This window comes from Anomaloglossus baeobatrachus, unplaced genomic scaffold, assembly GCF_048569485.1.
Source record: "Anomaloglossus baeobatrachus isolate aAnoBae1 unplaced genomic scaffold, aAnoBae1.hap1 Scaffold_217, whole genome shotgun sequence".
Lineage (NCBI taxonomy): Eukaryota > Metazoa > Chordata > Amphibia > Anura > Aromobatidae > Anomaloglossus > Anomaloglossus baeobatrachus.
The window spans coordinates 346,291-418,379 of NW_027441987.1; the positions used below are offsets into that span (position 1 = coordinate 346,291).

The following is a 72,089-nucleotide window of genomic DNA, read 5'->3' on the forward strand; positions in this document are numbered from 1 at the left end:
ACGGGCCCCATGTTTAATGAATAATCCCCTCACGACACATTTGTGAGCTTCCCACACAATGTTGGGGGACATCCCCTCCCCCCCACTACAGTCAAAGTATTCCGTCAGGGCCTCCCTTATTTCTTGCATTGTCACCGGCTCATTGAGTAGCGAGGTGTTCAATATCCACTGACCCTGCCTCCCGATGGGACATTCAAGGGACAGAGTGACCGTGATCAGCGCGTGATCAGAGAAAGATATGCACTCAATTGAAGCATCCACCAGAGAGTGTAGGTCCCCATGTTTAATAAAAAAGAGGTCCAACCTAGAATAGCAGTCGTGCGCTGCAGAATAAAATGAAAAGTCTTTGTCTGATGGGTGCAGCAATCGCCAAGTGTCTATCAGTTGGTGGTCATGTAGTCCCCGTCTCATCCGGCGCAGCGTCATGTGTGGCATACCGGACACCCCTTTTGAACTGTCTCTCAACGGTTCCAACACTACGTTAAAGTCACCCCCGAGAACCAGAGTGCCCTCCGAGAATTCCTCTATCTTCTCAAGGTACCGCAACAAGGTGGGACATTGGCCCGCATTAGGCAAGTATACTGCCACGAATGTGAATATCTGAGTAGCTATGCGTCCCTTGAGCACCATAAGCCTACCCAGGTCGTCTGTCTGAGAGTCTAACAATTCCCACGGGAGCGTACTGGACATGAGGATGCTCGTTCCCCTAGATCTAGGATCAGGGGAGGGTGAGTGGTGCACAATGGGGTACCTTCTGTCCGAGAGTCTGTAAGGCTTAGCTTCACAGTAATGTGTCTCTTGGAGGAAGGCTACCTGGATTCGGTTTTTCCAAAGAAGGTTCCGCAGGATAGACCGTTTCTCCGGGCTATGAAGGCCCTTGACATTCAGTGAGCCCACCTGCAGTTCGGCCTGCCTCTGTTTCGCCATTCTCTGTCGCGAGACCCTAGAGGAGCAAACCAAGAAAGAAGAGGGGAAGGGGGAAGAAAAAAAAAAAAAAAAGAGAGAGGGAAAGCTGGTAAAAAGAGAGGAGGGGTAGAAAAAGTATTGACAAGGAAGGAAGTAGCTGAGACCCTTTAGCAGGGGGAAGAGAGAGAGGCAAGAAGTTCAGAGGAGAGAACAAGAAAGTGGAAAAGCAGCAAGACTGCCGCTCGCAGCACCAGGGACCAGCCCAGGGACTACTAAGGAAAAGATAGGAACAAGAACTGACATGCGGCCAGAGCGCAGACCCGCGCCCCTCTTATTAGCACTAAATGACCCCTGTCCCCGACGGAGAGGAAGGGACAGCCGATTAACCACCCACACACCCCACCACCCAGGATGAACGCGGTAAAGAAAAACATCCCCCCCCCACCCCCGATCTTAAACTAGACATTGCCATAGAAATAGAATTTTCAAAAACTTTAGACAGTAAACTGTGTCCAGAAAAAACTAGCCCAAGGCCAGGACTCCTGCTTAGGAGTCGTAGAGACGAAAGAGAGCCTCCCAGCTCCCCGTACTTTGACTCCGTCTCCCATCAAAAGCACCTCCGTCTCACATCTTGGACCACTCCTTCCTCCCAGCAGCATCCGGTACATGCCAAGCCCCTCAAGGATCACCGCTTTGAGTAGAACGGGTGCCTCCCTTCCTCCTCCGCGGCCCCGGGGGTGCCTGGGGTTCCCACTCCAACCAGTCCAGAATTGAGCAGTCTGGTATTCCCAGGAAGGCAAAAAGATCAGGAAGCTCTGAGTGCCTCCTCAGCAAAAACACGGAGTCCCCCTTGCGTACTATCAAATGGAAGGGATGACCCCATCTATATGAGACGTTTACTTCTTTAATGCCAAGCAGGAGAGGATGAAGCAGGCGTCTCATATATAGTGTGCGGCTGGAGACATCAGGGAATAACTTCACCATAGCCCCATCCATCTCCACCGGTCCGTATGACCAAGCTCCCTGTAGGATCCTTTCTCTGTCTCCATAATAGTGCAAACGACATAGTACATCTCTAGAGGAGGGGGCAGATCTAGGGCCCGGCCTTGCGACTCTGTGAATTCTGTCGAAGAGGTAGGTAGCCTCCAAGGGGCGATCAGTGACCCGGTTGAAGATGTTTAAGACTTTAGTACGCAGGAGTTCCTGGGGCCAGTCCTCCGGTATACCCTTCAGTCTGATATTATTTCTTCTGCCCCTGTTCTCTTGGTCATCCAAGAGCAGGGCAAGGTCTCTGATGCGGGCATTGGATGACTCACAGTCTCTCTCAATCCTCTCCATTCTGCTCTCCAGGGACTCCTGAGCCTGCTCTGTGGCTTCAATTCTGTCCTCCAGTACCACCATTTCCTCCCTCAGGGCAGACAGCGCCATCTGCTGGGAGGATTCAATTCTAGCCACAACGTCCTCCAGATCTTTCTTGCTGGGGAGGGCCAAAATAAGCTCTCTCAGGGCTTGTATGTCCCCCTGTGGGGGGCCAGCGTGCATGTTGTTTAGTATAGCCTGAGATTCCGTGTGCCCCGTGGGCGGGGGGGTCCCCTGTGTGCAGAGCATGGCAGGTATCCCCGGGTCTGGTGATCCCCTCAGGGCCCCCTCACTATCCACAGCAGCGTGCTGCGAGGCAGGCTGAGCAGCCTCCCCCCTCCTCCAGTCCTCTGTACCTGGGCCCGCCCCGTCCACTGCCACCGCCGCCTCCGACCTCCGTTTCCCTGCACCGCTGATCCCCTGCACTGCTGCACAGGCTGTGGGAGAATGCCGAGCGGCACCTGGGGAATCCCCCGCTGGAGGACGCCACGCGCCCGCCGGCGCCATCTTGCTCCGGACCGCCTGCGGAGGTTCAGAGCCCGGCGCCGTCAGGAACTTTGTGAGGCTCCCCTGGGGTCTCTGACTCGTCACCGGGGAGGCAGAAGCGGGCGCTACCCCCGGTCTCTTCTTGGGGGCCATCCTGGGTAAGTGGGGGCTGCAGGATATAATAGAATTAGGCTGTGGGCGCAGGAGCTCTGGGATCCAGCGTCCTCACGCTTCCATGTCAGGACACGCCCCCCACTTCCTTTCACTTTCACTGCCCTAGCTGGACTCCACTCTAGCCCTCAGCTAGACTTCCACTTTCTTCAAACTCCAAACTCTATCTCCCTGGTTTTCCCGCCTCCAGAGCTGTGAACTCCTCGGTGGGCGGAGCCAACCACCTGGCCCACCCCCTGGTGTGAACATCAGCCTCTGGAGGAAGGCAACAAGGATTTTGGTAGCTTTGGTGTGCCTAACTGGGGTGTAGGGTGTGGTGGTGTAATGACCTGTGACCCCTGGCTTGCCCAGGGCGTCACATTCCCCCTTAGCAAAATGCAGACCGTCCGCGGGCTGCCCGTCCAACACCGGTTTTATTTTTCTGCAAAATGTAACATTGTAAAAACAATAACATATATACATTTTTAATAATTCTTCCCATAACGGGAGGTACTTTACTTTAACGTTGCAAACGGTTTACGGTTACGATTTCCGCTCTCTCCCACCCAAGCAACCTGGCCCTGATGCTGCCCCTAAAACCCAGGCAGCACCCCTTGACCCAAGTCCAGCACAAGTTACCCGAGCGGGATCTGTCCTTCCCCTCCAGAGGGTAGCCACCGGTTCCTGTGGTGGCTGGGCCCCAGCCGGCTCTACTGCGGGCCCTCCCTCCAACCTGCCTCTCCGGAGGCGGCATTGCGGAAACGGTAACGGCAAACAACTTATTTACAAGCCACTTAACGTTTGTGGTTGCCCTGCAAGTTCACGGGCTTGTCCATAAGGAGTCCCTTATGCAAACTTTTTGAAACGGTCCCCACGGGGACAACGGTGCCGGCAACGGCCGGTTTTCCAATCAAGCAGACAATCAGGTTAAACTTCGGTAATCATCTTATCATCATTCTTGAAAACAAACAAACAACTCAGTGGTGGTCCCAACGGGGACTGCTGCAGCGGGCATCCGCTGCCCTACTCCGGATAATCGGCTTCAGCTTCTTCCAAGGGAGGGGGCGCGGCGCTCACTCGGGACTCTTGGCTGCCCCTTAACTTAGCGTCCAGCGCAAACCACCCCCTCTTCCCACAGTGCCGGGTGTACTGTACAATGTCGCCCGGCATCAGGTTGCGGCCGGGATGCTCTTCAGGCAGGTGGGCATTCACATCCCGCCGGGCTATAAACACTTCGGCCTCCAGGCCCGGTTCAAATATAAATCCATAGCCCCGACGGACATCAAACCGCCTCACCTGCCCCACGTACAGCGGACCCCGGACACGGAACGTGGCCTGGCGGAGATTCTCATTCTCCCTTATCGCTCGGGCCACCAGCTCAGCCTTCTTCCTCTCCCGCTCACCGATCTCCAGGCCCAGCGGTACCGGCTCCCTGTCCCAATATGGCGCTGCTGCGAGCTCCGGCGCACGGGTCGGGCCCCGCGGGACATCCTGGACGTTGCCCACTGTCAGGAATCTGGGCGGCAGGTCCCGCGGTGTCTTGGCCTTGGGCGCTGCCTTACAGCTGCAACCCGGCGCCACCTCAGCCGAGGTGTGGGGGATGGGCACAGGGGCTTTCCGCAGCTGGGCCTTCGGCTCGGAGCGGGTCATCGGCTCCGGCTCGGGGGACTTTTCAGGGGATGCCTCCGGTTCAGTCTTCGGGACCTTCCACGGCAACACCTCCGGTCGACTACGGGCTCCGGCTACAGGTCGGCCCGCCTGGGCGGGGACGCTGGGTATTGCTACCGGTTGCGGTGGTAGCAGGCCTAATGGCGGGGTGATGGCCTCCGGGACGGGTGGCGAGGGAGGCAGTGGGGGGAGAGGGCTTGGACCGGGTCCCGCAGCCGCGATGACCGGCCCTTCCAGGGCATCGGGGCGTGGGTCACTCACCCTCCCTTTCTCCGCTTCCTCCTCGCGTCTCCGCACGGCTGCTATAACGTCCGCCATGTCGGTCTCCCACTCCTCCATGAGGAGCTGCATCTTGACCTGCAGCCGTTGATAGAGCTGCGCGGTCCGGATCTCCACCCACGCCGCGGTTCCAGGCGCGGGGGCTACGGTGTCGCGGGACGGCATCCACATGTTGCTGGTAGCTTTTCCCAGGAACAAGATGTCTGCAGAGTCCTGGCGTCCCTGCTTTTATAGCTGCTGTTACATGCAGCCAGCCGCCATCGCGTCCCCCTTAGCTTCTCTCTAGCCACTCCTCTATCGGGGCGGGGTTTTGGCCTTCGCGCCTCTGCTACTCGAGAAGACGCTCGAGCGGGGACTTTTTGCGCCAAAGATGGCGGCTTCTGAAATTTTTCAGCCGGATACCTCCGGCGGTCACAAGGCGCACCTCTACCCAACGGCAGAGCGGTAAGATCCTGTTCGTGACGCCAAGTTGTCGCGGGCGGGGAGGAGGGTGTCAGCACTGCGCTCACCCCTCTGCTCGGGTCCGGCGGCTGCTGCTCAGTGGTGGCTCGAGCGGTGGGCCGGATCCCGGGGGTTCTCGAGCGGCGCTCCTCGCCCGTGAGTGAAAGGGGATTGGGTTTTGGGATATTGTCTATTGTCCGTGACGCCACCCACGGTTGTGGTGATTTCACCACCGCTGCTCTATATGGGGATCCCGGGAATGATGGTGTGCAGCAGCGAGTTGTTGTGTTGCCCCTCCGTGGGTAGGGGTTGGTGATCCCGGGGCCCGGTGATGAGGTGGGAGATGCAGGGCCTGGTGGGCGCAGGGACGCGGGGGCAGCGCTGTGCCTTGCGGCACTGTGGTACTCACTCAGCCTGAGACGATGACACAGTTCTCAGTAAACCACACGGCTGGAAAGACGGTTCCCACGGACGGCTGCACTTGCCTCCCCAGTAGGTGACGGTGATGTCCCTTTTCCTGCACCTTCGTTGTTGATGGTTTCGATGGGTTCCCACCGGTAACCCGCTCCCCGGCTTCAAGCTGGACCGGAGGAGCTCTACTCTGTGCCCGCAGGCGCTGGCCCTTAGAAACTGGTGCCCTGGTGGTGGCGGTGTCTCTACTGTAATGGTTGGGCTGTTGCCTTCAATCGGGACTTGGTTGTTGGGGGATCTACGTCCCCTTCACTGACGGATTTGGCAACTTATGGCGACTCCTAGCCTTGCCGGGGTCCGAGAGGCCCCTGCCCTGGTGCTGACTGTCCTTTGTACACTGCTCCAGACCGCCGGGTCACCACCCGTCCACGGTCCTTCCAGGAACTCCCGAGCAGTCACCCCTGCGGACTATCACCGCCGTCTGCTGACCTTGCTGTCACTCGGCCCGGGGCACACACCCGGACCAACTTCAGGCTTTTCAAAACTGTCACTTTTCTGTCCTCCTTTGCCACTTCACCAGCTTCACTTCACTTCCTTTCACTTTCACTGCCCTAGCTGGACTCCACTCTAGCCCTCAGCTAGACTTCCACTTTCTTCAAACTCCAAACTCTATCTCCCTGGTTTTCCCGCCTCCAGAGCTGTGAACTCCTCGGTGGGCGGAGCCAACCGCCTGGCCCACCCCCTGGTGTGAATATCAGCCTCTGGAGGAAGGCAACAAGGATTTTGGTAGCTTTGGTGTGCCTAACTGGGGTGTAGGGTGTGGTGGTGTAATGACCTGTGACCCCTGGCTTGCCCAGGGCGTCACACACTACATCTTGAAAATATTGTTTTTACCCCCAGTGTGAGCCATTCAGAGACTACAAGTGACTCTCACTGTGGTGCCGGCTCACATTATTCACTGAAGGGAGCATGTGCAATATTTCATGAATGTTCGTACAGACGTGTTCTCTACTGCGGACGGCTCAAAGGAGTATAAAATCAGGAGTTTTATATCATGCAATACCACACAAGTCATTTATTATGCCGTGTGCGGTTGCAACTTGGTATACATTGGATTGACATCTAGGGAACTCCGCGTCCGCACTAGGGAACACGTCAGGAATATAATTGCGGCACGGGAAGTGAAAGATCTAGAATCTCTTAGAACATCCCGCGCCACTTCAAGCTGCGCCATAACTGTGATCCCACAAACCTCAAAATCAGAGGAATCGACCAAGTTCAACTTGGGGCGAGAGGAGGTAATAAGAAACCGATCTTGGCGCAGCTGGAGTGCCGCTGGATCGTACGCCTAGGGACAATGTCTCCACATGGCTTAAATGAAAAATTATCTTTTTCCCCATTTCTGTAATATTGAGTGATCCTCTGCTAGTCCTTCAATGTATTTTTGTGTGTTTTTTATCATGCTTTTAATCTTTATCTTTCCATTTCTTTTTTCTTTTTCTTTGATCTTTTATTCTTAGGGTACTCTGATGGACTGCCACCCATGTTACTTGTTTAATAAACAGACAAAGATAGAAAATGTGAATCTGACTTTATCTCGGTTTGTTGTATTGTCATTTATGCAATTGAATGATATATTGAGGTGTATAGTTAGTTCAGGGAGTTGCATTACCTCATTTTGAATGTTATATATTGGATATATGGACTCTTGGATTAATTTATTGATTTGATACATGTTTAAGGGACCCATATCTATATTTTGTTAGGGGCTTAACATCACTCGTGCTCTTCTTCTCCCTGTGTGATATATATACATAATCTTTATATCTGGAATTATACCTACTTCCCCTTGTCTGTTTGCCATTTCATTTGCCCACAATTAACATGGTGTACCTGAGCGCATGTGGTGGGCGTTTGCACTCTGACGCCGGCCGAAGAGGCTTCCTCAAAAGGGAATTATGGGTACGTGACGTCAGGAGGATTTCCTCCCACCCATTTTTCCCCTAGAATGGTCGGAGGGCGGTGGTCACGTGTGCATACGACCGCCTATCACATGCGCTCATTTTCGGCACCCACACTATTTAAAAACACACATTCTCCCATTTCCCCCATGGCCCCCGAAGAAGATTACCTCGAAACGTACGTCGGGCGAGGGACAGGACCCGACATCTGAGCCCCACACGTGTCTATTATGGGTAAGTCTGGAGAATGGTAATTTTAAACTATCGCTGGAACGGACGGGCACATTATGGCTGCTAATTGAGCTTTGGCGCCATCTAGTGTCCGTCTGGCTAATAGCATGTATTCTTATATTCAATTCAGCTATCTGTACCTGTGCTCCAGAATCGCTATTACACGATTATTATTGCCCATGTCTGTATTGGGTTTGTGAGGGCTCTGATGTCCGGCTCTGCCCCTTCTGGGCTTTTTACTGGTGTTCTCACTTCTGTCCTGCCCCCCTTTTTTTGGACTTTATATGCTTGAATTGTTTTTAGATCAATTGTATGGTTTGTACATGATCTTAATATAATAAACTGTTTTTTTGTAATTTTCTAATAAAAATAAATTAATCATAAACCATTTCTGTGATTACTGGTAATATGTTTATATACATATCTTAGGTCATTTAATCTCCCAGAGGTGGAGCTGATGGGTTTAAATGTATTGTTAGGGAGTGACCTGATGACTGAAAAATGAGATTCCAATTCCCCCTTGCTTGTGTTGTTAATATTTCATGAATGACACATGCAAGCACTCGAAATACTTAGCCAAGTACCCAAGCACCCCGATGTTCGATCAAGTATCAATGATGGGAGCATATACTTGGCACTACTTGGTACTCGGTCAACCATCGGGATGCTCAGGTACGCTCAGTGCTTGACTGAGTATCGCGGGTTCTCGGACATACAGGTTAGTAATCGGGACTTATGAGACACCCCCATTACTAACCTGTAAGTCAGAAGAAATAAATACACACAGAAAATTTTGAAATAAAAAACAGACACCCTCTTTCACTCTTTATCAACCCCAAAAACAACCCTGCAGGCCTGACATAAAATACACGATGACGTTCCACAACAATCCTGTCTCTGCTACATCCAGAGGCTAAAGTGATGGAACACAATTACAGATCACTACAGCCTCCTGGACATACTGATATCAACAGGAGAGCTCGGCTATAAGAAGTGATGTCAGTAAGTTCACTGGAGGTCACAGCCAAGCTCTCATGGTACCAACTGTGACCACTGGTGAGCTCGCTGCCGGATTGCAAAACTACCAGATTGCAGGACACGGCGGCAGAGTAATCCAGCAGTCAGGTTACTGGAGCTCATACTCGGGAGTTATTATTATTATTATTTATTATTATAGCGCCATTTATTCTATGGCGCTTTACATGTGAAAGGGGTATACATAATAGGGACAAGTACAATAATCATAAACAATACAAGGCACAGACTGGTCCAGGAGGATAGAGGTCCCTGCCCGCGAGGGCTCACAGTCTACAGTTTTCCTACTTCCATCAGTGAACTCAGTTTAATCTGCTGCCAGATTGCTGGACTACTTTGTACCCATCACCCGCAATCAGGCAGTCGGGTTCACCGGTGGACACACTTAGTACCGTGAACTCATTTGAACCCACTGCCAGATTGCCAAGTTCCCAAGTCAACTCCTTTTTTTTCATATATTTGGATTCTTGGCCAGGAAGTGTAAGGAGTTGTAGACCTCTCTTCTACTTGCTGTGTTGGCTGCAGCATTGGTTCTTGCTGCAGCAGTCCATGGTGTGCTTATTGTACGGTGTGTAAGTTTCCCAGTTATCTGTTTACTTTCCTCCTTTTATGTTTTTTTCCCCTGTGCACATTTAGTTCTAGTTTGTGTGATTGCCTGGTGTGCTAGTTTTTGGCTTTTCACCTGTTCGTGTTTGTTGTAGGGTTTGTGTTTACGATCTCGACTCACCCCTCGGGTGGAGATGGGGGAGGGGAATTACATCAGGACTTGGACAGGAGTTAGGGTCACGCTGGTGACTCAGACCTTGCTACCATCAAGCCTACCTCTGAGCTGAGGGTCAGTGCAGGGTCCGCAGTCTGAGGGTCAGTTTAGGTGTACCGGTCCTGTCATCCGGTTCCCGTGACAAGCATCTGTTGTTGTTGTGTAGAGTTGTATAACTGTGACATGAATTGGCGCTTCTTGTAGTCGTATTGAGTAGACTATCACTGACTGGACTGTATTTCAGGACAGTGCTGGTCAATCTTCAGTTGAGAATAAAAGCGACACCTTTTCTTCTTCGGTTATCCTTGTCACAATAGTAGCCATTTGGGCCTTGACAATGTTGAGTTTGCCTTGGATCATGCTTCGTACATTCCAGGTTCCAAACTTTATGATCTTTGCAACTTTTGATCTTCCCTTTCGACCAAGCAATATCAGCAGCAAGACAACCTTGTGGCTTTGATTCTGGCGTGTCAAGAGAATTGATTATACTCAGGACGGGGACGGCTCTTCCCCAGTATCTTGTTGAGCGCCTAGGGGAGCATCTAGCGGTGTGAGGGTAGCCTGGGCTATAGGTTGTTTGTTCAGATGTACTGTAATAAGATTATCTGTGTGTGTGCAAATAATCAAAGTATAGATGTCATTGCATAATTATCTGTGTCTATATGACCATTGCACAGATGCCATAATATGATTCTAAGCTGTATGTATAGTAAAATTTGAGATATTCAATACACGAGTCAGTCGCCTATACTGACTCAAAGAGTGAACATAGTCTCTGTGGTCATTGTTTCTGAGTCATTTATTATATCTGCACAGATAGCTAATTTGGCCCCGTGCCTCTGGATCTGCCCTGAACAAAGACTCCATTAGCAATCTTACCTAATATTTCTCCCTTGACGCAGCAGGTCCTGATTGTGAGCATGTACCTGCTTGTTGCTGCCCGTGACGATCGCAGCTCTATGCCGAGGGTTGGCGCTGGCAGGACTCTACTACAATTGAATAATTTGTGGTGCCTCGCAGAGGGGATGGCTGCTGTCCGCCAATAAAATGCAAGGATGTGACATCATGCAGCAACGTCACTTCCTTGCACCGTATTGGTGGGCAGCAGCGACCATTGGTATAATGCGGACAGCTCCTCTGCGCGGCACCAAAAATGATTCAATTGTAGTAAAGTCCTGCCGGCGCCGACCCCGGGCATAGGGCAGCGATTGTCATAGGGTCTGCGCGCCGCAACAAGTAGCCTCAGGGGCCGCATAGGGCCCACGGGCCGCGTGTTTGAGACCTCTGCCCTAGGTATCCCTAGTGCTGGGCCCTAAATAGGTAACGAGTGGGATGAGCTCTTCGTCAACTCCACTAAACACTAGAGAAGACGCAAGGAGGACACATAGGGGGAAAAGCATGAACTACTACCACAGACGGCACATGTAAAAGTTCAGCAAAGTTTCAGCCATGATACTACAGATGAGTACAAGCCACCTGCTTGCAACCAGCGCTTGAATGAACTGAATAATATCACGAGCACCAGTCCAGGGAAGATGGAAGGGGAATACTGATAATCAGCAGCTGGGTGGAAGGAGAATTCCCCTGGGTCCTAAAGGGGAAGCGATGAAAACCCAGCAGAAAAGCTATCTAGTACAATGAATACTGACAGCAGGAACAATACACTCACTGGCATACGTTCTGTCTCTTATCCATGTTATGTAAATAAAAGCTAATAACCTGACTTTAAATTCATCCATTGGTTTTATAAATTACTCTTTTGAAAGCTGAAACCCTCCCAAATTTGGTTTAGGTTATGCAAATAAAGTTGCTGCAAAGCTGAAATATTGATCATTTAATGAACACAGAAAGGTCAGATTTTGGCAAGACAAAAGTTTTGTCGCCCACAGAAACTAATGTGAAATTCAAACTAATAATTAACTTCTAATACAAAGATATGTTGCATAACATTGGTGAATGAGGTTGTGGTGCTATTAGAGCCATATTTAATATTTTGTGTGACTTCCATGAGCTTGAAGGACTGCATCCATGCGGTTCAACAATGATTCATACAATTTATTGATGAAGTCATCAGGAATAGCAGAGAGTGCAGTCTTCCATGCCTCCAGAGTTCATCTAGATTCTTTGGTTTTGTCTTCCAAGCTTCCTCTTTCATCCTACCCCAAACATGCTCAATGGTGTTCATGTCTGGTGACTGGGCTGGCCAGTCCTTGAGCACCTTGATCTTCTTTGCCAGGAGGAACTTTGTTGTAGAGATGGATGTATGAGATGGAGCACCATCCTGCTGCCGAATTTGACCCCTTTTATAATTGGGAATGTAAGAGGTAGCTAATACTTCTTGATATTTTAGGCTATTAATATTGCCTTCCACCTTGCAAATGTTTCATACACCCCTATACTGAATGTAACCCCAAACTATGATCTTTCCACCACCAAACGTAACTATTTTCTGGGTGTATTTTGGATCCATACGGGCTCCAGTAGGGCTCCTGCAGTATTTGCGGTGGCTGTGCTGTAATTCAACTGCAGATTCATCAGAGAAATCCACCTTCTGCCACTTTTCCAGTGTCCATCTGTTTAGCAGGCTGTGGGACTTGGCAAATGCCACACGTTTTTTTAATTGCCTTTTGTTTAGTGCTGGCTTCTGGGCACTGATTCGATAATGGAGGCCATTTCGAGACAGAATCCTATAAACATTTCTAGTTGACACAGGGACTTGAGGTGACCAGGCCTGTTGGAGCTCTGCTGCAGTGGAAGAGGGGCTGGCTTTGGATTTTCTAACCAACAAACGTTCCTCCTGAGCAGTTGTCTTGCGGGGTCTGCCGGACCTGGGCTTGTCAAAAACATCTCCAGTCTCTTCAAATCTTTTTTTAATTCTTTTGTACTTGCCGCTGAGACACATTAAAGGTGCCAGCCACCTCTGCAGTGGATCTGGTCTTCAGCCTCTAATGATAATCCAGGCTTTGGTCGCAGGGTGGATTTTTCTCATGTTGTCAGAGGTCAAGTTACAGTTCAAATGAAGGTCTTGGGTGCTGGGTTTCTTTTTATACACACCCACTAATTATCCGATCATTTAATGAGCACAGGTGAGGATGTAATCTAGGATTGGGTGCATTATATGACAAGGTGACAAAACTTTTGTCTTGCAAAAAATCTGACCTTTCTGTGTTCATTAAATGATCAATATTTCAGCTTTGCAGCAACTTTATTTGCATAACCTAAACCAAATTTGGGAGGGTTTCAGCTTTCAAAAGAGTAATTTATAAAACCAATGGATGAATTTAAAGTCAGGTTATAAGCTTATATTTACATAACATGGATAAGCGACAGAACTTCTGTCAGGGAGTGTAGAAAGGGAGCATTTACACAGCCAAACACTGTGACCTTCTATTGCTATGAAACCACATGACTGTTTGTGAATGTGACACACCCGTGACAGTAATTGCTTTGCAAATAGAAGTGAAAAAAATATCTTTTTTGTGGGGTACGCAACTGATTTACTCATCACAAAATGATTAGGCTTTATATGAAGCCTTCTAAAAGCTATCCCCTTATTTCTAGAGACAAAATAGGAGGACTGTTTTGAAAGTGAAGATGTTATGACTTGTTCTCACTTCTCACCAAGACTTTTCAAAAATAAGTCCTATTTTGAGAGTTGTTCCTTGAGAGTACAAAATCATAAGGGTTTACCACCATCAATATTGTTGTATAGCACTACAGAACACAGTGGGCAGCCAGGAGATGGCAATAGCTGCAGCAGGAGCAGCACACTAGAAAGGTAGAACAAGGCAGGCAAGCAAATGCTTAAGGCTATGTGCCCACGCTACAGGATTTATCGCGGATTTGACGCGGATTTTGCCGCGGATTTAGCGCGGATTTGCCGAAAATCTGCAGCAGCAGCACTTCCAAGCCATTTCAATGGCATTTTGGAAATGCTGTGCCCATGCTGCGGATTTTTCCGCTGCGGATTTTGCCGCGGATTTTGATGCGGAACAAACTGCAGCATGTCAATTGTTTGGTGCAGATTTGGTGCGGATTTTCGGTTTCGAATGGGGAAAAAAAAAAAAATAAAATCCGCATCAAAATCCGCGGCAAATCCGCGGTAAATCCGCGGTAAATCCGCGGCAAATCCGCGGGTGCGGATTTGCCGCGAAAGTTGCGGATTTTCAGGCAAAAAAATCCGCAGGGACCTTTTACTGTGGACACATAGCCTTACAGTCTAGGTCCAGCAGTGGCATCCCTAGCAGAAGCAGTACAGTCTAACACTATAAAACACAATGGGCAGCTAGAATGTTTATGGCTGTGCAAAGGATAGGGCAGGAGCAGAACAGTAGAGAGTTGAGACAGGGCACGCAAGGATATGTTTGGCAGTTTAGGGCCAGCAATGGTAGCCCAAGTAGCAGCAGCACAATGTAGGACTATTATTATTATTATTATTTATTTATAGAGCACCATTGATTCCATGGTGCTGTACATGAGAGGGGGTTACATACAGAGTACATCTACAAGTTACAATAGACAGACTAGTACAGAGGGAAGAGGGCCCTGCCCTTGCGGGCTTACATTCTAAAGGGTTTTGGGGAGGAGACAGTCAGTGGGGTGTAAGTAGGCCGGCAGCTCCGCAGGGTGGTGGGGCGGCAGCTCCGCAGGGTGGTGGGGCGGCTCCGCAAGGTGGTGGGGCGGCAGCTCCGCAGGGTGGTGGGGCGGCAGCTCCGCAAGGTGGTGGGGCGGCAGCTCTGCACGGTGGTGGGGCGGCAGCTCCGCAAGGTGGTGGGGTCATTGAAGATTATAGGCAGTTCTGAACAGATGAGTTTTCAAGTCCCGTTTGAAGTTTGCAAGTGTGGTAGATAATCTGACGTGTTGAGGCAGCGAGTTCCAGGAGACTGGGGATGCTCGGAAGAAGTCTTGGAGTCGGTTGCGTGAGGAGCGAATGAGAGAGGAGGAGAGAAGGAAATCTTGGGAGGACCGGAGATTACCTTTTGGAGTGTAGCGAGAGATTAGTTCAGAGATATATGGGGGAGACAGATTATGGATGGCTTTGTAGGTCAATGTTAGTAGTTTAAATTGGATACGATAGAAGATTGGGAGCCAATGGAGGGATTTGCAGAGAGGAGAAGCGGGGTGGTATTGAGGAGAGAGGTGGATTATTCGGGCAGCAGAGTTAAGGATGGACTGGAGAGGGGCGATCGTGTAAGCAGGGAGACCACAGAGGAGGATGTTGCAGTAGTCGAGGCGGGAGATTATGAGAGCATGCACTAGCATTTTTGTCGATTGGGAATTGAGGAAAGGGCGGATTCTGGAAATATTTTTGAGTTGAAGACGGCAGGAGGTGGTGAGGGATTGGATGTGTGGTATGAAGGACAAGGCAGAGTCAAAGGTCACTCCGAGGCAGCGAACTTTGGGTGCTGGGGAGAGCATGATGTTATTTATTGTAATAGATAGATCAGGTGGAGAATGTACTGTACTATGAAACACAGTAGGCAGCTTAGAGGTGTGTGACTGGCATGACTGCAGCAGGAGCCGCATGGTAGAGAGATAAGATGGGTGTCACTATGACTGTAGGAACCGGGGCTCCTAAGATGTCACTCAAGCTACGGAACCCTATGCCATCCCTAACCTCAGGGATACTCCTAATGGTGAAAAAGCCTGAGTCTTCTTCCTGGCTCTGCTCCTGACCAGTCCTGATCTAATTCCATTTCCCCTCTCCCTAGGAAGGGACATGACAGGAGTGAGTTGGAACCACACATAAAGACAGACAAAGGAAAAAAAAACAAGTTCTCTGACAATAAGAGATTCAGGAGGAAAACAAGAGCAGAAAGGCAGTTTGATACAACAGGGTTAACTCCACAATTGTTCCAAGCAATAAGCACAAATTTAATTAACCAGAGAGAGTCTGGGATACCACAACTCACAGACCAACATAGAATAAACTATAGCTGGCATGGGTAAAAGTATTCCGACAGTATAAATAGGAGGGGGGGCAGATGTGATAGGTCTCCATACAACATGTGATTAAAGAAGCAAGCAGACCAGCAGAGATTAACTCTTGCGAGCCTGCATATGAATCAGCATACAGCAGGTCGACGGCTGAGTCTGCCTGTGTTGATCCCAGACACCAGAGAGACCATCGGGCGGAGTGTCAGAATCTGCAATCTGAACAGAATCCAATGACGCCATGACAGTTGATGAAGTTTTTGCAAAACTCTGTGTGACAGTTGATGCGGGCATGGGAATTTTTTTTTTTTTACGAACCTCGTGACTCAAATTGCAGATTATTCAATCTTGTGTAAAAATGCAGATTTCAGGAAATTCAATTCAATTTCTCCAATCAATCCACACATCTCTAATCATTGCAGAATTACCCCTTACAACGCCATTAGATACCTGTATGTGAGGGCTCAGGCCTGATCCAGTCCTAATGAGCCAATGCTTAGTGGGTCTCCCAGAAAGGGAATGTTTTTTCTTAACTGGCTGATATCTATTAGGTTTGTACTTTGATACTCAAAATCTTGGTTCTGGGCTCCTCTATAGATTCCAAGTGGATCCCGATACCATCTCGCAGCAGTACTATGTGTGGACACATGCAACATCCTGAAGCTGCTGTGAGCATCCGGAACTTTGGAGGAGCCCAGAAGCAAGAGAGCCATGTCTACGATTAGTAGATTTTCTTGAATGAGGTCATAGCTATTGACGAAACGCATGTGTCCTGGGGAAATTGAGTACAAAAACAATAGTCTGGAAGACACCAAAAGGAATTTTGCACAGGGCACTATTCAATCTAAGGTTGACCCTTTTTACATAGTTACTTAGGTTGAAAAAAGACCTAGGTCCATCTAGTTCAACCTTCCTCCACCAGTTCTACATTTGGTCACTAAGTCATTTATAACCAACAATGTTGTGTGTACTGAGGAAATCATCCAGCCCTTTTTTAAAAGCTGATATAGTGTCTGCCATTACTACCTCTTGTGGTCGGCATTCCACAGTCTGACTGCTCTAACTGTAAAGAACCCTTACCTATTTAGCTGTCGGAATCGATTTTCTACCACTCGCAGTGAGTGGCCCCTGGTCCTTAGTACTGTCTTTGGAAGAAATAAGTCATGTGCCAGTCCTTTATATTGACCACACATGTATTTATACATATAAATGAGATCTCCTCTGAGACGTCTTTTTTCTAAGCTAAACATATCTAACTTTTTCAACCTGTCATCATACGGGCGGCCTCCATTCCTTGTAGTAGTCTAGTTGCCCGCCTTTGAACTGACTCTAACTTCTGATTGTCCTTTTTAAAATGTGGAGCCCAAAACTGGATCCCATATTCCAGATGTGGCCTTACAGGTGATTTATAGAGGGGTAACAATACGTTGGGATCACGGGATCTAATCTCTCTTTTTATACACCCTAAAATCTTGTTTGCTTTAGCAGCTGCTGCCTGGACAGCTGCGTATACATTAAATGGAAGTAAACTCGGGACTACCAGCAGCAGCTGCTACCAGCTGCTGCTGGTAGTCCCGAGTTTACTTCCATTTAATGTATACGCAGCTATAGGATTACTCCGTCCTAGGTGCATTACTTTACATTTATCAACATTAAATCTCATTTGCCAAGTATCTGCCCATTCTGACATCTTATCCAGATCTTTTTGTAATATTGTACTATCAAGGTCAGTTTTTAATATCCTACATAGTTTGGTGTCATCAGCAAAGACTGACACTTTACTATCAATCCCATCCACAAGGTCATTAATAAAGAGATTAAAAAGAATCGATCCTAGCACAGATCCCTGCGGCACTCCACTGCTGACTATAGCCCAATTAGAGAATGTACCATTTATGACTACTCTTTGTTTCCTATCTTTTATCCATTTCCTTACCCAGTTGCATATAGTTTCCCCAAGTCCTTGCTTCTGGAGCTTTAGTATAAGGCTATTATGTGGTACAGTATCAAATGCCTTTGCAAAGTCCAAATAAATCACATCAGCTGCATTACCAATATCCAAGTTTGCAATTACCCCCTCATAGAACCCCAACAGGTTGGTTAGACACGACTTATCTTTCATGAATCCATGCTGTCTGTCAGTTATTATATTATTTTCTGCAATATATTTTTGCATGTCATCCCTTAAAATGCCCTCAAAAACATTGCATACTACTGATGTCAGGCTGACATGACGGTAGTTGCCTGGATCTACCCTCTTACCTTTCTTAAATATTGGTACCACATCAGCAATCCTCCAATCCTGAGGCACCAACCCTGTTACAAGCGAGTCTAAAAATATGAGATACAGCGGTCTGTCAATTACGGAGCTCAATTCCCTCAATATTCGTGGATGAATGCCATCTGGCCCTGAGGATTTGTCAATGTTTAATTTACTCAGACGTAGGCGTACTTCACCTTGTGTTAAATTAATTATATCGGGTGGTGAACTTTGATTTTTCACTTGTTGAATGATCCCTGGTACAGTCAGTTCCTTGGTGAAGACAGATGAGAAATGCCTATTTAATATCTCAGTCTTTTGTTTATCCTCTATAACTAACATGTTATTATATTTTAAGGGGCTGATACTATCCTTTGTTTTCCTTTTGGCATTAATGTATTTATAAAAGATTTTGGGATTTATATTAATGTCATTGGCGATTTTTGTTTCAGTAGCTAGTTTTGCTGATTGCGTTCGACACTTGTGATGAGCACCATGAGTATTTTGTCATGCCCTGCACCAGCTATGGTCCAACACTTTGTTAATGACCTGTTTCATGATGTCCAGTGCCAGTTAGTTCTAGAATAATGGATGACATCTTAGTCTTCTCCAGAGACCTATGCTCTCAATGTCTTAATTTCTGGTTCATTCTGAAGAGGCGACAACAAAACTATATTTTTCCAAATTGGAAAAATGTCTCCTTGAGTATCATAAATTGCCATTTCTTGTATATATAATCTCATTTGGAGTTCTTCGTATGGATCCAAAGAAATTTTCTGCTTTTTTGGATTGGCCACAACCTGTTGATCACAAAGTCCTTGGCTGTACAAATTGTACAGTTTAATAAAAACTACTTTCAAGTGGTTGCTCCTATTACAACCTTCACTTGGAATGGTGCTAATTCATGGAACCAGTTGGATTATGTAGTTCAAAATTTCTAGAATCATAAATCATGTCCTTTTCTTACAATGCTCCAGACTTACACCATCCTGATGTCAACAGGCCTTAAGCGGGCTTTACACGCTACGAGGTCGCTACAGCGATCTCGTTGGGGTCACGGATTTTGTGACGCACATCCGACCGCTGTAGCGATCTCGTTGTATGTGACTCCTAGGAGCGATTTTGGATTGTTGCAAAAACGTCCAAAATCGCTCCTCGTTGATATGGGGGTCCATTCTCAAATATCGCTGCTGTCGCGTGGGCGAAATTGATCCTCATCCCTGCGGCAGCACACATCGCTATGTGTGACGCCGCAGGAACGAGGAACCTCTACTTACCTGCCACACGCCAGCAATGAGGAAGGAAGGAGGTGGGCGGGATGTTCGTCCCGTTCATCTCCACCCCTCCGCTTTGATTGGCCGGCCGCTTAGTGACGTCGCGGTGACGACGCTGTGATGCCGAACGTCCCTCCCCCTTCAGGGAGGGATTGTTCGGCAGTCACAGCGACGCCGCCGACCAGGTAAGTGCGTGTGACGCTGCCGTAGCGATAATGTTCGCTGCGGCAGCGATCACCAAATATCGGCATAACGATAGGGGTGGGTGCTATCACGCTCGCCATCGCTAGCATTGGCTAGCGATGTTGCAGCGTGTAAAGCCCGCTTAAATACCTTAAAAAGGATGTCTCTACTTTTGGTGTAGGAGCAGTCATGTTATAAACTTGACAGAATTTTACTATTAGTTTATGTAAATGTGAATGTGAATGTAACTCTTAAAATTAGTCCTACAGTAATTAGCTAAGCTTCTCGTGACCATCTATATTGACCAAAAAATCTGAAGTATCTTCTGTCAGCTCATAGGCTGAATCTCCATTATGTTTGATGCTCACTCATCTTCTCAAAGTTTGACCTCATCCATATCTACTGTTTAGCCCGAGAGAAGGGCAGGATGGATGGCCTACCAGGTCCTTTGATCCATGTGATGCCTTGGAAGATGTTTCCTCACATGTAGTTAAACCTGAACGTATCATTGCTACCAGCTCTCTTCTTCTAATTCTCCAACCTAAAGTTCTCTCTCTGGTTTCAAAAGCTCTCAGTCGGAAATTATTTCCTTGGGCCCATTCTTTTCTGCTCTCAGGGCACTCAGTTGTTAAATGAACTGCTGATCGCCTTTCTCACTTCTACTGGTGGCCCAATTGGAAACAAGACATCAAAAAGCTCATAGTATCTTACCTCCAGTGTGCCCTGTCCTCTTCAACCTCTTCCTATACTACAAGAGCCCGGGGCTGAGATTTATATGGATTTTATTACAGATCACATGAAGGTGCAAGGGTTCACTGCTATCTATGTCACAGTGGACTATTTCTCTAAGATGTCTCTTTTTTACATTAACAGCTATTGTTCAAAGAAATTTTCCAGTTCCACAATCTCCCAGCTCACATAGTGTCTGACCGTACTGTTCAATTTGTTTCCAGGTTCTAGAGGGCACTCTGCAAGAGTTTTATAATCTCCTTAGATTTCTGAGCTTATCACCGTCAAGGCAATAGGGACACACAGAGAATCAATCAGTCTACAGAGCAATGTCCTCCAATTCTCATCACGATAATAGTTATACTGTCACAGGTGACAGGCAGTCCTATGGTGTTTGGCTATAGTAGATCACAACGTTTTTCTGCACACACTGCCCACCGGACATTCTATTATTTCTGCTTGATTTTGATCCCTTTCCCTTTAGGACCCTGCGGAGTTCCTCAGCCTGTCAGCTGCTGTTCATCAGTATTTCCCTTGTGTCTTTATATACTTTACTTCATATTACTGACTGCTGGTGATATTTCAATTGCCCTTATCAAGTCTTCAGTGTAAGTAATTGGTTTGTATACATCTGGAGAATCTAGATGGTTGCTGCAGTTTCTTTCCCTGAGTGTTAAAAAATATACTCTTAAATATATTTTTCTTCAAATACGTAAAGGCACATGAAAGAAAGGACTTCCAAAAATGTAAAAAATAAATGTATTTTATCTATTTAAAAATGGTTGCCAGGGTTCAGTTACAGAAAGGAAAAATAATATACTTTGATAGCTTACGCAAAGAGTTCATTTAGTCCATACTGAACAATGGAAAGTCTTTACCCATCTCTCTTTGGCTCCTGAATGGCAAGGCAAGGGATGTCATCTCTTAGCGTGTCTTCATCTTTTGCAGCCTCGAGTCTTCTCACAGCAGGCAATGTGGAGGAGCGACCCATAGCCCCCTCCATCGTGTATTATATACCAGCTGTTTAGTCCATATAGGGTGTTCTAGTGGAACATAGTTGAATATAGTTCCATATTACGTAACCTTCTGGAAGCTTCGGGAAGAATATATAAATATCCTTCCATGCCAGTACTCAAGTATACTCAATATAGATATTTTAATACTTATCCCTTATAAAAACTTAATTAATAAACTATGCCCTCCAACATAAACAGAACTGTGAACTTATATGTCCTTCTATAAAATATTTGATAACTAGATGTATTAATTTTAATGTTTTTACAATTCCACCTTGAAGCGGGTAGAATAACCCCGAAAATTAATTAATACATCAATAAAATAACAAATCTTCTTTCCTTATTTGGCAATAACGGATTAATATCAATAATAATGATGAATAATAATTAATTTGCATTATTCATGTTGTAAGTTCAATAATATAATAATGTGGATTCATGTTATGATAGGCCATGACTGATCAATCATATAAAAAAATATATAACTATACTTCGCTAGACCTAAAAAGAAATGCAAAAAACAAATCCGGTCACCATATGATGTCCTCTAAGTTGATGTCTTCTTATCTCCGATGTAATCCGGCATAAACACAGTCTCTTAGAAATAAATCCTTTGATAAAAATGAATGGTTACCAATTTAATACAGTCCCATATTGCGTTTATCATTGTTAGATCAAAGTCCATAAACTTTATTCTTTATTACAAAGTCCATAGCCAATGTTGATAAACCACAGTTCATGAGTGTAGAAGAATAACAAAAGTCTTTGATGTCTGTGCAGTCTAATTTGCATTAGTCACCTTGTATCCTTCATGCTGCCTGTTGTCAAATCCTAGAACAGATGTTAAGACGTTCTTGGTCAGCACGACAGGGGTTAACTTTAACATGTCCTTGCTCTTCTTAGTAACTTTAGGGAGGTCTTAATGCACAGACCATGTGTCATTGTCCATCCTGGAATCATAGGACTACTGTGTTTGAGATGCAAACGCGGTAAGTGTATTTTGTATGTTTCACAGTCTTATTTGAGACGTTACCTTTTGGACCTTTTTGCAGAATCCCTTTTAACTTTAGGATAATTATAAAGTCTTTTTATCTTTTGTAATCTTGATTGAAGACTTCATCCCTAATCTAAATACCAAATATGGCAATAACTATCACTAATAAATGTCACAGCGTATCATAACTCTAATACTATAATACCATGTCATTATTATTATCGTAAAAGTATTAATATAATTGATACTCAGAATGATAAAATACTGTATAATGGTATAGACGATAGTATTTTCTTGTAATGACCTTTTTGTCGTTGGTGCATTACCCTTCCAAACCCATAGGTGGCAATGTGTTGAATGTAACCAAAATATAATATAAAATATGAAATAATATAATGTGTACCTATAACATGTATCATATTATAAATATGAAAGGCAACAATGTGGCTTTTTAGTTAGATCATTTGTAAAATTATAAACCAAAGCAAATAACCTTTTGAAAAAGACTGGATGATATCATCAAAACACAATAATACCCATTATAAATTATTATTGATTAAAAATATAATATATATTATTTGTAAATATAGGAAGGTAAACCTAGATGTACCTTAATCTTCCATCTTTATTACTCTAATTTAATTTATTTGATTTGTCTATTATTTATTAAATAACCTACTATAAGGAAATGTGTAACTATAAGTAATACTTCATCCTTATTGTGTTAACATACTAATATAAAAATAATGTATTACCAGAAAGTAAACAATTGTATATATGATGAAGGAAGTATCTTTTCTTCCAAAAAAGTGGAACTTTTCCCTTTTAATATGATTCATATTTAATAAAGTAATATTCTTATATTAGATATTACTGATCTAAATATTGAAGTGTTTTCTCAATTGAGATATTTTTTTTTTTTTTAAAATCTGAAGAAAAAATAAAAATTGTAGAATTTAAGATTTTGATTAAAAATGTGAATATTAAATAATAATTAATATAAAAAAAATAGGAATAAAAGGAAAAATGAAAATCGGAATAAAAATAAAAAATTGAAATAAAAATAAGGCCTTCTATGTATATAACACCTATGTCTTTAATAATACATAACCTTAATGTTACCAGATAACCTTAATATTACCAGTATCTTATAAGATTACCAAACCTATCAGTAACCAATAAAAATAATTAAGTCATGTAACCTTGCAAATAATACACTTCTCTTAGTATATAAATGCATTATGATATACTTCAAATATATTTTTTTTATTCCCAATTCTTCCTTTGTACTTGAAATATTAATTATTAAAGTATCCTGTAAACACATATATTATCAAATATAAATGTGTGTGATTGAGACCAAACCTCTCCCTTTCAATATCATGAAATATGATATTATAAAAATTAATATGTTTAGATTAAATTAAATTAAAATTTGTGTTGTATATCTTCAAGACCATATTATAAATATCACTTCCATATTTGAAAAGAAAAATGATTACCAATCTGTGTATCAGTAAAAGAAGTGACTAACACAAAAGATATAAGAAAATCAAAACGTTATAACCTTATTCTAGAATGTAACTCTTCAGAATAAACCCTTAATAAAAAATCCTAATATCTCTATACTAAAGAAATATGTCTAAGAATAATATATATATATATATTCGGTATAAATTCCTTCATTTATACTTATGTACTATAAGTTATTATCTAATAGTATACATACATATATTATAACCTCGAAGTTAAAACAAAAATTCCCTTTTTTTTTTTTTTCTCTGGATCCAAGTACACTGACTTTAGCATTTGCAGCTGCTCAAACAATCAATCATTCATAGACACATCTATGCACACAAGACTGTCATAGTTCTTTAACATATACTTCTACATAGAAACTGACAGACACATATCCCCTTTTTTTCCTATGCGCATTTCAAAAATTATGTTACTAATTTGAAGTACTTCTCAAAAAAACAAATTCCAATGGATTACATACTGTACATATGACCATGGAACAAACATGTATTATTAGCTTTAGTACCAAGTCACATGCTTTGGTCACGTGCAAGGAACACCATTCCAAGACAGCAAGCAGTTTTACTACACTCCAAAGCTCAGATTACATTTCTAATAACTCTAAAGGAGATATATATATTCATAAAAGAAACGTTCAAGTATACTTCTCTGACAATTGGTACCCGAGAAAATAATAATTATTAATTAATCGTGCTCTATATGTTACCTGATTGAGGACAAGAACAAATGTATAAATAAAAGTTAATACTTCATCAATATGCTTTACTGATAAATTCTGAGGGAAATAAAAGAATAAAATTATTATCATATTTATGATAAAAATGAAACACTTGAAATCTGTTACTTTCTCTTATTGTTTTATTTTAAATATTATTATTCATATACAGAGATCAAATTATTTATTTATAACATTAAACTATCATTTTACTAAATGAAAATATGACCTTAATTTACTGTCACTACCTTTAATATATATATATATATATATATATATATACATAAATTCACTGTATATGAATAAACACATTTATCAAACAATAAAATTAATTTCCCCAGAAATCCACTTTATCTTGCTGAAGACTAAACCTAAATTTTTCTTCAAAGATTCGATTTATGAGATCCATTTTAAACTTATAGGAATCTCTGAACTTATGTAATTCAAGTTTTTCTCTTATATGAGAAAGAATGTCTCTCTCTGAAAGACCACCCAGCTGCCACTGGCTATGAAATCCCAACCCAGGGAAAGAATCTGTACAAGACACCTGTTTCTGTCTTTCAAAGCTTTTACTCATCATTTGTCTGGGATCCTCTATCCCAGTGACCGATCCCGTCACTGGTGACAAGGGTTTTTCCTGTGGAAAAAGACTTTTAGATGACAAAAATTGGGGTGGATTGTATGATTTGTAACACGTATGAATCTTCCTCCGAACTTCATACACCCTGTCACAAAAATATCTGGATCTGGGAGCCACTGTTGGTTTTTCACGGAAACTCTCCCTTTTCTGTGTTGGTTTTTCAGAATTAATTAATTTCTGTTTTGATTGACTTTGGCGACTTCTAACAAAATCGATAAATGTCGTACATTCGAATAGGGACTTTTTATTTAATGCCACCGCACAGGCTGCATTATCAAGGAAATGAAATTTCTTGATGAACAAACGTAACATTCCATCCAATCTGACATTTGGAATGACCGCCCTATACAAACGTTCAAAAACGGACATAAATGAGAACGTACTCTCATTCTGTTCAATTTGTAATTCCTTCATCATCTCATAATTAGGATCAGATTCATTCCTTGCACAGAAGATGAGATTTTTCAGCCTTATGATATCATTATCATTTGAACCATCAAATGTCTCATTGTCAGAAGACTTTTTTAATGCCAATTGTCTATAGAAATGCTGAGGTAACCACATACGGAATAACTGATTCGTCTCACTATTGGTTAAATTTAACTTCTCAACGGAACTTTCAAATATCTCTGAATTTCTGCAAACATGTATTTTATGATTATATGCGGGAATTAATTTGCATATGTCCAATAGACTCTTTCTAAGTCTAATTCCTAAATTTGTCTGTTCTATTTTTAGAAACTGATCGTCGCCATTTTCTCTCTCCACGTGTCCTTTCTGCACGTGTCCCACTCTGGCTCCTCCCCCTTCTGGCTTCTCTACGTCATTTCCTGCTTCTTTCCCAGTATGCTGAAAATGACCTTGATTACGTAGCACATGTCTGCCGCCATTATCAAAATTCTGATTTGCAAAATTACAGCCAACATTACAGTCAGAATTCACAATATCACTGACTGACATTCCAGGTTCTAAGCAGTCTTTGGATTTCTCTGTCACTGACTCTCCTGACAATTCAGGTTGTCTATTTCCACCATTTTTACACTTTTCTACGATTAACTTGTGAAAATCATAGACTAAATGACAGACATTTCTGATTTTCTGTTTCTCTCTATTAAAAGACCTTACACATTCTATACGTGAATTCTCAAGTTCACACTCCCCATAAAAGCGTAACCAAATCTCTTCCACATTAGAAATATCTGGATAAGTGAACTGAAGTTTACTTTGCTTAACATATGAAGAGATAAAATCCATTTTCTTACCTGAAATGATCAGATGATCTGATGGATGATCTTGTAAGACTTGATTCACTTTGTTCAACACGTCCAATACTTCTTATGGACTGACTTTATCTTTCTTGCTCAAAAATACGTCAAAAGTTAACTTCTGTAGCTTTGTAAAGACTTTAAAGTTCATTAAAAAAACATTCATGCAACTTGACTTATACGTATTTCCTAGGTTCTGCGTGATTTTTTTTAAATTGTCGATTCCTGATCCTTTGCAGGAGATACTGGACTTCGACCCCCCTTATGCAAAGTGAAGGAACAACAAAAACGTAAAAAAATTACGAATGGGTGGCTCGCCAAATGTTAAAAAATATACTCTTAAATATATTTTTCTTCAAATACGTAAAGGCACATGAAAGAAAGGACTTCCAAAAATGTAAAAAATAAATGTATTTTATCTATTTAAAAATGGTTGCCAGGGTTCAGTTACAGAAAGGAAAAATAATATACTTTGATAGCTTACGCAAAGAGTTCATTTAGTCCATACTGAACAATGGGAAGTCTTTACCCATCTCTCTTTGGCTCCTGAATGGCAAGGCAAGAGATGTCATCTCTTAGCGTGTCTTCATCTTTTGCAGCCTCGAGTCTTCTCACAGCAGGCAATGTGGAGGAGCGACCCATAGCCCCCTCCATCGTGTATTATATACCAGCTGTTTAGTCCATATAGGGTGTTCTAGTGGAACATAGTTGAATATAGTTCCATATTACGTAACCTTCTGGAAGCTTCGGGAAGCTTCGGGAAGAATATATAAATATCCTTCCATGCCAGTACTCAAGTATACTCAATATAGATATTTTAATACTTATCCCTTATAAAAACTTAATTAATAAACTATGCCCTCCAACATAAACAGAACTGTGAACTTATATGTCCTTCTATAAAATATTTGATAACTAGATGTATTAATTTTAATGTTTTTACACTGAGTTACCTGGAGTTAAGTTGTTTGTTGTTTTCCCTTGTTTATTATCCCTGTGTGTCTTTTAGCACCTAGTGAGGTTGAAGAAGAGCTCATCCTATCCGCTTCCTACCTAGATCCCAGATCGGGATCAGCCTAGGGTTAGGTATCCTGCTCGGCACAAAGGTGTAGAACCTATCTAAGGCAGTGAGGGACACCAGGGCCCAGCGGTAGACTTGGTCAGGGGTCACCATCTCCCCCTTCCTTAGATAAAGGGTTTCCCTTCCCTTTCACTGTTCCCTTGGTTCTTCCCCATCTCTAGTGTGACATGAACTACACACGATGGCTAACCAAATAAAGTTTGAGGTTAACAATGCATCAAAAGATTAAGTAAAAAGGGTGTAACTACAACTTTGCTATTCATGCAGCTTCAGGCATATTCAGTTTCTATTCTTCCTTCTTTCGTCAGCCATGGCGTCTGCTGATCTGAGTGACGAGCTGCTCTGCTCCATCTGTTTATCTATTTTTAAAGATCCTGTAACATTGAAATGTGGACACAACTTCTGCCGGGTCTGTATTGATCTTGTGCTGGACACACAGGACAAGTTTGGACTTTATTCCTGTCCTGCGTGCAGAGGAGAGTTTCAGGAGCGGCCGGCGCTGATTAGGAACATAAATCTTCATAATGTCGCAGAATGTTTCTTACCAGAACAAGAAGAGATTAACGGGATCTGCTGCACTTACTGTGTGGACTCTCCTGTACCTGCTGTTAGATCCTGTCTGCTGTGTGAGGCTTCTCTGTGTGAGAAACACTTGAGGGTTCACAACAAGTCACCAGAACACATCTTATCTGATCCCAGCACTTCTCTGGAGAAAAGGAAATGTTCTGTCCATAAGAAGATCCTGGAATATTACTGCACTGAGGACGCGGCTTGTATCTGTGTGTCCTGCAGTTTGACTGGAGAACATCGGGGACACCGGGTGGAGATGCTGGATGAGGCCTCAGAGAAGAAAAAGGAGAAACTGAGAAATGTTCTCCAGAAACTGACAACAAAGAGAGAGAAGACTGAGGAAAGAGTCCAGAGTCTGGAGGAGTAGAGGTGAAAAGCTCAAGAAAAGGCAGCTGAAGAAGCCACAAGTGTCACTGCCCTGTGTACAGACATCAGGAGACGGGTGGACGACCTGGAGAAGAAGGTCCTGAGTGAGATCTCCAGGCAGGAAAAGGAAGAGTCACTGTCACTGTCTGCTTTGATCCATCAGCTGGAGATAAAGAAGGACGAGCTGTCCAGGAACATGAGGCACATTGAAGAGCTGTGTAACATGACTGATCCACTGACCGTCTTACAGGAACCAGACACCGGGGACTTGTGTGATCCTGAGGAGGAGGAAGGTGATGAGGACACAGGGGGACATGATAAACAGCTCCATGATGGAGATGACCTGGATGTGGCTGTGATCTCACACACATTACACACATTATGTGAGGTAATAACAGGTATAAGGAGCGGGATCTATGTGGAGGGTCCTGCAGACATATTACTGGATGTAAATACAGCTGCTAATAATGTCCATATATCAGATGACCTGAAAACTGCGACCTGGACACAAAGGAACCAGAATCGTCTAGAAACAGCAGAGAGATTCCAGTGTAATCAGGTGATGAGCAGGAGGGGATTTACCTCAGGACGACATTACTGGGATGTGGAGATCAGTAGATCATGGAACTGGATGGTGGGGATGTGTTATCCCAGTATAGACAGGAGGGGAGATCGGTCATACATTGGAGATAATAACAAGTCTTGGAGTTTGCTGCGATATTATAATCAGTATTCAGTGAAACATGACAGGAAAGAGGTGCAGTTACCTGACAAGATCTCCAGTGGTAGAGTCAGGATCTGTCTGGATTATGAGGCCGGGCAGTTGTCCTTTTATGAGCTGTGTGACCCCATCAGACACTTACACACCTTCACTGCCGCCTTCTCCGAGCCTCTTCATGCTGTATTATGTGTATTTTGGGTTAAGATTGATGGGTGCTATGTAGATAGCTCATTGAAGATTAGAGCTTAAAGAAAATTTAGCATGAGAAAGTGAAGTTTTCATTATAAATAGTGATGAGCAGGCACTACCATGCTCGGGTGCTCAGTAATTGTAACTAGTGATGAGCGGGCAGTACCATGCTCGGGTGCTCAGTAATTGTAACTAGTGATGAGCGAGCGCTACCATGCTCGGGTGCTCAGTAATTGTAACTAGTGATGAGCGGGCAGTACCATGCTCGGGTGCTCAGTAATCGTAACTAGTGATGAGCCAGCACTACCATGCTCGGGTGCTCCGTACGTGTAACTAGTAATGATCGAACACTACCGGTTCCCCCTTGACCTCTATTATACTCAGTATACGAGTCTAGCCTGTCCGAGCTTCTGACTGCTCGTTACTAGACATGGGCAAGCACTGAAATGCTCGGGTGCTCGGTTCTCGAGTTGATCAGGTCAGACGCTCTGAAAATGCTCAACTCAAGTAACGAGTGTAATGAAAGGCAATGATTATACAGTTCAGCTCTCCACCCACATACAGCCAGCCTTAAACAGAGCATTTCCAGGGGGAGGGTGTTTTTTTGTTGTTTTTTTGATACACTACATCCAAAAACGTTGTTTCAACACAAGTAAGAGCCATTGATAGACTGCGAATGGCTTTGATACTCGGTCGTGCACCGTGCATACCTGAGCACACAACACTCGATCAAGTACTGAACAGTGGTGAGCACACTCGCTCATCTCTATTCGTTACTAATGATGGGTGAGCAGTACAATGCTTGAGTGCTCGTTACTCGAGTTAAGCAGGTCAGACGCTCGGATGGACTGAACACGATTAACGAGTATAATGGAAGGTAATGATTGGGCCGTTCGGTTCTCCGCCTACAGCCATAAAGAGACCCTTTCAGGGGGAGGGGCAGTTTTATTTTGATTTTTTTTATAGCACACTACATCCAAAAACATTGTTTTTATTCTCCAGAGTGAGTCATTCAGAGACTGGAAGTGGTTCTCACTGGGGTGCCAGCTCCCATCATTCAGTGAAGCGAGCCTGTGCTTTCTGTTCGATTTTCCATATACGACACATCCAAACAACCGCAATACTCTGCCGAGCACCTCGATGCTGGATCAAGTACCGAGCACATTCGCCCATCATTACTAGTTATGGGTGCTGAACACTTGAGCATAGTAGTGCTCGCTCATCACTAATAATGGGCGAGCAATTCTCAAACAAACAACGGGGTTCTCAGCCTACTCGCTTTACTGAATGATGGGTGATGGGAGCCAGCACCCCAGTGAGAGTCGCTTGCAGTCTCTCAATGGCTCTCACTGGTGATTAAAACAATGTTTTCGGATGTAGTGTGTCTCTCCCTTCCCTCTCCCAGAAATGCTCTGTTTATGGCTGGGTGTATGTGGGCAGAGAGCCGGACTTTCCAATCATTGACTTCCATTATACTCGCTACTTGAGTTGAACCCGTCCAAGCATCTGACCTGCTCGACTCGAGTAACGACCACTCGAGCATTGTAGCGTTAACTCATCATTATTGGGACACACTACATCCAAAAATGTTGTTTTACCCTTGGTGAGAGCCATTCAGAGACTGCAAGTGGCTCTTACTGGGGTGCCGCCTCTGATCATGCAGTGAAGCAAGCCTGTGCTTTGTGGTCATTGTTTCACGGACAAAACATCTGAGTACCTGCAATACTCGGCTAAATATCGCGATTACCCGAGCACCCTGATTGAATAACGAGCAGTGGTGAGCACGCTTGCTCAGCACTAATCATTGAGTACCAAACATTGTACTGCTCGCCCATCACTATGTGCTCCGAGGACCGAGCACTGTAATGCTCGCCCATCACTACGAGCTCCGAGCATTGTGCTGCTCCCCCATCACTATGAGCACCGAGCACTGTACTGCTTGCCCATCACTACGAGCACCGAGCATGGTACTGCTCAACCATCACTACGAGCACCGAGCATTGTACTGCTTGCCCATCACTACGAGCTCCGAGGACCGAGCACTGTGCTGCTTGCCCATCACTACGAGCTCCGAGCACTGAGTATTGTACTGTTCGCCCATCATACGAGCTCCGAGCATTGTACAGCTCACCCATCACTACGAACTCCGAGTATTGTACTCCTCACCCATCACTACAAGCACCGAGCATTGTACTGCTCACCCATCACTACGAGCTCCGAGCACCGAGTATTGTACTGCTCGCCCATCATTGCCTACAAGTACAGTTTCACATGTATTAGTATTAGCTAATATAATAAAACTAATTTCTGTTGATAATTTTTGTTGGTTTCCAGGTGGTCAAAGTGGTATTGTCTCTGCTGTATTAAAAAAATGCCTAAAAACAAGCCAAATAGTTTATAATTCACTATAACCAGTGCTACAGGTGGAGTTTCACTTTAAATTAGTATATTGGGTATTTTGTGTGTGGGGGGGTACATTTTCCACTTAAATATTTAATTTTGAGAAAGCTGGTTGACAACTTGACTGTTTTTACAGCTCCCCAGGGGTTGTCGCTCAACTGTCCTGGTGACTTGAGTGTCTCCAATACCTAATAACTGGTCTCCCAAATGGTGACCCATTTCCCCTCTCCTTACCGTAAGGGCCTTGATACCCTGGTTTCCATCCATAGTTGTAACCTTTGAGTTGTGCCGTGCGGTCCCTTGCCCGAGTGTGACCCTTCCGTACCCCCACACACTTATACTTTTGCTATAATATTTCATTTATTGCTTAGTTAATGTATCCGTCTACGTGTAATAAACATATACCGTATTTTCTTGTATATTAGTTCTGTTGTTTTTATCATGTGTATGCTTTCCCACCATTGCAAATTGAAAAAGTATTCAAGTCTTATAATGTCAGATACTATTTGGCATGTAAGTCACGCTACAGTGGCCATCTATTTCTTGAAGCAGCTCCACCCAGATGACTACATAGGATAGATAGCTTAAGGTACATGCCAGGTTATACCTTGATTTTAGATACAAGCATGCTATTAACGGTGATAAAAAACGGAATAATGGGGTGGTGGTGGTATAATGTATGAAATCCATATAACAGGTGATGAATTTATGATTGTTGGGACCCCCAAAAATAACTTGAATGGATCACAAATAAGGAGGAGCAACGCATGAACGCTAATAGAAAGACTCAAGGACTCTTGGAAATAGTGGGACTGTGTTCAAATCTTTTTTGGGAAGAAGATGGTTTAAGTGTAGCGCCGGCTTCTTTGCAGAGACGCCGAATTACACACTTCCCCGGCCAGTTGCGTCCCTCACTCCCCTGGCCATCCACATGTGCTGATGCCTCCGTCCCTTCACAGTCTCTGTACATGTTGCACAGGATTCCTGGGAGTGCACCTAAGATGCGCGCCGCACACTGGCCCTCATTTTAAAGGGCCGGCATGCTTTTTCCAGAAAATCACTTTCAGCCTATGAGGCACTATTTATTTAAGGCATCCTCCCTTTAGGGGAGGTGCCTGCGCAACATATTCCATACCAGTCTGCTAGCTAGTTGTTAGGTCCCGTTAACCCTGTGTCCGTCTCCTGTACCCGCCTTCCCATACCAGTCTATCCCTGCTGTATCTACCATTCTTGTCCGTATCCACCTCTCCAGCCTGCCTCAGTCACCCCACCTGTACCTATCTATCCCTGAGTCCGTCACCTGCCCTGGGGGGGTCAGCTTCCAAAGTCCCGGTCACTGGCCCTAGGAGTGGCACCTGACGTCCGCCTCACGGTGGGCACTTAGTTAAGCCCTCTTACTAAGGGGTAAGCCCAAATCCCCCCTGTGGTCCAGTGGGTCCAATAATCCAGCTTACTGCCTCTACACAAGCAGCGAGCATTACATTAAGTTGATCCTACTCTTTAAAGCCGTTGTCCACAACTTAAAAATCTAGAAACGGGTGTTATAACTCAACCCCAATTACTTCAATTTTTGCAAAACCAGGACAAGTCTAGACCCGTTTTATTGAAAAATAAAAATATCAAGACATTTTTTTCAAATATTAGACAACCCCTTTAAGAAGACCTGTCAGTTGCCAAATTTTCTTTATCTGGCGTAAATGCCGCTGTTCCCCTGAATCCGGCGATGTATTTCTTTTGTTTTTGTGCCACTCCGTTCCTAAGATATGGACCTCTCTTCTCTCTATATAAATATAGTATTTTTAGCCAAATGGGCTGTCTTCATGAATACGTTCACAGAATAAAATACAGACCACACCCACTTGGATAAAATTGTAGATTTCCATGTAGGGAAGAAAAGGGCTATATCTCAGGAATGGAGAGGCGTAGAAACAAAAGAAAAATGGCGCCGGATTCAGAAGAGCGGCGTTTACACCAGATAAAAATGATTACCATATTTTGCATCTTATAAGAAACGGCGATTATAAGATGCACCCCAAATTTAGAGAAAAAAAAATATAGGGTCTGTCTTATAATCTGGTGGTCTCTTACCAAAGGGGTGGTGGTGGCAGCGGTGGTGGGGCTGTGTCATAGGAGGCAGGGGTAGTGCTGAAGTAGAGCGACGCTGCGGGTGGTGCAGCAGGTGTCCCGGATGCATGCTGCAGACACTGTGAAGCAGGCGGAACTTCAGCGGGTGGTCAAGCAGGTGTCCCGGATGCACGCTGCAGACACTGTGAAGCAGGAGGAACTTCAGGAAACTGTCGGCAGTGCGGGCTTCCATGAAATTGCGCCCAAAGTCGGCGTGTGTACAGATTGAGCAATGACAAGCAGAGATCTCATCTACGCACACGCCACCACCGGGTGCCATTTTCCTTAAGTCCGCTGCAGGGAGATCAATGGGCAGGAGGTGGCATGTGTGCAGATGGGCCCTTGAACCGAGAGCTCCATCTGCGCAGGTGCCGACTCTGAGCGCCATTATTTGAACCGCGCACCACCGACATTTCAGGATGGCGGCCCCTGCCTTACCTCCCGCAGCACAGCATGGCTACCAACCCGTAGTATCGCCCCTGCCTCCTGTGACCCCTCTCCAGCACCTCCATTCAGATTATAAGATGCACCCATCATTTTCCTTCTAAATTTTTGGGAGGAAAAGTGCGTTTTATAATCCGAAAAACACAGTACTAATTCAAGGCAAGTAACAAGTCCTATTAAGGGTTGCCATGTTATCACACTAAGGGCAAGCTTTGCTCAGGGTATGAATGGCTGACAGGAGCATTTGCTGTATTCCTGTGTGTTCTTCTTTAACAGAACACAAGTAGATGTTGTCAGAGGACCATGGATGACCGAAGTGCCTGGAGGTTCTGCTCCTTGAGATATTGCTGTAAATCCTTGTCTTTATGGGACTCGCGCTCCGCCTGCCGGTAGAATTCATCCAGTCTCCTGGAGACTCTGCGCTTGGATCCTTCCTGCCCCTGCTCCTGTCTTCTCCGTTCCTGGAGATCTGCCTCCTGCTGCCTTTGTCGAGTAATCATCTGATTGTTGAGGAGCTCCTGGAATCAAAATGACGGTGGGAAAATATATCAGAGAATTGCTAAAACTGCAAATCCATAAATTACGAATAATGCAGAGGAAATGCCAAAGGACACTCGCCTTATACTTCCCGTCTTTCTCTTGTTGTTTATGGATCTTCTCCAGATCTAGAGTCTCTCGCTGCTGCCGAACGTCACTCCAGAACTGGACTCTCTGATCCTCCTTCCTCCGCTCCTTTCTCACGTCTTCGTCTTTCTTGCGGCTCCTCTCTTCAGCCGTGGCTCTGAGGAATTCTGCCTGTTGTGTCTCCAATCCCTCCTGATCCCGTCTCTTCTCCAAGTCAAGCAAAATCCTTTGTTGTGAACGAAGACTGTAAATAGGAGCAGTATTATAGTAGTTATATTCTTGTACATAGGGGGCAGTATTATAGTAGTTATATTCTTGTACATAGGGGCAGTATTATAGTAGTTATATTCTTGTACATAGGAGCAGTATTATAGTAGTTATATTCTTGTTCATAGGGGGCAGTATTATAGTAGACATATTCTTGTACATAGGAGCAGTATTATAGTAGTTATATTCTTGTACATAGGGGGCAGTATTATAGTAGTTATATTCTTGGCCATAGGGGCAGTATTATAGTAGTTATATTCTTGTACATAGGAGCAGTATTATAGTAGTTATATTCTTGTACATAGGGGCAGTATTATAGTAGTTATATTCTTGGCCATAGGGGCAGTATTATAGTAGTTATATTCTTGTACATAGGAGCAGTATTATAGTAGTTATATTCTTGTACATAGGAGCAGTATTATAGTAGTTATATTCTTGTACATAGGGGCAGTATTATAGTAGTTATATTCTTGTACATAGGGGCAGTATTATAGTAGTTATATTCTTGTTCATAGGGGCAGTATTATAGTAGTTATATTCTTGTACATAGGGGCAGTATTATAGTAGTTATATTCTTGTACATAGGAGCAGTATTATAGTAGTTATATTCTTGTACATAGGAGCAGTATTATAGTAGTTATATTCTTGTACATAGGAGCAGTAATATAGTAGTTATATTCTTGTACATAGGGAGCAGTATTATAGTAGTTCTATTCTTGTACATACGGGGCAGTATTATAGTAGTTATATTCTTGTAAATAGGGGCAGTATTATAGTAGTTATATTCTTGTACATAGGAGCAGTATTATAGTAGTTATATTCTTGTACATAGGGGTACTATTATAGTAGTTATATTCTTGTACATAGAGGGCAGTATTATAGTAGTTATATTCTTGTACATAGGAGCAGTATTATAGTAGTTATATTCTTGTACATAGGGGGCAGTATTATAGTAGTTCTATTCTTCTACATAGGGGGCAGTATTATAGTAGTTATATTCTTGTAAATAGGGGCAGTATTATAGTAGTGATATTCTTGTACATAGGGGCAGTATTATAGTAGTTATATTCTTGTACATAGGGACAGTATTGTTGTAGTTATATTCTTGTACATAGGGGCAATATTATAGTAGTTATATTCTTGTACATAGGGGCAGTATTATAGTTGTTATATTCTTGTACAGAGGGGTAGTATTATAGTAGTTCTATTCTTGTACATAGGGGCAGTATTATAGTAGTTATATTCTTGCACATAGGAGGCAGTATTATAGTAGTTATATTCTTGTACATAGGAGGCAGTATTATAGTAGTTATATTCTTGTACACAGGGGGCCGTATTATAGTAGTTATATTCTTGTACATAGGGGTAGTATTATAGTAGTTATATTCTTGTACATAGGGGTAGTATTATAGTAGTTATATTATTGTAGATAGGTGCAGTATTATAGTAGTTATATTCTTGTACATAGGGGCAGTATTATAGTAGTTATATTCTTGGCCATAGGGGCAGTATTATAGTAGTTAGCTTCTTGTACATAGGGGCAGTATTATAGTAGTTATATTCTTGTACATAGGGGCAGTATTATAGTAGGTATATTCTTGTACATAGGGGCAGTATTATAGTAGTTATATTCTTGAAAATAGGAGCAGTAATATAGTAGTTATATTCTTGTACATAGGGGCAGTATTATAGTAGTTATATTCTTGTACATAGGGGCAATATTACGGTAGTTATAATCTTGTACATAGGGGCAGTATTATAGTAGTTATATTCTTGTACATAGAGGCCAGTCTTGTAGTAGTTATATTCTTGTACATAGGGGCAGTATTATAGTAGCTATATTCTTGTACATAGGTGCAGTATTATAGTAGTTATATTCTTGTACATAGGGGCAATATTATAGTATTCTTGTACATAGGGGTAGTATAATAGTAGTTATATTCTTGTACATAGGGGGCAGTATTATAGTAGTTATATTCTTGTACATACGGGCAGTATTATAGTAGTTATATTCTTGTACATAGGGGGCAGTATTATAGTAGTTATATTCTTGTACATAGGGGGCAGTATTATAGTAGTTATATTCTTGTACATAGGGGCAGTATTATAGTAGTTATATTCTTGTACATACGGGCAGTATTATAGTAGTTATATTCTTGTACATAGGGGGCAGTATTATAGTAGTTATATTCTTGTACATAGGGGCAGTATTATAGTAGTTATATTCTTGTACATAGGAGCAGTATTATAGTAGTTATATTCTTGTACATAGGGGCAGTATTATAGTAGTTATATTCTTGGCCATAGGGGCAGTATTATAGTAGTTAGCTTCTTGTACATAGGGGCAGTATTATAGTAGTTATATTCTTGTACATAGGGGCAGTATTATAGTAGGTATATTCTTGTACATAGGGGCAGTATTATAGTAGTTATATTCTTGAAAATAGGAGCAGTAATATAGTAGTTATATTCTTGTACATAGGGGCAGTATTATAGTAGTTATATTCTTGTACATAGGGGCAATATTACGGTAGTTATAATCTTGTACATAGGGGCAGTATTATAGTAGTTATATTCTTGTACATAGAGGCCAGTATTGTAGTAGTTATATTCTTGTACATAGGGGCAGTATTATAGCAGTTATATTCTTGTACATAGGGGCAGTATTATAGTAGTTATATTCTTGTACATAGGTGCAGTATTATAGTAGTTATATTCTTGTACATAGGGGCAGTATTATAGTATTCTTGTACATAGGGGTAGTATTATAGTAGTTATATTCTTGTACATAGAGGCCAGTATTGTAGTAGTTATATTCTTGTACATAGGGGCAGTATTATAGTAGCTATATTCTTGTACATAGGGGCAGTATTATAGTATTCTTGTACATAGGGGTAGTATAATAGTAGTTATATTCTTGTACATAGGGGGCAGTATTATAGTAGTTATATTCTTGTACATACGGGCAGTATTATAGTAGTTATATTCTTGTACATAGGGGGCAGTATTATAGTAGTTATATTCTTGTACATAGGGGGCAGTATTATAGTAGTTATATTCTTGTACATAGGGGCAGTATTATAGTAGTTATATTCTTGTACATAGGGGCAGTATTATAGTAGTTATATTCTTGTACATAGGAGCAGTATTATAGTAGTTATATTCTTGTGCATAGGGTCAGTATTATAGTAGTTATATTCTTGAGTAAAGGGGGCAGTATTATAGTAGTTATATTCTTGTACATAGGGTCAGTATTATAGTAGATATATTCTTGTACATAGGAGCAGTATTATAGTGGTTATATTCTTGTACATAGGGGCAGTATTATAGTAGTTATATTCTTGTACATAGGGGGCAGTATTATAGTAGTTATATTCTTGTATATAGGGGCAGTATTATAGTAGTTATATTCTTGTACATAGGAGCAGTATTATAGTAGTTATATTCTTGTACATAGGAGCAGTATTATAGTAGTTATATTCTTGTACATAGGAGCAGTATTATAGTAGTTATATTCTTGTGCATAGGGGGCAGTATTATAGTAGTTATTATTATTATTATTATTATTATTTATTATTATAGCGCCATTTATTCCATGGCGCTTTACAAGTGAAAGAGGGTATACGTACAACAATCATTAACAGTACAAGACAGACTGGTATAGGAGGAGAGAGGACCCTGCCCGCGAGGGCTCACAGTCTACAGGGAATGGGTGATGGTACAATAGGTGAGGACAGAGCTGGTTGCGCAGTGGTCTACTGGGCTGAGGGCTATTGTAGGTTGTAGGCTTGTTGGAAGAGGTGGGTCTTGAGGTTCCTCTTGAAGCTTTCCACGGTAGTGGAGAGTCTGATGTGCTGAGGTAGAGCGTTCCAGAGTATGGGGGATGCACGGGAGAAATCTTGTACACGATTGTGGGAAGAGGAAATAAGAGAGGAGCAGAGAAGGAGATCTTGTGAGGATCTAAGGTTGCGTGCAGGTAGGTACTGGGAGACTAGGTCACAGATGTAGGGAGGAGACAGGTTGTGCATGGCTTTGTATGTCATGGTTAATGTTTTGAACTGGAGTCGTTGGGCGATGGGAAGCCAGTGAAGGGATTGGCAGAGTGGCGAGGCTGGGGAGTAGCGAGGGGAGAGGTGGATTAAGCGGGCTGCAGAGTTTAGGATAGATTGGAGGGGTGCAAGAGTGTTGGAAGGGAGGCCAGAGAGCAGGAGGTTGCAGTAGTCGAGGCGGGAGATGATGAGGGCATGCACTAATGTTTTTGAAGATTCTTGGTTAAGGAAAGCACGGATCCGGGAGATATTTTTGAGTTGTAATCGGCATGAGTTGAAGAGGGCTTGGATGTGTGGCTTGAAGGATAGAGCAGAGTCGAGGGTTACTCCAAGGCAACGAGCTTGTGAGACTGGGGTGAGTGAGCAACCATCAAGTTTGATGGAAAGGCTTGTTGGAGGAGGTGAGTGAGGAGGAGGAAAGACAATAAACTCTGTTTTGTCCATGTTAAGTTTTAGGAATCGTGCAGAGAAGAAGGATGAAATAGCAGACAGACATTGTGGTATTTTGGTTAGTAGAGAGGTAATGTCAGGTCCAGAGAGGTAGATCTGTGTGTCATCGGCATAGAGATGATACTGGAAGCCGTGGGACTCTATGAGCTGTCCCAAGCCGAAGGTATAGATGGAGAACAGCAGGGGTCCAAGAACTGAGCCTTGAGGGACACCGACAGATAGGGGGCGAGCTGAGGAAGTGGTGTGAGAATGGGAGACGCTGAAAGTTCGGTCGGTTAGGTATGAGGAGATCCAAGATAGGGCCAAGTCTGTGATGCCCAGAGATGAGAGAATCTGTAGTAGGAGGGAATGGTCTACTGTGTCGAAGGCAGAGGACAGGTCCAGGAGGAGGAGGATAGAGTAGTGTCGCTTGGCTTTGGCGGTTAGTAGATCATTGGTGACTTTGGTTAGGGCAGTTTCGGTAGAATGATGTGGTCGGAAGCCAGATTGAAGCCGGTCAAAGAGGGAGCAGGAGGAGAGGTATGAGGACAATTCAAGATGGACATGCTGTTCCAGTAGTTTTGAGGCATAGGGGAGAAGGGATATGGGGCGATAGTTTGACACAGAGGATGGGTCAAGGGAGGGCTTTTTGAGGATGGGTGTAATAGAGGCATGTTTAAAGCATGAAGGGAATACACCACTTGCTAGTGATAGGTTGAAGAGATGGGTTAGGGCTGGGATGAGGACTGCGGTGATGTTGGGGATGAGGTGCGATGGGAGCGGGTCCAGTGCACAGGTGGTTAGATGTGATCTTGAGAGTAGAGTGGAGAGATTGTTTTCTGTCATGGTGGAGAAGCTGGATTTGGAGGAAGAGGGATGAGTAGCTATGATGAGGGGCTGTGGTGATTGTGGGCCAAAGCTTGCTCTGATGTTGTCAATCTTCCGCTTGAAGAAAGAGGCAAAGTCTTCAGCTGAGATGAGAGGAGAGGGAGGTGGTGCCGGAGGACGGAGGAGAGAATTGAAAGTGTTGAATAGCTGTTTAGGGTTGTGAGAGAAAGAAGATATGAGGGATGAGAAGTAGGTTTGTTTTGCAGCAGTGAGTGTGGACTTGAAAGTGGTGAGGGACTCTTTATATGCAATGAAGTGTTCAGTGGAATGAGACCTCTTCCATCTGCGCTCAGCAATTCTGGAAGCCCGTCTAAGTTCTTTAGTCTGCCTTGTGTGCCAGGGTTGCCTGTTGATTGTGCGGGTTTTGGTGTGTGTGAGGGGGGCAGCTGATTCGAGAGCTGCAGAGATTGTAGTGTTGTATAAAGTTGCAGCGGCATCTGCATCATGTAGAAATGCAATGTCTGTTCTTTCGCTGGGGGTCACGTGTGAGAAACATCTGTGGGAGTTCCTAGAAACCTGGTCTACAGCGCCCCCCTGTGGCCAGACGCACAAGGTAACTGATTGAATTGCATACCTGTTGTAAACCATGCTTTATCTGTAACTGTACTCTGACATATGTATATTCTGTAGATTCCCTATTGTATATATTGTAGTTCTAGTGTGCTTTAGGCTGATTAAATTATATAATTAATCTTGGGCTGTTCTGTTATCTCGATCTTGACTCCCACGTCTGTGTGTTCGGCTAATAGTTACCGTGAAGCGGTTGGTGGCAGCGAGTTTGTGCCAAGGATTATTGTGGGGAGGCCAGTGAGATTCGGGGAGATTTTATATATTCCGCCCGCGGAGGTCGGGGGAATATATACCCTACTCTCACCGGGGACCCTTCAATAATCGGCATAAGTAGTATAGCGGCCTCCTTGCTTATTGTCGGGCAATTCCATAATTGGCCTGACTATAAGAGGGGCGCTAGAGAGCGCATCACGTGCTCTGTCGGTCGGGAGGTATAAAGGAGGGGTGACCCCCCACTTGTTACCCCCCGATTGTGACGTACTGGTAGCCAGCGCGGGGGATTTCTGAGTGACCCCCCCGGTGGTTTGTGACTGTAGTTATATTCTTGTACATAGGGGCAGTATTATAGTAGTTATAGTAGTTATATTCTTGTACATAGGGGGCAGTATTATAGTAGTTATATTCTTGTATATAGGAGCAGTATTATAGTAGTTATATTCTTGTACATAGGAGCAGTATTATAGTAGTTATATTCTTGTACATAGGAGCAGTATTATAGTAGTTATATTCTTGTACATAGGAGCAGTATTATAGTAGTTATATTCTTGTACATAGGAGCAGTATTATAGTAGTTATATTATTGTACATAGGGGCAGTATTATAGTAGTTATATTCTTGTACATAGAGGCAGTATTATAGTAGTTCTATTCTTGTACATACGGGGCAGTATTATAGTAGTTATATTCTTGTAAATAGGGGCAGTATTATAGTAGTTATATTCTTGTACATAGGAGCAGTATTATAGTAGTTATATTCTTGTACATAGGGGTAGTATTATAGTAGTTATATTCTTGTACATAGGGGCAGTATTATAGTAGTTATATTCTTGTACATAGGAGCAGTATTATAGTAGTTATATTCTTGTACATAGGAGCAGTATTATAGTAGTTATATTCTTGTACATAGGGGTAGTATTATAGTAGTTATATTCTTGTACATAGGAGCAGTATTATAGTAGTTATATTCTTGTACATAGGAGCAGTATTATAGTAGTTATATTCTTGTGCATAGGGGGCAGTATTATAGTAGTTATATTCTTGTACATAGGGGCAGTATTATAGTAGTTATATTCTTGTACATAGGGGGCAGTATTATAGTAGTTATATTCTTGTATATAGGGGCAGTATTATAGTAGTTATATTCTTGTACATAGGAGCAGTATTATAGTAGTTATATTCTTGTACATAGGAGCAGTATTATAGTAGTTATATTCTTGTACATAGGAGCAGTATTATAGTAGTTATATTCTTGTACATAGGAGCAGTATTATAGTAGTTATATTATTGTACATAGGGGCAGTATTATAGTAGTTCTATTCTTGTACATACGGGGCAGTATTATAGTAGTTATATTCTTGTAAATAGGGGCAGTATTATAGTAGTTATATTCTTGTACATAGGAGCAGTATTATAGTAGTTATATTCTTGTACATAGGGGTAGTATTATAGTAGTTATATTCTTGTACATAGGGGCAGTATTATAGTAGTTATATTCTTGTATATAGGGGCAGTATTATAGTAGTTATATTCTTGTATATAGGAGCAGTATTATAGTAGTTATATTCTTGTACATAGGGGCAGTATTATAGTAGTTATATTTTTGTATATAGGGGCAGTATTATAGTAGTTATATTCTTGTATATAGGAGCAGTATTATAGTAGTTATATTCTTGTATATAGGGGCAGTATTATAGTAGTTATATTCTTGTATATAGGAGCAGTATTATAGTAGTGATATTCTTGTACATAGGAGCAGTATTATAGTAGTTATATTCTTGTACATAGGGAGCAGTATTATAGTAGTTATATTCTTGTATATAGGGAACTTGTAATCACTAATATACAATGTCTATACCGTCTGTTATCCTGAATCATCAGCTCCTTCTGCTCCAGTTCCTCCATCCTCTCTTCCCTCTTCCTCTGTCTTTCCTCCGCTCGCGTTCTCTGTACTTCTGCGGTTTCCACCTCCTTTTGTTCTTTTAGTTCCTGATGTCTTCTGGCTTTAGCTTCATAATTCTGTGGAAATGAAGCATATTCAGTCCTGAGAATTAAAGCTTTGGGGTGACCTCTACTTCAGAGCTCAATCACGGAAGCTTCGATTTGTGTTGTCTCCATAGATACAAACTTATAAAAACAAACTGTGTGTAGTCTGAACCAGGAGCAAAAAGTAGGGAACAAACTGAAGAGTTTATGACTGCAGGAGCTGACTACAGAGGGCCTGTTTGTAGTCTGTAACCGTGACAACACACTTAGGGAGGAGGAGTGTGGCTTAAAATGAGGGTGATGGGGGTAAAAACTGACGGCAGAACCCATATTTGGCATCCTATAGGTGACTCGGTCTTCGGTGAATCGGTCACTTACTAGTTTTAGAGGATTTGAGCGTGGTCTCCGAACTAGAATCACGGACTCCATAGCCCTGCGATCGTCTTTCATCGCCTTTTCTATACGCATCAACGTTTTCTGGAGATGCGTCACATTCCCAAGGTTTAAAGATGAGGCTACAAAAACACATTTATATAGTGGATACTTCATATTTTCAATATTCTAGGCTATTCTTATACCATAAGGAGGATATTCTCTCCTTCAAAGTCTCCATGACGTGTCCTGGAGGACCCAGCATGTCCTTGTTTTATATGGACAACTCATTGATTTCAATAAGCTCCATGTAATACCGCATTTCACCAGTGGTGGCGCTGCAGGAAAATTGAGCACTAGCTGGTGATGATCACCAGGGATCTTAGGCGAAAAACACCTTGTCATCAACTTATTTTCACAGAACCCTTTTTAAACAAAAAGGAAAAAACTAATTTTGATCTTTTCACCAAAACAATTTCGGCCTACTATCTTTTTATTTTTCCACCTTGATTTCGAGTGGTGGATTTTTTATTTTATCCTTAGTTGGTCTGTGATATGGAGGAGGGTATGTATCATGAAGGTAGTGTAAACCTTGATGTCCGCTCTGGTACATGTACTGGCACAAGGCTTATAAGGGCTTTCTAGGGACAGATTTACGGATAGCTGGAGAGATGGGCAGGTCTGGTGATCCACATACTTCTCCACACATATAGGTGTGTGTGATGGTGGAACATGAGGGGTTCTGTATTATGTTGTGTAGGTTCATATTTTAGGCTTGGTTAACTGTCCATTATTTGTATTGTGTGTACATTGTATTGTCTGTAGGTAAGCACCCCCTGTAGTGTTTCTGTCCCTAGGTCTGGGGGAGGGGGGCCTGGAATCCACCTAAACTCTTTGCTTACCTGGGAGATTCATGCAGTCTGTTTGAGAACTTCAAGAGTAAAGCAGGAAGATTCATCCTCTGTGGGCAAAAGCTGCGGCTCCCGAGAGAGACCTGGGCACTTAGTGCTTACTGGACTATTTTTACCCTCTGTGTGGTGGATTATGTTATGGACCGTTTTATTTGCTTGGAATAAATTCTCTTTGGATTGCTCATCCATTTCTCGTTTTGTTAATTGTGTGATATCAGAGAAGGACCCCGTCACATGTCTCATGTGTTAAGAAGGAGACTGCTTGTTTGACACATGGTAATTGTGGGGAGACTGTGTTGTGTACAGGAATCCTCAGAGAGCGAGGATGAGCTTGAATGGTGGAATTCAAAGCTAACTACAACTCGTCCCATAAAAAGCAAGCCCCTATATGGCTATGCTGACGAAGAAGTAAAAAGGTTCTGGCTGTTGTACAAAGGGGAGGATTAAAGTTTAAAAAAAATATTCACACTTACCTTCTCTTTTATTACAAAACGTGTCCGGGGGGTCAATGAGGTTTTCTGTCTGAGTGTTTCTACTATGGATGAGAGGTTCCTTCTGAAACAAAAAAAATCACCAAACAAGACACATCAGCCGCCTCCCATCTGTAATCATTTCTATAGAAAAGTCTTGAATTCTAAAAACACCGCTGTGATAGACATTATGCTGATTGGTGGGACTCTTGTGGTCAACAGCCTAAACATACATGTCTACTTATCTGGTGGCCTCCCTGGTCCTGCACCTTCTTCCTCTGGAGTTTGGATTTTTCCTTGTCAAGTTCTTCATCTTTTTTGAGAGCTTTGTTCTTTTGGGAAGATTTTTCTTTAGTTGCTGTGATCCGGTTGATGTGGTTCAGTGAATTCCTGAGGGCCACCCATAACTCCGCGGGAACATGACACTTTTGGCAAACACCAGTATCAGGACCACAATAGAGACATGTATGAGACCCGGGGCTGCCAAATTTCTCTTCTGCTTGAAACTCTTGGTGATTATCAGTAGTGCCCATAAAGGGGAAACTGGTGCAGGTCTCTATCAGCTTCTTTCGAGTTTCGGGAGGAATATACAGCTCTAAGGTGATGCGGTCACCTAAAATCTGAGGAATCCATATGGCCAAGCCGGGAGGAACTTGCTTAGTCTTTCCATTCCAGAAAGTCACCAGGACCCCAGTGCTGTCAAAAGCTAATAAAGAAGAGATATCAACTAGTGATGAGTGAGTAGTGATGGGCGAGCACCAAAATGCTCCATTGCTCATTACTTGATTCAAACTAGTCAGAAGAACTCGACGCGAATAACGAGCCTTATGGAAAGTCAATGATTGGCCTTTTCGGGTCTCTGGGGTATAATACAGGAGGTAGATCAGGATCAGTAATGTAAGGTATGTACACAGTGACTGCAACAGCAGAATAGTGAGTGCAGCTCTGGAGTATAATACAGGAGGTAACTCAGGAACAGTATAGGATAAGCAATGTAGTGTATGTATACAGTGAAGACTAAATTATTTTAAGTCTAGATCTCAAATGCGAAATATCAACATTCTCACGTACTCTCATACCTAATCCACGTGCTCTTGTTTCTTTTCCTTGCAGAACAGTACCAGGTCCATAGTTCTCCATTTTAGCATCTATTGGTGCTAGGACGTGGTCTCCTGGAGATAGGGGTCTCCACCTCGCATCTTCATAGTGGATGATGTCACAAACTGGTGTCTCCTGCATGCGGAACTGACTTTTGCCCTTTAAGGAGCGACATTTCTCAAACTCCACAAGAAATCGATCGCTGCAGCCCTAAGGTCATGATGATTCGAGATATAATCGTTGACTTTCTTGACTATCCAGAACAGCTTGGGAATTCTGCAACATGTCAAGATATAAGGCATATCTGCTACTCACCTCCACCTCGTGGGCAATGTGCCCCATGTAATAAAGTCCATCAGTATCCCTGCGAGCCAGTACCCTGGCCCCTCTGAACAGATTCAATACTTCTGGTGCTAATTGCACGGGGCTTACAGTTGATGGAGGGTCTTCAGGATGGACACAGCAGTTGATAGGTTCCACCCTGGGAAATATCAAATCAAAGGGAAATATCAGATCCAAACCCAAAACAGGTTCCTTCATTTTTTGGTGTTGTGGTGCTAGATGACAACTGACACTTTCCATGTTACTATCATTGATGAATTTTGAGCTCTTCTACTTCCTCAGCTCAACATGAAGATCCAATTTCTCTGCCTGAAGACTGTGTTAAGAAGCCTTGTCAGTAACCAAATAATCAGCGTAGAGTCTTAGAGGTACTTTGCACGCTGCGACATCGCTACTGCGATATCGTCGGGGTCAAATCAAAAGTGACGCACATCCGACGCCGGTAACGACGTCGCAACGTGTAAAGCCTAGATGTGCTGATAAACGATCGCAAAAGCGTCGAAAATCGGTGATCTGTGTAGTGTCGGTCATTTTCATAATGTCGCACCAATAGGAGATACAATGTCGTTCCTCATTCCTGCGGCAGCACACATCGCTGTGTGTGAAGCCGCAGGAGCGAGGAACATCTCCTTACCTGCCTCCACTGGCTATGCGGAAGGAGGGAGGTGGGCAGGATGTTTACGTTCCGCTCATCTCCGCCCCTCTGCTTCTATTGGCCGCCTGCCATGTGACGTCGCTGTGACGCCGCACGACCCGCCCCCTTAGGAAGGAGGCGGGTCGCCGGCCAGAGCGACGTCGCAGAGCAGGTATGTGCGTGTGAAGCTGCCGTAGCGATAATGTTCGCTACGGCAGCTATCACAAGATATCGCATGTGCGACGGGGCAGGTACTATCGCGCTCGGCATCAGTAGCCGATGCTAGCGATGTCGCAGCGTGCAAAGTACCCCTTACAGTAAGTAGTAGAGAGGGAGGAGGGAAATGCGGCTGCAGCTGCTATGAACATATACATACTCAAACACAGGGAACAGAAAAGACCTTCTATAAGGAGAATATGTGCCCGCACCCAATTGGTCCTCTACAGGCAAGTAATACCCTAGCTGGACAACTAACAACACCATCTCGGAACTGACTTCCTAAAAGGCCGAGGGGGATTCTTGTACCTCCTAGAGGAACAGAGGAGAGGCCGCCACACACTGCCTACGAGGGGAAAGGAAGGTGTGCAGGAGGATACGAAAACCGAGTGAGTGTCACGCGATGTTCGGATTTGCACACACCTGTAGGCGCTATGTTGTTGGACTCTGTTCACACCACAGAGCCTGACAAGCTACCTGAGGCTTCTGTATTTTTCAGACAGAGACGGGCGTCGTCTGGTTCAGGTTCACTGGTCTTCAGCTCTGCAGGAGTTAGTTCCTGCAGACTCGTGAGCAGGACCTAAGAGCTCCGGTGGCTAATTGGCACGTGCAGGTGTCTCCTCCCTATTTAAAGTATGACTACCTTCCTGTATGTGCCGATGATAGCTTCAGCATAATATCCAGCGATCACAGTCTCGGAGATGTTCCTGTTGCGCTTCTGAGCAGTGTGGACATTTTCCTGTTGTGCGTTACTCCCACCCTTTTTCCATTGTTTTCCCAGTATGTATATTGTCTCTCCTTTGTGTTTTGATTACTGTGTGTACGAGTTTCCGTTCTCACTTGTCCGTGTCATTTTGTGGGGTGTTCTCTTTGTGTTTTCCGGCCCGCCTCGAAGATGTGGGAGAGGTGGAGTGAGATCAGGGCTCGGACAGGAATTAGGGTCACGCTGGGGGTTCAGACCTGGTTACCATCAAACCAACCTCCGATATAAGGTACAGCGCAGAGTCTCGAATCTGAGGGCCAGCCTAGAGTCACCTGTCCTGTCATTACATACCCCGTGACAGTGAGAAAATTAAACACATTCATAGAAAGTTGAAAGGGATAGGAACTGTGAAGGAAAAAAAAACGACTCACAGCAGACACTCAAACGGTGTTTACCAAAAGGTAAACACTTAAGCTTAATGGATAAAACTCCTTGAAACCAGGCAACCTAGAGATATAGCCAGAAAGGAAGTGCAGTGAGAGGTGAACATATATAGCCCCACCCAGAATGTGATAGGACAAATCACAATGGGGAAATTAGAAACACCTGGAGAGGGGCAAACAAGAAGGGAGAAACACCGACAACAGGAATAATCAGCATTTGGATAGAGAAGAAACAGTCAGGAACAGGCCATGCAGTGACAGGTTACCGGAATCCCCAAACTGACCCATGACAGCAGCTTATCGCTGCGAGAGGGATGAAGGGGAAAATGTAGAGAGACATCTTTGTGTTATACACAGCAATAAAAATGTATAAAAGCATGGAAGAAAAGGTAATACATTGTAGAAGTCAAATATAAGGGCTCCAAATGGTCAAATTAGGATTTTGAAAATAATAGGCATAGACGCTGCTCATGTGCTGTGCGCTGAACAACATTGCTACTAGATATGTCTTAAAATGTGTGATACTTACTGAAATTCAGAGGAGACAACTGTAGAGAAAGTGCAGGAAGATGAGGAAGATGATGACGGACAATAATGACTGGGTCTATGATAACCACTAATTCTGGTCTAAAACACAAGAAATGTATATAATTGTTAATATTCACGTGTCCTGTAATCGATGTGTCCTGTGTATTGTAGTATTTAGAGGAAGTGTCCTGTGTGGTGTAGTATACAGAGGATGTGTCCTGTGTGGTGTAGTATATAGAGAATGTGTCCTGTGTGGTGTAGTATATAGAGAATGTGTCCTGTGTGGTGTAGTATATAGGGAATGTGTTCTGTGTGGTGTAGTATATAGAGAATGTGTCCTGTGTGGTGTAGTATATAGGGAATGTGTTCTGTGTGGTGTAGTATATAGAGAATGTGTCCTGTGTGGTGTAGTATATAGAGGATGTGTCCTGTGTGGTGTAGTATATAGAGGATGTGTCCTGTGTGGTGTAGTATATAGAGGATGTGCCCTGTGGGGTGTAGTATATAGAGGATGTGCCCTGTGGGGTGTAGTATATAGAGGATGTGCCCTGTGTGGTGTACTATATAGAGGATGTGTACTGTGTGGTGCGGTATACAGAGGATGTGTCCTGTGTGGTGCGGTATACAGAGGATGTGTCCTGTGTGGTGTGGTATACAGAGGATGTGTCCTGTGTGGTGTAGTATACAGAGGATGTGTCCTGTGTGGTGTAGTATATAGAGGATGTGCCCTGTGGGGTGTAGTATATAGAGGATGTGCCCTGTGGGGTGTAGTATATAGAGGATGTGCCCTGTGTGGTGTACTATATAGAGGATGTGTACTGTGTGGTGCGGTATACAGAGGATGTGTCCTGTGTGGTGCGGTATACAGAGGATGTGTCCTGTGTGGTGTGGTATACAGAGGATGTGTCCTGTGTGGTGTAGTATACAGAGGATGTGTCCTGTGTGGTGTAGTATACATAGATGTGTCCTGTGTGGTGTAGTATACAGAGGATGTGTCCTGTGTGGTGTAGTATACAGAGGATGTGTCCTGTGGGGTGCAGTATATAAAGAATGTGTCCTGTGTGGTGCAGTATATAGAGAATGTGTCCTGTGTGGTGTAGTATATAGAGGATGTCTCCTGTGTGGTGTAGTATATAGAGAATGTCTCCTGAGTGGTGTAGTATACAGAGGATGTGTTCTGTGTGGTGTAGTATATAGAGGATGCGTCCTGTGCGGTGTAGTATTTAGACAATGCGTCCTGTGCGGTGTAGTATATAGAGGATGTGTCCTGTGCGGTGTAGTATATAGAGGATGCGTCTTGTGTGGCGTAGTATATAGAGGATGTGTCCTGTGGGGTGTGGTATATAGAGGATCTGTCAGCTCCCCAGTCCAGTGCAGGTCATACTGCCCTAGATATGTACATTCTTTACTACCCACCATATTTGAAGATCCCAGGGGCTTCAGATTAATGGTGCGGAAGGCCCCTTCCCTCATCCAGTCATTCGGTTCTTCTCGCAGGTACACCACATTTACGGAGCATGTGTTCTCATCTCTGGCGAGAAAGCTGTAGATGTTCTGCAGAATTCGAGGTGGTAGGGCGTCCATCACTAAGTACACCGTCTGACATGATGGGTCCTCAAAAGCTGCAGCCAAAGCTTCAGTGGGGTTGGTCCCAGAGTCACAGGCAAGAGTCCGGATCCATGAAATAGCCTGATTGGCAGTATCGGGGGTCCACATCACCGTGCGGTCACACCACTTGTGGATCTAACAGGAAGTAGTTTAGATACAGTTAGATAACTTACTTGTATTCCAGTGGTGCCTGCATTGGATCAGGGACTGTATTATGCAGGTTGTCCCATAAATGATGATACTATCTGTGTTGATCAAGCTCTGTACAAAGTTTACATCTAGCTACCAACAATCTGATAACAGTCTGACACCCGCACCCCAGCCAGTCTTCCCAATTGATGGGGTCTGATTGCTGGGCCCACCATCGATCCTAAAGGGGGCTTTACACGCTACGATATTCCTAGCGATTGCTAGCGATGTCGAGCGAGATAGCACCCGCCCCCGTCGTGCATGCGATATCGTGTGATCGCTGTCGCAGCGAAAATTATCGCTACGGCAGCGTCACACGCACATACCTGGTCGACGGCATCGCTGTGACTGCCGAACAATCCCTCCTTCAAGGAGGAGGTGCGTTCGGCGTCACAGCGACGTCACTAAGCGGCCGGCCAATAGAAGTGGAGGGGCGGAGATGAGCGGGACGTAACATCCCACCCACCTTACTTCCTTCCGCATTGCCGGTGGAGGCAGGTAAGGAGATGTTCCTCACTCCTGCAGTGTCACACACAGCGATGTGTGCTGCTGCAGGAGCGACAAACAACATCGATAATAAACCATTAACGATTTTTGGTTTGAGGACGACCTCTCCATGGTGAACGATTTTCACCACTTTTGAGGTCGGTTAAGGTCGCTGGTAAGTATCACACGCTGCGATATCGTTAATGACGCCGGATGTGCGTCACTAACAACGTGACCCCGACGATAATTCATTAACGATATCGGAGCGTGTAAAGCCCCCTTAAGAACAGAGCCTCTTGCGAATGGAGGAGTTGTCTATCATTTGCTTTCATGTTTGATTCTTTTTTTAATGGGACCACTAGAGATAGCCAAAGTACTTGGCTGGTCTTCGGCACTCCCAGTAAGAATGGATCAATCAACGCTTCATTTACATGGGACTCTTCAGCGCCAAAGTTCTTGGGATCGGTGGGATTCCAGCAGTAGGACCCCCAGCGATTGCAAAGTTATCTCTTATCCTACAGATAGGAAATAACTTCCAAACTTGAGAGTAGCCCTCTAAGGAATTCTCTTTATCAGGAATGTGCATAGTCTCGTACCTCCTCAGAGAAGTGGATGACATTGAAGGATGACGCTCTCCAGCTGGTGACCAAGTTGTACAGCGCCTTGGAGACATAATTCTTCAGAAGGTTCAGTTTCACGGGATCTCCATCCAATGTGCCAACAGCGAATGTCACAGCTCCAGTGAGATTCTCAGGACACTGGGAGCAGAAGCAGCTGGTATGGTGGAGACTTGACATGTCTCGTGTGTGTGTCTCCTGATATGATCACATAAGAGCACGTCATGCATCCCCCAAAAAAAGGAACGTAATGCCAATAATCCAAACTGGTCTCTAAGAATGTAAGGAAAATAGCAACGCACAAACAAGCAGTTTCCTTCTTCCTGGAGATAAGTATCACTTAGTGAATGGAGCAATGCTCCCATCTGTGTTATTATTTGAAAGCTGTCACCTGGACACACGATACAGGACAAGCAAGTCTGCACAAGTGAAAGCTCACCCTCTAGAGGTGGAAAACATATTGTAGGCCATAATCGCCTCCTTTCAAAGGTCCCTCACATTGGCTTCTGACTACTTTGCCATAATGCAGGCTGTCAAGTGTCATATACCCTCAAAAGACCAATATATACCCTCTGCAACCAACCACTCATTTTACAGAGGCATCAGACACCCCACCTGGTGAAGGTGCAGCATCACAACCAGTGTGGCTTCAATTGTCCATATACTGGTGGACCGCAGTGACGAGCTCTGCCCTCACTACTGCCTAGAGCTACAAATTCATCCCTTCTCTGCCCGGTGACACATCCATCTAATCCTGACAATAGAAAAAGTCTCCAAGGCACTTGTAGGACCATGTTCTATGGACCATAATAGAAAATTCTAAGTAAAAGTTCATGCCACCAGGTCCAACATGGTTGATCGTCCATTTCAAAACCAACATGTAATGTTACATTTTTACTGTGCTGGAGAGGAAATATATGGCCAAATGAAGCTTCCCATAACCCTAACAGGGGATCCATGACTGGACCCACTGTAACAGCTTGTGTGTGTGTGTTTGGGGGGGGGTTATTTGGGCACCACTCCTCTCAGGCTTCTCACATAGTTAAATATGACCTTCTAGGACCTCGGAGTAGAAGAACCGATCGATCTTTCTGAGGCTCAGACCCGATGTCCCGGGTCCTAAAAGTTTTACAAGGTTTGTAAGTGTGTTAGAAGCCCAAAGAGTTCAGTATCTAGACACAGTTCTTCTCAAGCTCTTCACGCAGTAAAATGACAAGGACCAGGTAAATGGTCTGAACCTCATGGGAGTCAGCTGGGCCAAGATAAGTTTATGGAAGCAACACTTTTCTGGCATATGTGAGGTCCAAGAATTTTCACCTCACATGGAGCTATGTGAGAAGTCATCAGAGAAGCGACAATATGGATGCCACTCTTCTTATATTTAATGACAGTTATTATGCAACTTCAATGACCCTTGCATCACATCTGAACCTGTTGGGTGTTGGTCAAGCCAGGATTATGGCATAAGGACTTCCAGACCTGGGGGTAACTGTATTGTGTAACTGTATTGAACTGACCTCCTGATTAGACACTTCTGTCTCTTCCTCCAACCAGGGGTTTCACACTTCCAGGACACACCACATTAGGGGACTTCTGGAGTTGTTAATCAATACCACAATATTGAAAAGTTCAACCTCCTTACTAACTAACACTCAAACTCTGAACTCCTGGTGGTGTGTAGACAGGCCCACCTCCATGAGGATGAGTGATGCGGGAATTGAAGTTTTGGCTAACATTTAGCTGTATGAGAAGATCTGAGACGAGTTATGATCCGGGCGCCACTCTGATTAGGTTTCATGACAGTTTTTAAGTAACTTTAAAGACCTCCACATCACATCTGAACCTGATGGGTGCCAACCAGGGTCTCTCACATTTCTGAAACACTCCACATAAGGTAAGGGGTCTTCAATGCATCCAAGAAAGGTTGATCAATATCCACTATTGGAGGGTTGAAACTTCTACTAAGACCCACAGGCTTTTGACAATTTGTGATGTTCAGTGATGTGGTGGGCCAAAACGTTTTACCTGGCATGAAGCTGTGTCAAAAGCCCTGAGAGAAGTGACGATCTAGGTGCCACTCTGCTTGCATTTTGTGCAAGTTATTATGTAAGTTTGAGGATCCCCGCTGTGAATCTGAATCTTGTGGTATTGGCCAAGCCAGGTTCATGGAATAAGGACTATCGGACCTGAGGGCAACAGTCTTGGCTACTGGAGCAACTAAGCTCCTGGTTAGACACCTCTCTCTGCTCCTCTAACCAGGGGTCTCTCACACTTTTAAGACAATGCACATCAGGTTAGGGGCATCCCATGTCGGACATGTTAATCAATAGCCTTCTATTGGACGGTTGAATCTCTTACTAAGACCCCTCTGACTCAAGACTCCTAGTGGTGTTCGGACAGGCCCATCTCCGTTAGGATGCAGTGATCAGAGACGTTTTAGCTGGCATGGAGCTGTGTGAGAAGCCTTGAGAGACGTAATAATGTGGGTGCCACTCTGCATGGATTTTGTGCCAGTTTTTATGCATGTTCAAGGACCCCCACTTTTTCTGAGCCTGGTGGATGTCAGCCAGCCAGGTGTATGGAATAAGGACTAATGAACCTGTAACAATAGTCTTGGCCTCTGGAGGGACTGACCGCCTGGTTAGAAATAGAGATGAGCAAACCTGAGGTTTGATATTCGGAGTTCGGGTTTGAAAACCAACTTCCAAAGGTTTGCTCATCTCTAGTTAGACACCTCTGTGTGGTCCTCTGACTGGAGGTCTCTCATGCTTCTAAAACACTGTGCATCAGTTCAGGGGGCTCCAAGCTATGCTGGACATGATGATTGATAGCCCAACCTCCTACTAAGACCCCTCCAACTCAGGGCTCCTAATTATGTTCAGAGCTACGCATCTCCGTGAGGATCAGCTATGTGGTGGTCCGAGACATTTTACCTTGCATGGAGCTGTGTTAGAAGCCTTTTGAGGAGTGATAATCGAAGTGCCACTCTGCTTGGGTTTTGTGCCAGTTATTATTCAAGCTAGAAGACCCCCGCTATGAATCTGAACCTTGTGGATGATGGTCAAGCCAGGTTTATGGAATAAGAGCTATCGAACTTGGGGAGAACAGTCTTAACAACTGAAGGAACTGGTTAGACACATCGGTCTGGTCCTCTGACTGGGGGTCTCTCACACTTCTAGGACACTGTAATTCAGGTCATTGGGCTGCAACCCATGCCGGACATGTTGATCAATATCCAAACCTCCAACTAAGACCCCTCCAACTCAGGGCCCCTAATCGTGTACTGACCCATCTCAATGAGGATCAATGATGTGGTGATCCGAGAAGTTTTACCTGGTGTGGAGCTGTGTGAAAAGCCCTCAGGGGAGTGACGATCCAGGTGCCACTCTGCTTGGGTTTCGTGCCAGTATTTATGCAAGTTCGAGGACCCCTGCTTGGAATCTGAACCTGGTGGATGTTGGCCAAGCCAAGTTTACGCAATAAGGACTACCAGACCTGGGGCAATAGTCTTGGCCTCTGAAGGAAGTGACCTCCTTGTTAGACACCTCTGTATGGTCCTCCGACAGGAGATCTCTCACACTTCTAATAAATGTAGAAACTTGGCACTCAGTATCAAGGTGAACAGTAGAGTTGAGCGCGGTTCGTGGTTCGTGGTTCTCCAGTTCGCGGCTCGAGTGATTTTGGGGCATGTTCTAGATCGAACTAGAACTCGAGCTTTTTGCAAAAGCTCGGTAGTTCTAGAAACGTTCGAGAACGGTTCTAGCAGCCAAAAAACAGCTAAATCATAGCTTGGTTTCTGCTGTAATAGTGTAAGTCACTCTGTGAATCAAACTATTATCACATTTCAGTGTATAGTGTGCGTGAACAGCGCCTTCAGATCACTGCTGTTTCTATAATGGCGATCGCCATTTTTTTTTTTTTTTTTTCTTGTCTTCCTTCCCTAAGCGCGCGCGTCTTGTGGGGCGGGCCAGCATGTCAGCCAATCCCAGACACACACACAGCTAAGTGGACTTTGAGCCAGAGAAGCAACGGCATGTGTGATAGGATCTGCATGTCACATGTCCCTGCATTATAAAACCGGACATTTTCTTCACGGACGCCATTATCTGCCTTCTGCGTCTTTGGTGTCAGACATCACTGTCGCAGCTCCGTCTTCCTGAGTCCTATAGCCGATACAGCTGTATGCGCTGCATACACAGCGTTAGACGGCTTAGGGAGAGCACTTTATAGCAGTCCTTTTAAGGGCTCCAACCGGCAGGGTCAGAGAGCCATAGGTGACAGGTCCTGCAAACAGCAACAGCGTCTGTGTAGCCCAGGTCAGGGATTTCCTACCTGCATTTCACCATTAGGAGGGAATAGAAAGGCAGGCTTCCATTCCTCTACCCAGAGCACCACAATCCTGCCACTGTACCCTCTTGTCCTCTGCACACTCCAACTGATAACTAAGCCATTATACTAGCAAACACTCAGTGTACCTAGTGGCATCCTATACGTGGCTATTGGACTTTGCTATAGTCCCACTAGTGCAAAGACATTTGCAGAGCGCGTCTGCCTGCATTGCACACTACAACTCATTCTAACCAAGCCATTATACTAGCAAACACTCAGTGTACCTAGTGGCATCCTATACGTGGCTATTGGACTTTGCTATAGTCCCACTAGTGCAAAGACATTTGCAGAGCGCGTCTGCCTGCGTTGCACACTACAACTCATTCTAACCAAGCCATTATACTAGCAAACACTCAGTGTACCTAGTGGCATCCTATACGTGGCTATTGGACTTTGCTATAGTCCCACTAGTGCAAAGACATTTGCAGAGCGCGTCTGCCTGCGTTGCACACTACAACTCATTCTAACCAAGCCATTATACTAGCAAACACTCAGTGTACCTAGTGGCATCCTATACGTGGCTATTGGACTTTGCTATAGTCCCACTAGTGCAAAGACATTTGCAGAGCGCGTCTGCCTGCGTTGCACACTACAACTCATTCTAACCAAGCCATTATACTAGCAAACACTCAGTGTACCTAGTGGCATCCTATACGTGGCTATTGGACTTTGCTATAGTCCCACTAGTGCAAAGACATTTGCAGAGCGCGTCTGCCTGCGTTGCACACTACAACTCATTCTAACCAAGCCATTATACTAGCAAACACTCAGTGTACCTAGTGGCATCCTATACGTGGCTATTGGACTTTGCTATAGTCCCACTAGTGCAAAGACATTTGCAGAGCGCGTCTGCCTGCGTTGCACACTACAACTCATTCTAACCAAGCCATTATACTAGCAAACACTCAGTGTACCTAGTGGCATCCTATACGTGGCTATTGGACTTTGCTATAGTCCCACTAGTGCAAAGACATTTGCAGAGCGCGTCTGCCTGCGTTGCACACTACAACTCATTCTAACCAAGCCATTATACTAGCAAACACTCAGTGTACCTAGTGGCATCCTATACGTGGCTATTGGACTTTGCTATAGTCCCACTAGTGCAAAGACATTTGCAGAGCGCGTCTGCCTGCGTTGCACACTACAACTCATTCTAACCAAGCCATTATACTAGCAAACACTCAGTGTACCTAGTGGCATCCTATACGTGGCTATTGGACTTTGCTATAGTCCCACTAGTGCAAAGACATTTGCAGAGCGCGTCTGCCTGCGTTGCACACTACAACTCATTCTAACCAAGCCATTATACTAGCAAACACTCAGTGTACCTAGTGGCATCCTATACGTGGCTATTGGACTTTGCTATAGTCCCACTAGTGCAAAGACATTTGCAGAGCGCGTCTGCCTGCGTTGCACACTACAACTCATTCTAACCAAGCCATTATACTAGCAAACACTCAGTGTACCTAGTGGCATCCTATACGTGGCTATTGGACTTTGCTATAGTCCCACTAGTGCAAAGACATTTGCAGAGCGCGTCTGCCTGCGTTGCACACTACAACTCATTCTAACCAAGCCATTATACTAGCAAACACTCAGTGTACCTAGTGGCATCCTATACGTGGCTATTGGACTTTGCTATAGTCCCACTAGTGCAAAGACATTTGCAGAGCGCGTCTGCCTGCGTTGCACACTACAACTCATTCTAACCAAGCCATTATACTAGCAAACACTCAGTGTACCTAGTGGCATCCTATACGTGGCTATTGGACTTTGCTATAGTCCCACTAGTGCAAAGACATTTGCAGAGCGCGTCTGCCTGCGTTGCACACTACAACTCATTCTAACCAAGCCATTATACTAGCAAACACTCAGTGTACCTAGTGGCATCCTATACGTGGCTATTGGACTTTGCTATAGTCCCACTAGTGCAAAGACATTTGCAGAGCGCGTCTGCCTGCGTTGCACACTACAACTCATTCTAACCAAGCCATTATACTAGCAAACACTCAGTGTACCTAGTGGCATCCTATACGTGGCTATTGGACTTTGCTATAGTCCCACTAGTGCAAAGACATTTGCAGAGCGCGTCTGCCTGCGTTGCACACTACAACTCATTCTAACCAAGCCATTATACTAGCAAACACTCAGTGTACCTAGTGGCATCCTATACGTGGCTATTGGACTTTGCTATAGTCCCACTAGTGCAAAGACATTTGCAGAGCGCGTCTGCCTGCGTTGCACACTACAACTCATTCTAACCAAGCCATTATACTAGCAAACACTCAGTGTACCTAGTGGCATCCTATACGTGGCTATTGGACTTTGCTATAGTCCCACTAGTGCAAAGACATTTGCAGAGCGCGTCTGCCTGCGTTGCACACTACAACTCATTCTAACCAAGCCATTATACTAGCAAACACTCAGTGTACCTAGTGGCATCCTATACGTGGCTATTGGACTTTGCTATAGTCCCACTAGTGCAAAGACATTTGCAGAGCGCGTCTGCCTGCGTTGCACACTACAACTCATTCTAACCAAGCCATTATACTAGCAAACACTCAGTGTACCTAGTGGCATCCTATACGTGGCTATTGGACTTTGCTATAGTCCCACTAGTGCAAAGACATTTGCAGAGCGCGTCTGCCTGCGTTGCACACTACAACTCATTCTAACCAAGCCATTATACTAGCAAACACTCAGTGTACCTAGTGGCATCCTATACGTGGCTATTGGACTTTGCTATAGTCCCACTAGTGCAAAGACATTTGCAGAGCGCGTCTGCCTGCGTTGCACACTACAACTCATTCTAACCAAGCCATTATACTAGCAAACACTCAGTGTACCTAGTGGCATCCTATACGTGGCTATTGGACTTTGCTATAGTCCCACTAGTGCAAAGACATTTGCAGAGCGCGTCTGCCTGCGTTGCACACTACAACTCATTCTAACCAAGCCATTATACTAGCAAACACTCAGTGTACCTAGTGGCATCCTATACGTGGCTATTGGACTTTGCTATAGTCCCACTAGTGCAAAGACATTTGCAGAGCGCGTCTGCCTGCGTTGCACACTACAACTCATTCTAACCAAGCCATTATACTAGCAAACACTCAGTGTACCTAGTGGCATCCTATACGTGGCTATTGGACTTTGCTATAGTCCCACTAGTGCAAAGACATTTGCAGAGCGCGTCTGCCTGCGTTGCACACTACAACTCATTCTAACCAAGCCATTATACTAGCAAACACTCAGTGTACCTAGTGGCATCCTATACGTGGCTATTGGACTTTGCTATAGTCCCACTAGTGCAAAGACATTTGCAGAGCGCGTCTGCCTGCGTTGCACACTACAACTCATTCTAACCAAGCCATTATACTAGCAAACACTCAGTGTACCTAGTGGCATCCTATACGTGGCTATTGGACTTTGCTATAGTCCCACTAGTGCAAAGACATTTGCAGAGCGCGTCTGCCTGCGTTGCACACTACAACTCATTCTAACCAAGCCATTATACTAGCAAACACTCAGTGTACCTAGTGGCATCCTATACGTGGCTATTGGACTTTGCTATAGTCCCACTAGTGCAAAGACATTTGCAGAGCGCGTCTGCCTGCGTTGCACACTACAACTCATTCTAACCAAGCCATTATACTAGCAAACACTCAGTGTACCTAGTGGCATCCTATACGTGGCTATTGGACTTTGCTATAGTCCCACTAGTGCAAAGACATTTGCAGAGCGCGTCTGCCTGCGTTGCACACTACAACTCATTCTAACCAAGCCATTATACTAGCAAACACTCAGTGTACCTAGTGGCATCCTATACGTGGCTATTGGACTTTGCTATAGTCCCACTAGTGCAAAGACATTTGCAGAGCGCGTCTGCCTGCGTTGCACACTACAACTCATTCTAACCAAGCCATTATACTAGCAAACACTCAGTGTACCTAGTGGCATCCTATACGTGGCTATTGGACTTTGCTATAGTCCCACTAGTGCAAAGACATTTGCAGAGCGCGTCTGCCTGCGTTGCACACTACAACTCATTCTAACCAAGCCATTATACTAGCAAACACTCAGTGTACCTAGTGGCATCCTATACGTGGCTATTGGACTTTGCTATAGTCCCACTAGTGCAAAGACATTTGCAGAGCGCGTCTGCCTGCGTTGCACACTACAACTCATTCTAACCAAGCCATTATACTAGCAAACACTCAGTGTACCTAGTGGCATCCTATACGTGGCTATTGGACTTTGCTATAGTCCCACTAGTGCAAAGACATTTGCAGCACGTCTGCCTGCGTTGCACACTCCAACTAATTATAACTAAGTTGCATTGTCAGGGATATTTATTCTTTATTATTCTGCTGTTAATAAAGCTAGACCACCACTGCAATCTTCACCACCTCTCAATTTTTACTACCACATTTTCAGTCCACAATCTTGTCGCAATCAACATGAGTGGCAAAATGACAGATGCTGGTGGAAAGGGGAAGAGGCGTGGTGGAAAAGGCAAAAAAGGTTTTGTCCGTGGGGAAGGTGGCAAAGCTCCATTATCATCTGCTGAAGATAGACCATCTACCAGCAAAAGTAAGATGTCTACTACTTACCGTGGACAATCCGATGTGCTCCCTTTTTTACGGACACGAACAACAGGAAGAAAGGTAGATGATGGGCAAAAAAGGAAAATGCTTGAATGGATCTCAAGTGGTCCAACAAGTGCCCTCTCAGCCACTTCAAGTACCGCATCCAAAAAACACCAGTCCTCTGAGTTGTCATCCCAATCACACTTGATTTCTCCCAGCTCTGAAGTCTCCATCAGCCCTGCACAGTATGGTGGAACTGAGATGGCTGAGTCTGCAGAGCTGTTCAGTCACACTATAGCCTGGGAATCAGAGGTCTGCTCCCAAGCTACAGTGAGTACAGAACAGGAAATGGTCTGCAGTGATGCCCAGAACCTTTGTGACTCAGATTCAGGCCGTGAGGACCAAGTTTCTGAGCATAATGTTGACCCTTTGTCACAAACTGTAACACCTGTGGTTATAGACAATGAGGAACATACTGATGAAGATGAGACGCAGATACCCGATTGGGATGACAACTTAAATATTCCGTCAGGGCAAGAAGAGGCTCGGTCTGAGGGGGAGGGGAGTGCAAACACAACAATTGATGATGACGTTCTAGATCCCACCTACTGTCAACCCCCAGTCAGGCACTCGAGGAGGTCAACAGAGGCGGTGGAGGAGGATGCAACCGACGACGAAGTTACCTTGCGCCTTCCTGGACAGAGTCGGAGCACTGGTAGCACGTCTACAACTGCATCCTCAGCCACCACTCTGCCTATGAGCATTATTCGGGGTGGATCAACAGGTCGCATGGCCTCTAAGCCTTGCCTAGCCTGGTCCTTTTTTCACATCGAAAAAGATCGCCCAACTCATGTGATATGTAACATTTGTCATGATTCTCTTAGTAGAGGTCAAAAGCTCAGCAGTTTGACAACTTCTTCCATGAATCGTCACATGAATAAATATCATAAGTCCCGGTGGGAAGCTCACCGTGCTGCAATGCGGCCTAGCGGAGCGAACCATCCACCGCCCGCCCCTTCCACTGCATCCGCGCGCTCTTCATCTTCTAGGACTGTGGGGACAGCTGCCACACCTGTTTTTCCACGCAAAACTTCCACCACTGTAACCGCAACAGGCAGTTTGCTTGTAAGGTCGTCAGTTGGTTTGGAAGGGGAAACAAGTGAGTGTGTACAGCTCTCTCAGACATCGATAGCACCAACGTTGGATGAAGGCAACATCATGTCTCCGCCTGCACTTTCCTCACAAACCTGCATTTTTCCAGGGACACCCTACTCAACACCGTCTACACACAGCAGCCAGATCTCTGTCCCTCAGATGTGGTCAAATAAAAGGCCACTTCCTCCGACCCATGACAAAGCTAAGAGGTTGACTCTATCCCTCTGTAAGCTGTTGGCTACCGAAATGCTGCCTTTCCGCCTAGTGGACACACAGGATTTTAGAGACCTTATGTCTGTCGCTGTGCCCCAGTACCAGATGCCTAGTCGCCACTACTTCTCTAAGAAAGGTGTGCCCGCGCTACACCAGCATGTCGCACACAACATCACCGCTTCCTTGAGAAACTCTGTGTGTGAACGGGTGCATTTCACCACCGATACTTGGACCAGTAAGCATGGACAGGGACGTTACATGTCGCTGACTGGGCACTGGGTAACTATGGTGATAGATGGTGAAGGGTCTGCTGCACAAGTCTTGCCGTCCCCACGACTTGTGTGTCAATCCTCTGTCTGTCCAAGTTCCGCCACTGCTTCTGCATCCTCCACCTCATCTGGGTCCTCCACCTCCGCCCCAAGCCTGCCTGGTCAGGCCACCAGCGTTCTCACTGCGCAGAAGGAATCACGCACCCCTCATTACTATGCTGGCAGCAGAGCGCAACGGCATCAGGCGGTCTTTAGCTTGACATGTCTTGGTAATAAGAGTCACACAGCTGAGGAGTTGTGGTCAGCTTTGCGGTCCGAGTTTAATAAATGGTTGTCTCCACTCAAACTGCAGCCTGGTAAGGCCGTGTGCGACAATGCTGCAAACCTGGGTGCGGCACTTCGCCTGGGCAAGGTGACACACGTACCTTGTATGGCTCACGTGTTGAACCTTGTCGTGCAGCAATTTTTAACACACTATCCCGGCCTAGATGGCCTTCTGAACAGGGCACGAAAACTGTCAGCTCACTTCCGCCGTTCAAGCGCCGCAGCAGAGCGACTTGCATCGCTCCAGAAGTCTTTCGGCCTGCCGGTTCATCGCCTGAAATGCGATGTGGCGACACGCTGGAATTCAACTCTCCACATGTTACAGCGACTGTGGCAGCACCGCAGAGCCCTGGTGCAATACGTCATGACGTATAGCCTGGGCCAACGAGATGCAGAGGTGGGGCAGATCACCCTGATGGAGTGGTCTCAGATCAAGGACCTATGCACCCTTCTGCACAGTTTCGACATGGCGACGAATATGTTTAGCGCTGACAATGCCATTATCAGCATGACGATTCCAGTCATTTACATGCTGGAGCACACGCTAAACACTATTCGGAGTCAGGGGGTGGGACAACATGAAGGGGAGGAACTACAGGAGGATTCATATGCGCAAGGGACAACAACATCACCAAGGTCCAGACGTTCATCATCACCAACGCAGCAGGCATGGGACCATGGGGGACAGGGATCGACAAGGGCGCATAGTAGCAGGCGAAATGTTGAGCAAGGTGCAGGAGAACATGAAGAAATGGAGGACGAACTGTCCATGGACATGGAAGACTCAGCGGATGAGGGAGACCTTGGTCAAATTTCAGTTGAAAGAGGTTGGGGTCAGATGTCAGAGGAAGAAAGAACGGGTAGCACCTCTATGCCACAAACACAGCATGGACTTGGTCCGCATGGCTGCGCAAGACACATGAGTGCCTTTTTGTTGCACTACCTCCAACATGACAGTCGTATTGTCAAAATTAGAAGTGATGATGACTACTGGATTGCCACACTATTAGATCCCCGGTACAAGTCCAAATTTTGTGACATAATTCCAGCCATAGAAAGGGACGCACGTATGCAGGAGTATCAGCAGAAGCTGTTACTAGATCTTAGCTCGGCTTTTCCACCAAACAACCGTGCAGGTGCAGGGAGTGAATCTCCCAGTTGTAACTTGACAAACATGGGACGGTCTCGTCATCTTCAACAGTCTACCCGTACCAGTAGGACCTTTTCTGGTGCCGGTAACAGCAATTTTATGGAATCTTTTCATAATTTTTTTAGACCCTCTTTTGCAAGGCCACCAGAGACAACAAGTCTGACACATAGTCAACGGCTGGAGAGGATGATACAGGAGTATCTCCAAATGAACATCGATGCCATGACTGTGCAACTGGAGCCTTGCTCCTTTTGGGCTTCAAACCTACAAAAATGGCCAGAGCTCGCAACTTACGCCTTGGAGATTTTGTCGTGTCCAGCTGCCAGCGTTGTCTCTGAACGTGTATTCAGTGCTGCTGGGTGTGTGCTGACAGATAAGCGCACGCGTCTGTCCAGTGACAATGTGGACAGACTGACGTTCATCAAAATGAACAAGTCATGGATCCAGAAGGAATTTACTACCCCTGTGTCATCCTGGGGAGAGTAAATGCTTGTGGATTTGGAATGTGCTTGATGCAAATCAAAACATCCTGTTTGCAACTAGGGCCCAAGTGCTGCCACTGATGGGGTGGGTGTCTGTGTGGCCCAATTTTTGGAAAAAAGGGAGACTCCGCTTGGAGTAACCCTTGCTTGCTGTGTTTTTAAAAGAAGCCAAGATGAACAGAGCTGGGATCAGGAAAGACTTTGCTACCTACCCCGGTGTCATCCTGGGGACGGCTAAGAATAGCGTATTTTTGAATGTGCTTGATGCAAATCAAAACATCCTGTTTGCAACTAGGGCCCAAGTGCTGCCACTGATGGGGTGGGTGTCTGTGTGGCCCAATTTTTGGAAAAAAGGGAGACTCCGCTTGGAGTAACCCTTGCTTACATTGTTTTTAAAAGAAGCCAAGATGAACAAGTCATGGGTCAGCAAAGACTTTGCTACCTACCCCGGTGTCATCCTGTGGACGGCTAAGAATAGCGTATTTTTGAATGTGCTTGATGCAAATCAAAACATCCTGTTTGCAACTAGGGCCCAAGTGCTGCCACTGATGGGGTGGGTGTCTGTGTGGCCCAATTTTTGGAAAAAAGGGAGACTCCGCTTGGAGTAACCCTTGCTTACATTGTTTTTAAAAGAAGCCAAGATGAACAAGTCATGGGTCAGCAAAGACTTTGCTACCTACCCCGGTGTCATCCTGGGGACGGCTAAGAATAGCGTATTTTTGAATGTGCTTGATGCAAATCAAAACATCCTGTTTGCAACTAGGGCCCAAGTGCTGCCACTGATGGGGTGGGTGTCTGTGTGGCCCAATTTTTGGAAAAAAGGGAGACTCCGCTTGGAGTAACCCTTGCTTGCTGTGTTTTTAAAAGAAGCCAAGATGAACAGAGCTGGGATCAGGAAAGACTTTGCTACCTACCCCGGTGTCATCCTGTGGACGGCTAAGAATAGCGTATTTTTGAATGTGCTTGATGCAAATCAAAACATCCTGTTTGCAACTAGGGCCCAAGTGCTGCCACTGATGGGGTGGGTGTCTGTGTGGCCCAATTTTTGGAAAAAAGGGAGACTCCGCTTGGAGTAACCCTTGCTTACATTGTTTTTAAAAGAAGCCAAGATGAACAAGTCATGGGTCAGCAAAGACTTTGCTACCTACCCCGGTGTCATCCTGGGGACGGCTAAGAATAGCGTATTTTTGAATGTGCTTGATGCAAATCAAAACATCCTGTTTGCAACTAGGGCCCAAGTGCTGCCACTGATGGGGTGGGTGTCTGTGTGGCCCAATTTTTGGAAAAAAGGGAGACTCCGCTTGGAGTAACCCTTGCTTACATTGTTTTTAAAAGAAGCCAAGATGAACAAGTCATGGGTCAGCAAAGACTTTGCTACCTACCCCAGTGTCATCCTGGGGACGGCTAAGAATAGCGTATTTTTGAATGTGCTTGATGCAAATCAAAACATCCTGTTTGCAACTAGGGCCCAAGTGCTGCCACTGATGGGGTGGGTGTCTGTGTGGCCCAATTTTTGGAAAAAAGGGAGACTCCGCTTGGAGTAACCCTTGCTTGCTGTGTTTTTAAAAGAAGCCAAGATGAACAGAGCTGGGATCAGGAAAGACTTTGCTACCTACCCCGGTGTCATCCTGGGGACGGCTAAGAATAGCGTATTTTTGAATGTGCTTGATGCAAATCAAAACATCCTGTTTGCAACTAGGGCCCAAGTGCTGCCACTGATGGGGTGGGTGTCTGTGTGGCCCAATTTTTGGAAAAAAGGGAGACTCCGCTTGGAGTAACCCTTGCTTGCTGTGTTTTTAAAAGAAGCCAAGATGAACAGAGCTGGGATCAGGAAAGACTTTGCTACCTACCCCGGTGTCATCCTGTGGACGGCTAAGAATAGCGTATTTTTGAATGTGCTTGATGCAAATCAAAACATCCTGTTTGCAACTAGGGCCCAAGTGCTGCCACTGATGGGGTGGGTGTCTGTGTGGCCCAATTTTTGGAAAAAAGGGAGACTCCGCTTGGAGTAACCCTTGCTTACATTGTTTTTAAAAGAAGCCAAGATGAACAAGTCATGGGTCAGCAAAGACTTTGCTACCTACCCCGGTGTCATCCTGGGGACGGCTAAGAATAGCGTATTTTTGAATGTGCTTGATGCAAATCAAAACATCCTGTTTGCAACTAGGGCCCAAGTGCTGCCACTGATGGGGTGGGTGTCTGTGTGGCCCAATTTTTGGAAAAAAGGGAGACTCCGCTTGGAGTAACCCTTGCTTGCTGTGTTTTTAAAAGAAGCCAAGATGAACAGAGCTGGGATCAGGAAAGACTTTGCTACCTACCCCGGTGTCATCCTGTGGACGGCTAAGAATAGCGTATTTTTGAATGTGCTTGATGCAAATCAAAACATCCTGTTTGCAACTAGGGCCCAAGTGCTGCCACTGATGGGGTGGGTGTCTGTGTGGCCCAATTTTTGGAAAAAAGGGAGACTCCGCTTGGAGTAACCCTTGCTTACATTGTTTTTAAAAGAAGCCAAGATGAACAAGTCATGGGTCAGCAAAGACTTTGCTACCTACCCCGGTGTCATCCTGGGGACGGCTAAGAATAGCGTATTTTTGAATGTGCTTGATGCAAATCAAAACATCCTGTTTGCAACTAGGGCCCAAGTGCTGCCACTGATGGGGTGGGTGTCTGTGTGGCCCAATTTTTGGAAAAAAGGGAGACTCCGCTTGGAGTAACCCTTGCTTGCTGTGTTTTTAAAAGAAGCCAAGATGAACAGAGCTGGGATCAGGAAAGACTTTGCTACCTACCCCGGTGTCATCCTGGGGACGGATAAGAATGGCGTATTTTTGAATGTGCTTGATGCAAATCTAGCTGTGAAGTGTACAACTGGGGCCCAAGTGCTGCCACTGAAGGGGTGGGTGTGTGTGGGGCCCAATTTTTGGAAAAAAGGGAGACTCCGCTTGGAGTCACCTTGCGGTGTTTTACATGACTTTAGAAGGGCGTGCCATGCCTATATCTGTGTGTCCTCCTCTTTTTCCTTGTCCAGCTGTTTTGTTTTCGCATGAGTACATGTCCTTGTCACTTTCCCATGTGTTTGTGTTGTGTTGTGAGTTGTTTGTCACCTTTTGGACACCTTTGAGGGTGTTTTCTAGGTGTTTTACTGTGTTTGTGATTGCCTGCCATTGTTTCCTATGGGCTCGAGTTCGGTTCGTCGAACGTTCGACGAGCCGAACTCGAGCCAGACCCCCCGTTCGGCGAACCGCCTCGAGCCGAACCGGGACCGGTTCGCTCATCTCTAGTGAACAGTGGTTTTTATTGTAAAACTGATGAAGGTTGTTTGACCAAAACATCTGTGCTTGTGCTAGTCCTACAATTTTTTTACAATAAAAAACACTGTTCACCTTGATCCTGAGAGTTTATTTATTTGAGACTCCAGAAGTGCTGTGCGTATCTTCTTACTCTTCTAAGACACTGTGCATCAGGTCAGGTGGCTCCAACTCATGCCAGACATGGTGATTGATAGCCCAACCTCCTACTAAGACCCCTCCAACTCAGGGCTCCTAATTGTGTACAGACAGATGCATCTTAGTGAGAATCAACTATGTGGTGGGCCGAGAAGTTTTACCTGATGTGGAGTTGTGTGTGAAGCCCTCAGAGGAGTGATAATCCGGTGCCACTCTGCTTGGTTCCGCTCGAGGATCCCTGCTATGAATATGAATCTGATGGATGTTGGCCAAGCCAGGTTTAAGGCATAAGGACTACCGGACTTGAGGGCAACAGTCTTGACTAATGAAGGAACTGGTTAGACACCTTGATCTGGTCCTCTGACTGGGGGTCTCTCACACTTCTAGGACACTGTACATCAGGTCAGGTGGGTGCAACCCATGCCGGACATGTTGATCGATAGTCCAACCTCAACCTCCTACTAAAACTATCCCGACTCTGGAGTCCTGTTCACGCCCTATGCAGGGTGGTCCGAAAAGTTTTACCCTTCATGGAGCCACCATAAAGAATTACATGGCTCCCACCGACATGAACCGGACATCTATAAAACACACCGGACATCTATAAACACACAAGACCTGTGGGGTCCTCCTGAGGGTAAAGCTCTTGGGCAAATATGGTATCACATTGCTTAAAGTGACCCCTCTCTGTATTAAATCCCTCAAGTCAAATTACACTATAGATAACCAAAACTAGACCCTGTGGTCGGAGAAAGACCCTGGAGACCCCAATACACGGCGGTCCCCATATTACACCAGTGTGCAGCAGTCACACTCACCTGCTCACAGCTCCTGACCGCGGCGCTAGGACCCCGGACATGTGCTATGTGTACTAAGCTCTGTTTACCGAGACTCCATGACAACCGAACATACCATTCCTATTTACAGGGGAGCCCTATATTCTAAAAGCACGGTCTAATATTTATTTTTGGAGCAAATTCCTTACATAAAATCCATGATATCCATCTACTAATCACTCATCACTCAGATCTCCAGTCATTCTCTTACTACTTTATCATAAACGGTGATTTCTATTCCAACTTTGTAATGAATGTTGTAGCCTCAAGAGTGAATTCAAACGCAATTATACAGATAGGAAAACCTGGTTATAAAGGAGAGCTTCCTTCATAGCTATTTTACAAGACATTTATCATGAATACGCCCTCCTCTTATGTTAATGGTCGCATCCGTGTACGGAGGAATTCTCGCGTGACTTTGTTAATTCCTCCATCCAATCAGCGGCGGCGGATCTGTCCTGCCGGAAGGTGACATTGCCGCGGTGTCATGGCGTCGCTGGTGCGGCTCGGGGGCGCGCTGAGGGCCGGGAGCCGCCTGTTCACCGGAGCGGTGCGGGGGAGAACCGGGGTCCGCAAGTGAGTGAGGCCGGGGAGACTGAGGATTCTGGGTAATGGAGGATTTAGGATTTAAAGGGGCTGTCCATTAATAGAGTACTATAATTTCTGCCTTTGTTCAAGATCTCTGCTTGCTGTCAGTGAGTGGAGCGTCCATTACATCCACTGCCTGAAAAATGGACGAGTTCTGAATTTTTTAGTGATAATTGGCCATATTTATGTTTTTTGGGGGGGGGGCCCCTCCCCCCAATCCACCAGTCATCCTTTATGGAAATATTCATATTTTTTGACTGCAAGCAGAGATCTTGCATCTGGTAAGTGCATGACACAGAGTAGAGCGAGGAGGTGCTGGGAATGGGAAGAAAAAAAGGGGGAAAGCTTTTTTTTTTCTTTTGAGTATTTATTTGGTGTCGATCATGGAAGGAGGAGGCAGCAAGCTATGCAACGGATGCGGTGAAAACACCGCATCCTTTGCATACGTTTTTCCCCTGCGGCCCGTCCGGTTTTTGCCGCATCCGGCCTCCATAGGCATGCATTGAAAAATGCGCCGCATCGGCTGGATGCGGCGCGTTTTTTTTTTTCCCCGCACGAAAAAACGTGCCACGCAACGTTCCATCCGGCCGCCGCATCGGCTAAATCTGCCGCATGCGGCAAAAACCGGATGGAACGCATGGCCATGCGGCACAATGCGGCACTAAAAAAAACCCGCAACCGGCAGCAAAAAAAAACGGTTGGGATTTTCCTGCAAAGTGCCGGATTGTGCCACATTGCAGAAACCGGAGGTGTGAAAGCAGCCTAAGAGAGCTGCTGCAGCACAGGAGGAGGAGAGCTGGTGCAGGAGGAGGAGAGGTGATGCAGGAGCAGCGCAGGAGGAGGAGAGGTGGTGCAGGAGCAGCGCAGGAGGAGGAGAGGTGATGCAGGAGCAGCGCAGGAGGAGGAGAGGTGATGCAGGAGCAGCGCAGGAGGAGGAGAGGTGATGCAGGAGCAGCGCAGGAGGAGGATAGGTGGTGCAGGAGCAGCGCAGGAGGAAAAGAGGTGGTGCAGGAGCAGCGCAGGAGGAGGAGAGGTGGTGCAGGAGCAGCGCAGGAGGAGGATAGGTGGTGCAGGAGCAGCGCAGGAGGAGGATAGGTGGTGCAGGAGCAGCGCAGGAGGAGGAGAGGTGATGCAGGAGCAGCGCAGGAGGAGGAGAGGTGGTGCAGGAGCAGCGCAGGAGGAGGAGAGGTGGTGCAGGAGCAGCGCAGGAGGAGGAGAGGTGGTGCAGGAGCAGCGCAGGAGGAGGAGAGGTGGTGCAGGAGCAGCGCAGGAGGAGGAGAGGTGGTGCAGGAGCAGCGCAGGAGGAGGAGAGGTGGTGCAGGAGCAGCGCAGGAGGAGGAGAGGTGGTGCAGGAGCAGCGCAGGAGGAGGAGAGGTGGTGCAGGAGCAGCGCAGGAAGAGGAGAGGTGGTGCAGGAGCAGCGCAGGAGGAGCAGAGGTGGTGCAGGAGCAGGAGAGGTGGTGCAGGCGCAGCGCAGGAGGAGGAGAGGTGGTGCAGGAGCAGCGCAGGAGGAGGAGAGGTGGTGCAGGAGCAGCGCAGGAGGAGGAGAGGTGGTGCAGGAGCAGCGCAGGAGGAGGAGAGGTGGTGCAGGAGCAGCGCAGGAGGAGGAGAGGTGGTGCAGGAGCAGCGCAGGAGGAGGAGAGGTGGTGCAGGAGCAGCGCAGGAGGAGGAGAGGTGGTGCAGGAGCAGCGCAGGAGGAGGAGAGGTGGTGCAGGAGCAGCGCAGGAGGAGGAGAGGTGGTGCAGGAGCAGCGCAGGAGGAGGAGAGGTGGTGCAGGAGCAGCGCAGGAGGAGGAGAGGTGGTGCAGGAGCAGCGCAGGAGGAGGAGAGGTGGTGCAGGAGCAGCGCAGGAGGAGGAGAGGTGGTGCAGGAGCAGCGCAGGAGGAGCAGAGGTGGTGCAGGAGCAGGAGAGGTGGTGCAGGAGCAGCGCAGGAGGAGGAGAGGTGGTGCAGGAGCAGCGCAGGAGGAGGAGAGGTGGTGCAGGAGCAGCGCAGGAGGAGGAGAGGTGGTGCAGGAGCAGCGCAGGAGGAGGAGAGGTGGTGCAGGAGCAGCGCAGGAGGAGGAGAGGTGGTGCAGGAGCAGCGCAGGAGGAGGAGAGGTGGTGCAGGAGCAGCGCAGGAGGAGCAGAGGTGGTGCAGGAGAGGTGGTGCAGGAGCAGCGCAGGAGGAGGAGAGGTGGTGCAGGAGCAGCGCAGGAGGAGGAGAGGTGGTGCAGGAGCAGCGCAGGAGGAGCAGAGGTGGTGCAGGAGCAGGAGAGGTGGTGCAGGAGCAGCGCAGGAGGAGGAGAGGTGGTGCAGGAGCAGCGCAGGAGGAGGAGAGGTGGTGCAGGAGCAGCGCAGGAGGAGGAGAGGTGGTGCAGGAGCAGCGCAGGAGGAGGAGAGGTGGTGCAGGAGCAGCGCAGGAGGTGGTGCAGGAGCAGCGCAGGAGGAGCAGAGGTGGTGCAGGAGGAGGAGAGGTGGTGCAGGAGCAGCGCAGGAGGAGGAGAGGTGGTGCAGGAGCAGCGCAGGAGGAGGAGAGGTGGTGCAGGAGCAGCGCAGGAGGAGGAGAGGTGGTGCAGGAGCAGCGCAGGAGGAGGAGAGGTGGTGCAGGAGCAGCGCAGGAGGAGGAGAGGTGGTGCAGGAGCAGCGCAGGAGGAGCCGAGGTGGTGCAGGAGCAGTAGAGGTGGGGCAGGAGCAGCGCAGGAGGAGGATAGGTGGTGCAGGAGCAGCGCAGGAGGAGGAGAGGTGGTGCAGGAGCAGCGCAGGAGGAGGAGAGGTGGTGCAGGAGCAGCGCAGGAGGAGGAGAGGTGGTGCAGGAGCAGCGCAGGAGGAGGAGAGGTGGTGCAGGAGCAGCGCAGGAGGAGGAGAGGTGGTGCAGGAGCAGCGCAGGAGGAGGAGAG

The 72,089-nt window shown here is 45.5% G+C and overlaps 4 protein-coding genes across 4 annotated transcripts in view; 3 read left to right on the top strand and 1 right to left on the bottom strand.

Annotated features, from left to right (window-relative positions):
* The first annotated feature begins 27,627 nt into the window (after nucleotides 1–27,627).
* On the top strand, nucleotides 27,628–28,259 carry LOC142261413 (E3 ubiquitin/ISG15 ligase TRIM25-like). The gene has a single exon (XM_075332103.1). It carries the CDS (start codon nucleotides 27,628–27,630, stop codon nucleotides 28,252–28,254), a length of 627 nt encoding a protein of 208 aa, XP_075188218.1. The 3' UTR covers nucleotides 28,255–28,259.
* A 190-nt stretch (nucleotides 28,260–28,449) lies between these two features.
* On the top strand, nucleotides 28,450–29,223 carry LOC142261412 (E3 ubiquitin-protein ligase TRIM39-like). The gene has a single exon (XM_075332102.1). It carries the CDS (start codon nucleotides 28,450–28,452, stop codon nucleotides 29,221–29,223), a length of 774 nt encoding a protein of 257 aa, XP_075188217.1.
* A 5,201-nt stretch (nucleotides 29,224–34,424) lies between these two features.
* LOC142261414 (uncharacterized) lies at nucleotides 34,425–51,956 on the bottom strand. The gene is made up of 11 exons (XM_075332104.1): nucleotides 51,756–51,956; nucleotides 50,293–50,619; nucleotides 48,878–48,975; nucleotides 46,326–46,491; nucleotides 45,992–46,220; nucleotides 45,146–45,618; nucleotides 44,916–44,997; nucleotides 43,538–43,674; nucleotides 43,032–43,192; nucleotides 34,750–34,999; nucleotides 34,425–34,649 (listed from the first exon to the last, which is right to left on the bottom strand). The coding sequence occupies exons 1-11, from the start codon at nucleotides 51,954–51,956 to the stop codon at nucleotides 34,425–34,427; spliced, it is 2,349 nt and encodes a 782-aa protein (XP_075188219.1).
* A 17,092-nt stretch (nucleotides 51,957–69,048) lies between these two features.
* NDUFB2 (NADH:ubiquinone oxidoreductase subunit B2) overlaps nucleotides 69,049–72,089 on the top strand; it is an 11,695-nt gene continuing 8,654 nt past the window's right edge. Inside the window, 1 exon segment of the mRNA XM_075332113.1 lies at nucleotides 69,049–69,202. Within this exon segment, the coding sequence (XP_075188228.1) occupies nucleotides 69,114–69,202 (89 nt within the window). The 5' untranslated portion in view covers nucleotides 69,049–69,113.

Coding starts and splice junctions, on each gene's coding strand:
- LOC142261414 (XM_075332104.1), bottom strand. CDS start 51,956: ATGTCAAGTCTCCACCATACCAGCTGCTTCTGCTCCCAGTGTCCTGAG. Junction 50,620..51,755: donor TCATCCACTTCTCTGAGGAG/GTACGAGACTAT, acceptor ACTTCCTGTTAG/ATCCACAAGTGGTGTGACCG. Junction 35,000..43,031: donor ATGATTCAGGATAACAGACG/GTATAGACATTG, acceptor TCCTATTTACAG/TCTTCGTTCACAACAAAGGA.
- LOC142261413 (XM_075332103.1), top strand. CDS start 27,628: ATGGCGTCTGCTGATCTGAGTGACGAGCTGCTCTGCTCCATCTGTTTA.
- LOC142261412 (XM_075332102.1), top strand. CDS start 28,450: ATGAGGCACATTGAAGAGCTGTGTAACATGACTGATCCACTGACCGTC.